This window comes from Haliotis rubra, unplaced genomic scaffold, assembly GCF_003918875.1.
Source record: "Haliotis rubra isolate DU_JTF1 unplaced genomic scaffold, ASM391887v1 Scf1099, whole genome shotgun sequence".
NCBI classification, from domain to species: Eukaryota; Metazoa; Mollusca; class Gastropoda; order Lepetellida; family Haliotidae; genus Haliotis; species Haliotis rubra.
The window spans coordinates 76566-148654 of record NW_025765002.1 but is presented as its reverse complement, the minus strand read 5'-3'; the positions used below and the strand labels follow the sequence as shown (position 1 = coordinate 148654).

Genomic DNA, 72089 nt, shown 5'->3' with positions numbered 1-72089 from the left:
ATAGATTCGATCACAATACTTTTCGTTTTACAACTTCTTTTCTCTTAACATGCTGACCTCAAAACTGATTTAAATTCTAATCGCTGATTAAAGAGTAAGACAATCAACAGTATGCCAAATTATCGTTACCATGACAACCCTTTGATATTTCACTTATGTAAGAGAGTAATAAATACGATGCTAGGTATGGCAGTACTACTGCAGCTGATAGTGTCTGTCGTAAATTTTAATAAGTTGCTTCAACGCTATCACTAATCACTGGGTATGTGTATACAATTATATGTTTGATGGAGGAGATCTTGCGTCGCTAGTTTTCTCAATAATCTGAATACATGTATGTAGCGTGAAACCGGCGGATACCTATAGAAGAAAGTGTTTGCCCTACCTGTAACAACGATGTCCCTTGTATATAGAAGGGATATAATATGGGGATGAATGGCATGTACTTTTATCTTGGCCCGTTTATGAAGATAAATACTGCGATCTTTCACAATAATCTCTCTGGCTATCAGATTGAGGGTACTTTTTAAACATAACTGGTATTTCAATTATTGTATTTATACAGTAACATTCTTCAAACGTTCTCCACATACGTCCGTCAGATACATCGCGCACTACCCCTTTCTCTTTTGATCTCTCAAACGACTGTTACAAGTTCGGAGAATCCTGGTCAAAGTTGAAAGGTCTTAAGACTATTCCCTACTATTCTGTAACATGCACATTGTACTTAAAATGGGTAGAGCTTCCGTTCGGGGGAATATCAGAAGGACAGCGATACACTTGTCTCCAATGGTGTAGAAGACACTCCACTTACTTAGGAAAACAATAACCAAATGAGATATTGCATTCATGTCGGATTCAATTTTTTCGGCCCCTATCAGATGTGAACTTGAACATGCAAGGTCTGCGTCCATGTCAGACTAAAGGTCTACGAGTTGTTTAGCAGCACTGGGGCGTAATAGTTATATAGGCCTGCTCCAAACAACGGAATATATATCTTTTGAGAAGGACTTCTCCGACGGGTAAAGGTACAGCAATGCAACATTACGAAAAAAAATGTTTTTCACTATTGTTCATTTCATGTCTCACAGAATATATAATTTGATGGGCGAGGGTTTTTAATATCGTTCTAACTTAGTCGAATTAAGTCAAAATGAGCTGAAATTTGTGTCATGATGCTTATAAACATACACTCATTGATTTACAACCTCCAAAACATGAATTCTGAGCGAAATTAAACATTCTCGCCCAACATATTGGGCGAGATTTTTTAATATCACCCAAAGTTAGTCGAATTAAGTCAAAATGAGTTGAATTTTGTGTCATGATGCTTATAAACATACACTCTTTCATTTACAACCTCCAGAACATGAATTCTGAGCAAACTTAAACATTCTCGCCCATGGGCGAGCGAGTTTAAATCTAAAGTTTTCGCAATTTTTTTTAAAAAATTTTTCATCCTTGGCATATATTCATAACAACTGGTTTAATTTGGTCAAATCACTTGTCAGAAAGTACCCACAGTGCAGAGAGTTTCTGGACTTTTGTGAGTCCAGAATTTAATTGTGACGTGTTAATGACATTTGTTATACTGTTAACACAGCGCTGGCTAACAGGTGGCAAAGTCTTGCCGCCATCAGTAACATTTGAAACAGATACAAAATATTCATTTAATGTTTGAGCTTTATCCAAATCTGTAAAAACTGAAGGTATCCCAGAATCATCAGTGACAAGAAGGGGAGTGGGCCCCGATGAAGTACTAACCACCTGATTGAGTAGACTGAGGTGATAAATAGTTATCAAAATTGGAATAAAAGTTTCCCTTGGCTATTCTTTTTAGATTTTTTACTTTATTCCTTTGCTTTTTGTATTTAAATAGCTCAGAAGTATTCAGAGATCGAAATGCTCTTTTCCTTAGACGTTCTCATTTCTTTTAAGTATGTTACGAGGGGCGTTGAAAAAGTAGTCAAACTAACTATATTCTCGATGTCCAATGTTTGAAAAGAAGCTTCCATTTTATTTTGAAGGAATCATTAGCAAAGTCATATCCAAAATTTCATGTGGGTAATGTGGTTAACGAGATATTAGTCATCACAACATTGGGGTATTATGTTTCTTGCAAATTTGCAGAAAATGGAAAACGATCTCCCATTTGGTATCTAGTAATAGTAATAGTCCGCTTATATGGCGCTCACATCCAGGCACATTGCCTGCTCACGGCGCTACGTACATTACTATCCCTGATCATAGGACACTATCGTAGTTTCCGATACTTTTTCAACTCCCTGGGGACTGTACAGCCATGCTGCATGTTAAGGGCAATGAACTAAGCACTCACATTGCCAGCACATACTCACGGGTACCCATTTTACAGCTGGGTGAACTGAGACAGTGTAGATCTAAGTATCATGTCCAAGGATACTACGCAAATGTGCCCCATCTCGGGAACCGAACCTACGTGCCTCCTCGAAACAGGGCCTTCAGCGTGATAGGCAGACGCCTTACAACTGCACTATTGCGCTATCTCTTGGATAATGGTATACCCTCAGATAGTATCATATAAAATATGTTCAGCATAGTACTGGATGACTTCCCGTCATCATCAACATTCAAATATTTGGATTGCTTGATTTACATTTAGACGGGGACTGTTTTTTTAGGACACCCTCATTTTAAATTTTCAAAAACATTGTGTCCAGATATACAACATATTGAGAGCTGACACTTGTGTGACCATTCAGTATTTAGTTTGAACCCTTGACACCATGTATGAATAAGTGAAAACTTTAGGATGAGTTATATCCTTATGATGACGTCAACTGAAAGGGGGTGGGTACTGTCTCCAAAACAAGCCCTTTCAGTAGACATGAAGGGGGAGTCACTTGAACAAGCGATTATAGTTTAAAATTGCCTTTTTGTGCAGTTTAATATCTATGTTTAACTTTTACCAACATACAACATGTTTTTTGCATATTTTGTTTCAATTGGTGTAGGGGGATTCCCGCCAATACACCTTGATATAAAATTGGATCAAAATCTATTAATACTTTCCTGAGTTCGCGGCTACCAAGCTTGGCATGTGCAAAACTGTTACACCTTCGCTGTGACCTTTAAAATGACCTCAAGGTCACTAAATTCAAGTGGTGTCGGTAAATCTCGTCAATAAACCTTGGTACCAAATTTGAACAAAATCTGTTCTTTCAGTAAACAGAATGGGGAGTCATTTGAACAAGCGATTGTAGTTTCAAAATGCCTGTTTGTGAAGTTTAATATCTATGTTTGATTCTAGCCGACCTCTACCAATCTCAAACATACAAAAATGTTTCTTGCATATTTTGTTTCCTGAAGTTTAATTTGTGATGCATTCCATTGCTAGTCAGCTAGGCTATTCCATTTGTCCGAACCACAACATACGGAGACAGATCATTTAGCACACCGGGTGGTGTACTCTGGAATTGATTACCTGAAAATGTCAGAAAACGGAAAATATCAACAGTTTCCGATCTTGTTGCAAAACCATCCTCTTCAAACGAGCATTCGACTAAGCGCACATGGGCAGGACTCTGGATATGTAGCGCTATACAAATGTCTAATTTGATTTGATTTGATTTGATATACCCGTTAGAAACCCACCCCCACCCCACCCCACTTTATATTTATACATATCGAAACCTTACAAGATATTTGCGAAAAGACATGATACAGAGGACAGTAAGAGATTTAATTTCGATTATATATCAGGACGAATATCATTTTCGTCATTTGGCTAAGATTTGTCAGTTTTTTCTTGGGTTATCGCGCTAACAATCTTTATATTGGCAAAACCCTCAGATTTTTGCTGTGACCTTGAAAATTATCTCAAGGTCACTCCATTTCACTTGTGTCGGTGAATCTCGCCAATATACCTTGGTACCAAATTTGAACAAAATCCATCATTTCTTTCTTGAGTTATCGCCCTCACAAGCTTATTTGATGTATGAAATGCAACGAAAAACAAACACCTGCGTATTTACGAGTGATTAAAACTGTTATTACACTTTACGTAAATATTTATTACATTTCACCGCAACGAAAAGTATTACAATTTACGTCAATTTTTATTACAATTTGCGTATTACAATTTACGTCAATTTTTATTACAATTTACGTTTTTATTACAATTTACGTCAAGTTTATTACAATTTGCTGCAAGTATTACAATTTGCGTTTTTATTACAATTTACGTCGTATCAACCCCTTTAAACGTTTGTACATCTGACAGCCAGATGATACGTAGATTTCAAACGTTGTTCAGATCGCCGCCGGATGAAACGTATATTTCATCACGTTAGTAAATTTGGGTAATACAGTCATTTTGGATTATTTCTGTGTTGACTGTTTACGCGATGGTCTTGTTACGTCAAAGCGAGAGTTCCATATGCATACAAATAAGCAGCATATATCTGAACACATGGCGATATCACCTGAGAGTCTTGGGGTAGGAGAGGTAAGGGTAGTGGTGACAGCGTTCGCTCGTCATGCCGAAGAAACCCGGGTTCGATTCCCCACATGTGTACTATGTGTGAAGCCCATTTCTGGTGTCCCCCGCCGTGATATTGCTGGAATATTGCTGGAATATTGCTAAAGGCGACGCAAAACTGAACTCACTCACTCACTCTAAGTCTGTAAGTCTAAGATGCTGTCTGTGCAAGTTTGGTGTTTTTATGTTTTCGGTGTCCGTTTGCATTTTCACTTTTTGTTCACTTTTGTAACAAACACCCTACCATCTGGAGTCGGGAAAAAATGTTTAACTTCTTGGATTCAAGTTGCTTACTCACGAGTCCGTGGAGATGTCTTCGTTAAGTCCTTAGTTATGAGACCGCCTCCGTGGTGTAGTGGTTAGAGGCATCGGGTGGTCAGGCTCGCTGACTTGGTTGACACATGTCAACGTATCCCAGTTGCGTAGAATGATGCTCATGCTGTTGACCACTGGATTGTCTTGTCCTGGATTTACAGACCGCCGCCATATAGCTGGAATGTTGTTGAGTGCGGCGTAAACAACAAACCAACGACAAATATTTGTGACATTGCTGTCTTTAGTGCTACACTTGACACAAAAAGCATGTATAATTGCATTATCCAGAGGGAAAAGACCTTTAACGATATCTGTTTCATTCCAGCTACACATCCGCCATGTTGCAACAAAGGACTTTCGTCAAACTAGCGGTGGTACTTTCAGTACTGGCCATCATCGGTTTCGTCACCACTAGGAATCCCATGGCTAACCTAACCAATTCCAGGCCAGCTGCATATGAACGGTCAGTATTCCAAGGTGGATTCATGGCAGCCGACCAAGGTGGTTTCATGGCAGCCGACCGGTTAAGAAAACAGAGGAATACGCTGTCGGAGATACTGAACACTGCGAGGAGAGAACTGGCTGTTATGAGTTGTAAACTTATCGAAATGACTACAAAATCCAATACGGTAAGGATATGCTTTCTTGCAAATGTTTCGGTAACGTTTATCTACGAAGGCTATTCATGTCTGCAATGAATGAAAGTGGCTAAACACTTTCCCTTGCAATAAGAAATCGTTCCGAAAAGCAAAGTCGATTGTACAATACATACTGCATCATGGGTATGTGGTTTTGAATCGCTACAACCTATTGATGATACCCGAGGTTCGCCAAAAGGTGAGCCTGTTGTGCCCCATCGGTTTCTCCCATCAGAAGCACATGCCCTTGGGAGAACAGGTCTCAGAGACCTTTACCTACTTTTGTTAACTGTTTAATGCAATACACGGCCATATTTGAGCTATATGACACCTGTCTGTAAATATTCCGGTCTGGACCAGATAATCCAGTGATTGACATCAGGAGCATCGATCTACGCGAATTGGAAAACAATGTCATAAGATCCCGTTAGACTCCTCTCACAACAGGCGTGTTTCACCTGCTTGAAATCATCAAACAGACTTCTTTTGTTGACAAACCAAATCTCGCGAGTATATCACGATATATTACGACGAGCTGTTGCGACTTTTGGTAAACACCGGTGTAGCAGGCTCAAATCAATCCCTTGACAATTTAGGGTGATTTGAACTGGTGACTGAGTTGACCTTCTACACCAGTTCGTACTGAATGTTTCCAGGTTGATCAGCATCATTCCCCAGTCCGTGGGTTGCAGCCCACATCAAGCAGAGACAAAATGATAACATTGAAATTCCTCATTTAAACACCCAACTCGCTCATTCACATAATAGATTATGGTCCGTATTTCCAAAGACGTCAATGTGTCGGAAAATGTAAGTGATAGTCAATGAATATTTTGTGTACCAATAACTTAAGCTTTGTTTATTCCTCTCCAACAGTCTTCTGTTGCTGTTACTGGCGGGTGGTGCAAACACTCAAGTTCATCCACAGGTGGGCAGCATCTGTGTGACAAACCTCTGGCAGGCTACCTTGCACTTTTCTTTCAAAACCAAACCGTTGCGAGTTTCGGGGATGGTCCGGGCGACTACAAGAAGTTTCTGGACTCGACCAATCGACTTCGTGCATACGATGCTTTTGATGGCGCCCCCTATGGGCGGGAAACAAGCGGTGGAGTAGTTCAGTTTGCTGATCTAACGGTTCCCCTGTACGGACTTCCGCTCTACGACTGGATCATAAGTCTGGAGGTGGCAGAACATATTCCTACTAAGTCTGAAGACGTCTACATTGACAACATCGTGCGTCACGCAAAGAAAGGCATAGTACTGAGCTGGGCAGTACCTGGTCAAGGAGGTCTTCAACACATAAACAACAGACCCTTGGCGTATGTACAGAATCTTTTATCGAGCAAAGGATTTGATACAGATATTGTGGCGAGCAAGCAACTTCAAGAAAAGGCAACCTTTCCATGGCTGAAGAGAAATGTTTATGTCTACAGGAGGAGGTTTAACAGTGTGGCCGATCCAATAGATACATAAATGCTTGATGTTTTCGAATTCCGGAACAACAGTGGTAAAATGGGTAACGTGTACAAAGTGTGCTATATTTTGTTTCGAGGAATGTAAGATCAATAAACTGAACTACTTACATGTTCGGGTCTTGTCTGACGCCAGCTAGGCTGTAGTAGCCGCTGCAAGCACCATTGTCATAATGCAATGCTGCACATGATCTATAGTACTCGGTCATCCGATGGTCCCATAAGTGCAGAGGAAAAAATAACATACAGCACTGTTGGTGTCCCACAGGTTTCCTTGTTATAAAGATGACCATCTCCCCTTTGTTATACATTACCCCTTATCTTACCTCACACATAAATGTCGTTTTCTGATGGGCAGAGCGCTTTTCTATTATTTTCAATGTACCCTGCTTACAAGCGAGTAACATTTTCTATGTTACCCGCTGGGATTGCCGAGCTGTGGGAAATCATTTGATACGTCGTGTTATTAGCTCATCATCTCGAATAAGTCAGTCGGTGGAAGGGAGATAACTCTGAATTTGTTTTTCTTGTCTGTCGGTGTCTGTATTGGCTAATCGCTGCATTCTGGTACTCCTTAGTATCGTCCGATAACACTGAGGTGTTCTGTAAGATAAATGTGTTGTTCAATGGTCCCTCAGGGCCCATGGGTTGATGTATGTTAATGTTCCTTGGGACTCAGCTAACATAAACAAACAGAGGATACATCAACCAACATTCACGTTGTACTTCCCTTATCATAAAGACGGGGCGGTGGGGTAGCCTAGTGGTTAAAGCGTTGGCTCGTCACGCCGAAGACCCGGGTTCGAATCCCCACATGGGTACAATGTGTGAAGCCCATTTCTGGTGTCCCCCGCCGTGATGTTGCTGGAATATTGCTAAAAGCGGCGTAAACCCAAACTCAGTCAGTTTTATAAAGACGACCCGTCCTCCTTTACCATACTTTACCTATCTTTCATAAAGAAAACAATTTACATACTCGCTGTTCTACACATTTCCTTTTCATGAAACCGTGAAGATCCAGGTAAGAATTCGTCTTCAGCAACCCATGCTTGTCGTAAGAGGCAACTAACGGAATCGGGTGGTCAGGCTCGCTGACTTGGTTGACACATCATCGTATCCCAATTGCGTAGATCGATGTTCATGCTGCTGATCACTGGATTGTGTTGTCCAGACTCGATTATTTACAGACCGCCGCCGTATGTGAGTGCGGCGTTAAGCAACAAACCAACCAACCATAGAATAACATCCAACAACATACAATCTCTTTTGATTCCTGCAAGCATCGTACAGTTTTAGCCTACAGGCAACAATGAATGAATGAATGAATGTACTTTATTTCCTCCATTAAGCCGGAGAGTACAACATACGATCTTTTTCTGCAGGCAACATACAATCTCTTCCTGCAAGCACCATACAGCCTTTTCCTGCAGGCATAGTCTTTTCCTACAGGCAACGTACAATCTCTTCCTACACGCAACATACAATCTTTTCATGCAGGCAACATTCTCTCCTACAGACAACATACAATCTCTTCCTACAGGCAACAATCTCTTTTTACACGCGACATAAAGTCTCTTCCCGCAGGCAACGTACAAGCTCTTCCTGCAGGCAACGTACAATCTTTGCCTACAGGCAACATACAATCTCGAAGGAAGAACCAAACATTTGGTTTACCAACAACAGTTTTCAGAACATTCAACATGTCTTAACTGTTTGTGTGGTTTAGAGACTTTAGATTGTGTAAAGAAAATACACCTTTAATTTTTTTTTTCGGATTTTCTAATGTTACTATTTTAATCTCTCATGATCTATTTTAGGTCCCGCGCGTTGTTTTGCTGCCTAGATCCAGTTTCTAGGTAAACAAAAGTAGACTAATGGAGTCACGTACAATGGACGAGGTATGAGAAAGGTCCCTTAGAGCCAGAGAAATATCAGTTTTTACTGGCAAGCAAAACTAGAACATTATCCGTGTAGTCACCAGATACATGTACCAATTATAATCAGCAGCCCAACAGACTGGGCTTCGGACAAGCTAGAGGTCCACGTTGACAATGAAGGAATCCCCTAGAATTCTCACATTTGATAAGATAATCCTTTCGTAAACATTTCGTCATTATGAGAATAATGGTGCTTGTTTTCTTTCCAACGCTAAAACACTAAGTATGGGAATGTCCAAGAGGAATATTACAGATTTGCTCGTGCTCAAATATTAAATAACAAAAAATAATTGTGAAATACCCTTTATAGCACATCCAACCTTATCTATGCATTCGGTTTTGTCTCCATGCTGGAAAAGTGGAATTTGTTCGTGGTTATTTATTTGATCTCTTGGATAACGATTATTGAAGATTTTAACAAATTTAGTAAATATGCACATCTCGAAAGCAAAAAAAGGCGACTATCACGCGCGTCTTAAACAAACCGGATTTCTACAATAAAAGGCATCTGTATTTTGAAGAAGAGTATTGTGTATATATGTTAACTTGGTCTCGTCGCTATATGGCTGAAATTATGTAACATTGAATTTTCACTCACTCGCTCACTCAGTCACCCTGGTGGAAGAGTTCCGATAATTATGTGGTTCGCGTTTTTGTAATCGCGACACTGTAGTTAGTTGAAAAAGTTAATGCGGTGTCTTTCACTTTATCATACATGCTTGGTGTATGAGCAGTTAAGGGGAAGAAAAGCTTAACATGGAGCAAGCCTTACATGAAAGCAAAGAATCTTTATTGAGAATCGCTGAACCCATCATTATAACGGGGTCCTCGTAAGGTACGTCATATTTTTTCTTGAGGTGACCCGTGAAGGTCCGGGTTAGAATATTGATGTTCAGTAACCCATGCTTGTAAGAGGCGACTAACGGGATCGGGTGGTAAGGCTCGCTGACTTGCTTGACACATGTCATCGGTTCCCAATTGCGCAGATCTATGCTCATGCTGTTGATCACTGGATTGTCTGGTCCAGACTCGATTATTTACAGACCGCCGCCATATAGCTAGAATATTGCTGAGTGCGGCGTAAAACTAAACTCACTCACTCACTCACTCTTTCTCTAGGTATTTGTCTTAACATGCCTATATTTTAGGCAAGCAATAAAACTGTTTGGACCAACATATGGCCAAAAGGACACCAATGTCGCTCCTATGTTTTCTGCTACTGGTGCGGTAGGGGTAGCTTTGTGGTTAAGAGTTCGCTCGTCACGCCGGAGACCTGGGTTCGATTCCCCACATGGTAACAATGTGCGATGCCCATTTCTGGTGTCCCCCGTCGTGATATTGCTGGAATATTGCTAAAAACAGCGTAAAACCATACTCACTCACTACAGATAATGAATTCCAGACCATCTTCGTTATTCCGGGTCAAGCCGAACGGCGACTAGTATAGAAGGTGAGGTGAAAGTGGGTTTAACGTCGTGCTTGATAATATTTCGCTCATATGACGACGTGCATTCGTGTGTATGTGTACGTGCGGCTGCTTGTACTAGCCCGGACTGAAGCTGGTTTTATAGTGCTAGCCCACTGAGATACCATGCCGCAGTGAAACACGAATATCCCACTCAGACACATCATACTGACTCCGAGCCGACCAGTCCTTGTTGTACCCAGTAATGCCGAACGCCAGGCAAGTACCATATTTTAACGTCTTTTGGTATGACGCGGTTATTGGATTCTGTCATTTCTGCCCATTCTGTGGTTTGGATCTGAGGTATGGGGAACATCATATTGTACAATTATTAAAGGCCTTCAGATAAAGATTTGTAGACAGAACCTCAGAGTTGGTAGAAATGTAAGTAATAGTATAGTTCTAGGAGAATGTGGCAGGCTTCCATTACAATTTAATTACATTGTATTTGTCTAGAGCGGTTAAATATTGGTGTAGGGTAATTCAGTTACAATCACATGGACTTCCAGGGTTATAATATGTTGAAGTCTCTTGATGATTCAGGTAGGACTACATGGGCTACACACATAAAAATATATATCTTATTTACAATTGGTTTTGGGTTTGTATGGCTCTCTCAGGATGTCGGTGATAGCAAGGTATTTTTGCAGCAGTTTAAACTTCGGCTTTCTGTTAATATTAAACAATCCTGGTCTGCCACTATTCATAACCTTCCACCTTCATTTGCTTGCTAACACTTTAAAGCATTACTATAGTCCGTTTGACTTCATTTGAGACCGATGAATTGCTCACTAACACAACATCTAAGATATGCAACGAAATCAAACTTTGCACAGTCACATCAAATCGACAGACCAACTCTGATGATTTGTCTCATAATTTTGGAAACCGAATAAAAAAGTTGTGTAACAAACGATCATTATTTTGTTGTCACTTTTCGCTGTTTCTTACGAGGGAGGACCACTTGCTGGTAGAACAGCCTGGCGTGCGAGTTAGACGTTTGAAATTGAAATTTCACTTCACATGCTTATTGATCACCTGGCTGTTCTACCAGCAAGTGGTCACCCCTCGTAAAAAATAGCGAAAAGTGACAACAAAATGATGATCATTTGATTAACAACTTTGTTATTCGGGGGTCCAAAATTATGAGACAAATCAGAGTTGGTGTGTCGATTTCATTTGACTGTGCAAAGTTTGATTTTGTTTCATTTATTAGATTTTGTGTTAGTGAGCAATTCATCGGTCTCAAATGAAGTCAAACGGACTGTACGTGTAGAATATACCTATCATTATCTATCTCTCCATACATAAAATCTCTTCTTGCAAAGTTCAGGTGCAACAATTTTGGGTTAGGCATAGAGGTAGGAAGGTAAAACAACATAGCAATGGCTGACAGTCTGCTTTTACTGTAAACAAGGTAATATTAGCTGTATTGAAGGTGAAACACATGTCCTCTTTGGTTGTACATTGCATAATGATGCTAGAAATAGATTTATTACTCCATTTTTGTATAATACTGTCAGCAGACACAACTTAATACACATCCTTAACAGTAAACATAGAAATATTATCATAAATGTTTGTAATTTTTAAAAATGTATGCATAACACTTGAGCGACAATTGTCAAAGCATAAACCTGTAACCTTTATATGCGCTTGTTTTAACTTTGAAATTTATTTGTATCATGGGTTATTGGATATATACTTAATAAAATGTCTGTCCGACAGTCTGTGTGTTTGTTATGAGTTAATGTATACGGTGTCTATCAGTTCTTTGTACAGTCATGTGACCCTGTAGCCATACACCTGACGAAATTATTTGATGACTACGCAGAAGAAACATTTATGACGCAAGAACGTCACACTAAAACATCCCCAGTGAAGTGAAATGTACGCCCAATGTTAAAGATTTATTAAAGTTGATTGGTTTTATATGAATACATTGTTTTTAAGCGTAGCTATATACGAGGGTGCAAATATCTTGTATGTGAACAGCTGTGTTGTGGTGTAAAATTTTGTCAAATATTAGCCAATTTTCACTCAGTTTCATCATTTTTTAAGCCCATGACAATAATCTTTTCAACGTTACGAATTTGTTTTACAGTACATCAGTTCATGTGTAAACAGTCCCTTTAAACAGAATGGAAAATTTTGCAAAATCTAGTTTAGAAGAGTTGACTTAAGTAAGTGGCTACATTTACACTAGTGAGTCTAAACTTTTGATGGGGAGTATATGTTCCAGCCTCACGATTCCTATTTTGTTTGACTTTTTATCTTGGTAGGTTGTCTGTTTGAGATAGGTAGAAGTCCGCTAGGATCCAACTTAGATACTATAGTGCATAAAAAAGCAAATTGAAACTACACTCGCTTGTTAAAGTGACTCCCACCACCCCCCACCCCCACTCCCACATGTTTACTGATAGGGCTAGTTTTGGAGACACTACCCATCCCCCACAAAGACAAAACTTATTCTAATGTTGTCACTTTTTCATGTATGATGGTCACACACACTAAATGGTCACACAAGTGTCAGCCCTCAATATATTGTGAACAGTGCCAGCTTGAATATCTGGACACAATGTTTTTGAAAGATTAAAATGATGGTGTCCTTAAAAAAACAACCCCCGACTAAATATGTTTAATCAATATAATTCAAGCAATCCAAATCTTTGAATGTTGATTATGACGGGAATTCATCCAATACTATACTGAACATATTTCATATATCATCTGAGGGCATACCATTATCCAAGAGGTACCAAATGATAGATCGTTTTTCATTTTCTGCAATTTTAAAGAAATAGTTTTCCCGAAAGTGTTGTGATGACTAATACCTCGTTAACCACCTTACCCACATATATGAAATTTTGGATATGGCTTTAAATGATAATCCCTTCAAAATAGAGAGGAAGCTTTTCAAACATTGGACATCGAGAATATAGTTAGGCCGACTATTTTGAATGACCTTCGTGTAATTACAATACTTTAACGTATTTATCAGCTCTCAATGCAGCTGAGTGAGTGAGTTCAGTTTTACGCCGCACTCAGAAATACTCCGGCTGTATAGCGGCGTTCTGTAAATATTCTGGATCAGATAATTCAGTGATCAACAGCATGAGCATCGATCTACGTATAACTGGGATGGGATGATATGTGTCGGACTACCGGACTACCCGATCCCGTTAGTCCCGTCTTACAAGCATGGGTTGCTGAAGATCAATTCTAACACGGATCTTCACGGGTCTCAATGCAAATAAAAATCGGTATGTGAGAGATTCAAATGCTTACACGCTCGTTTGTTCACCTAACTGCTCCACCATAAAGCTTGAATATTGCTGAGTGCGGCGTGAAACTAACTCACTCACATAACTGCTCCCATGCTTCCCTGTGTTCCGACAACCCTGAATAATATAATAATTAATTGTTCACGCCACGATACGGATGAAATAATGCCGATTTGACGTTAATTATTAACTCACTCACTCCGACAACCCTGTTTGCTTGTTTGGGAGATTTTACGTGGGCTTTCCTCCATGATGCGAATGTCTGACGATCTACTTGGTTTTACAAGTTAATTTCATTTTTATGCACATTTGTTTTCAATTCAAATAAAAATGGGTCTGTTAGCTATGTTCATTGTAATATCAAAATGACGATATATATATTTCGCGATCTCGAGCAATCACAAACACCATAACCAATGTAAGTACCCGGGACTATTTTTACAAAGGTACTATAATACATCCGCGCATTCTGAATGGTTTATTGTATATTCGCGCATATCATCCATCGACAGGGGGCGTGTTTTCTTGCTGGTTACGGAAATGGTCGAGTGGTGACGAATTATGCTGCTATTACCAATCCGTATGCTGCTACTGTTACTACTATACCACTGCAACTACATCCACAACTACCACGGCTGTTGTTACTGTTAATGTCTCTAGTAATACAACCACATCTACCGATGCTGCTGTTACCACTATACCACTGCAACTACATCCACAACTACCACGGCTATTGTTACTGTTAATGTCTCTAGCAATACAACTACAACTACCGCTGCTGCTGTTGCTACTATACCACTGCAACTACATCCACAACGACCACGGACATTGTTACTGTTAATGTCTCTAGCAATACAACTACAACTACCGCTGCTGCTGTTACTACTATACCACTGCAACTACATCCACAACTACCACGGCTATTGTTACTGTTAATGTCTCTAGCAATACAACCACGACTACCTCTGCGGCTGTTCCTACTACGGTCTACCATAAATGGATGTGCTACCCGTTTTCATTAGGAAAGACAATCCTACAAAATATTAACGTTCAAAGTTTTTGCTGAAGCATATAGGTCGAAACTGTTCCAAGTTGATTATTCACTTTTGCAACAACAACAACAACAGAACAGGTCCAGGTGAACAGGTGCAATTAATATAAGCACCCTATTAATTATAACTTGTAGTCTCAAATGAGTGTTGTAAGAATAATAGTCCATTGTTTTGTCGTTGACGTTTCTCTAGCGTGCGGTTTCCAAAATGTGTTTTGGCATCAAATATGGGCATTTTCATGCTCTCCTGAAATACTTCTACCATGCCCTTTCAACATGGCTCGGAGGAGGATATCGGAGGTGAAAAGATATAGGCGCTAACAAGCACTTGGGTTTTGAATGTACTGTTAACGAGTAATCAGTCGATTGGTGGGAAACCATGATCACAATATTATTGTGATGGACTTTCAGCACATACTTCTGTGACTTCACTGGGCGGTGAAGTAGCCGAGCGTTTAAGCGGTCGCTCGTCACGCCGAAGACCCGGGTTCGATTCCTAACATGGGTACAATGTGTGAGGCCCATTTCGGGTTTTCCCCCGCCGTGATATTGCTGGAATATTACTGCAAGGGGCATAAAAACCAAACTCACTAACTCTTTGACTTCACAGCGTAAAGGCAGGACAGAGCTTCGATAAGTACGATGCGAGAAATAAGCTGCATGCCCCGTCCTCAGCTGATATTATCTACTCAATCGAATAATAAAAATCAAAAGAAAGCGCGAGGGAGGAGCGGGAATGGCGTCCAGGAAAAACTTCAAACGACCACAACAGATAATCAGAATGACCGTTTAGAATGGCGTTCAGCACGCCGGGCGTGCAACCTTTGAATCTGAATCTCAAATGCATTTGTCGCCGAAAGTAGCCATATTCCGAGAGGGTGAGTGAGTGGGTGAGTGGGTTAGTGGGTGAATAAAGACTTAAAGTCACGTCGGAAGTATTTCAGCCACATTGTGACAAGAGTCTGGACACACACAATGTATGTGTCTATACAGAATTAATGAGTGAGTGAGTGAGTTTCGTTTTACGCCGCACTCAGCAATATTCCAGATATACGGCGGCGGTCTGTAAATAATCGAGTCTGGACCGGACAATCCAGTGATCAACAGCATAAGCATCGATCTGCGCAAGTGAGAACCGATGACATGTGTCAACCAAGCCAGCGAGCCTGGGCCCCGTTTTACAAAGCTCTCGTAAGCCTAAGAGGAGGACTTGAAGTCAAAGTGAAGGGTTAGAAAAACGAATTTCTCGTCCTATGAATTGGACATTTTAACATCCGAAGTGGCCCACGACAGTAGCTATCTATTTGGTAGATTTTCAGCAGTCATCACAGCTGCTGGAAAAAAGCGTCTCTGGAATGAGATCGCTGAAAAGTAAGTGATGATCGAATCGATCTTTCGTTCGTAGGCTTTTTCTGATTTCAGCCTAATTAAATTTAAACGCAATGCTAAAACACAACATATAATACGCCATTTTGGTTTTGACTTACGAGAATAAAGCTCATTTACGAGAGCAAATACTTACCGTAACTTTTATTGTAAATTTAATGTATCGTAAGCATACGAGAGTTTCGTGAAACGCCATAAAATCGTAAGATTGTGCGACGAGAAAAGTTACGAGATCTTAGGCTTACGTGAGCTTTGTGAAACGGGGCCCAGACCACCCGATCCCGTTAGTCGCCTCCTACAATAAGCATGGGTTACTGAAGGTTCATTCTAACCCGGACCATCACGGGTACAGAATTAATGATAATGATAAATGAATTCTCTATGTTATTATTATATGTTACTTCTCTAGAGAGAATATTTTTCAGATTTATTTGGGATAATAAAATTGACAAAATCAAACGGAGCATTTTGAAAAGAGATTATAAGGAAGGGAGTTTACGCATGATCGATATCAAAACCTTTGTTAATGCCATGAAACTATCCATGCTCAGACTATATGTCAGAAAAGAAAATGTAGGTAACTCCATACAAGTGTCCATTAAAAGACATATTAAAGTATGACGCAAAGTTTGAGAATATTGTTGAAATTGAAAACCCTTTTTGGAGGGATTTCTTCAAGGCATGGAAATTATACTATACTAAAAACACTATTGAAGATGATAACATAAATGAAATCTTATCCCAACCCATATGGCTCAATCATAACTTTAAAAACCCAAACCACTTTATCAGACACTGGGCTAACAAAGGAATTTTAACTATTTAGGACAAGTATGATGAACAAGGTTTGGTATCTTTTGAAGATTTGCGAAATACATATGGGATAAGGGGTACATATTTAGATCTTGAATATATTTTATATATTTTACCTGAATCATGGAAAAAGACCTTAAAAGGTTACAGATATATGTATACAAATAATCTTAATATAAACTCTTTATAAAAGGATTTCATGACTTCAGCTAAAGGTTCAATAAAATTTTATGATAAATTGCTATCTGATAGTGTTTTACTACATATCTGCCATCAATGGGAAAATAAATAAATGTTTGCATGGAATTGTCCATACCAAAAAAGAACTTTTAAAGATGAAATTGGTTGACAATTTAATTTGTACTTTCTGTAATGAATCAGATGAAAACATATGTCATATATATTGGGAATGTCAGGAAACAAATTTTTTGGGGATGAACTTCAAATTTGGATCTATCAAAACATACAGGAATTGCAATTGACAAAATTGCACGTTTGATTTGGTACTCTAAGTACTAACCCACTACTTTGTTATACAATACTTTCTGCTAAAAGACACATCTATATTTGCACCCTGAAAAAAATAATTCAGAAAACTTTATTAAGATTTTAAAAGACACATTCATGATCGAAAATATTATAGCCAAAAGAAACAATGTTTTTGATAAATTCTAAAGAAAATAGTTTCCTCTATTCCCATTATTTGATCCAGAATGATCATTGTAAACCGCTGAAACTCAATGTGCAATATTTACATATATTTGATCTTACAGCAATGCATACTCACATAAAGATACACATATATTGTACTAAACAAAATTAAAAAAAGGATCAGAAAACGCCAAATTTTGGGATCCCAAATTGCTTCGCGGATTACCAGCATTCCTCTTGCATTCAAGGCTTAAGTTTTGACACGAGATGCTCGTTTTCACATCTGCTGTTGCTGAGCTTCTGTTCTCCTTAAGTGGCCTTAAAATAACATCAGGTTACGTCTGCACTTAAAACATTATCTTCCAAAATGGTGTATCTATGTACAGAAAGGTTGATAAAATGGAGTCATGTTCATAAAACAGTGTTTATGTAAGCTCTCTAATAGGTTAAGCATATTACCATCTGCTGAAACATTCATGAAGAGATTTATCTCATGTCTTAAGTATATATATCATATGTATCACACATGTGATTTACGAGAATGGCGCCTTTGATCAAGGAGATCATGATATACGATTTACAGTTAACGCTGAACGGCGGTCTGTTTAGACGTTGCAAGGATTAACGGTACTCCATCGTAACGGTATTTTAGCTTGACATGATGTGTATTTGGTTAGGCTACGGAAAGGAGGCTATCTCCAGATGTACATGTATATATGAAGCATGCACGCATTATCACTGCGTTCCATAAGCTGCGTATTTGCCTGAAATACGTAAATTACTTCCACTTACATTTATTTGAACATCTGGTAAAATGGTATGAACATCATAAAAATCTAAAAATGTAAATCTGTAATTGTCCAATATGTAGCCCTTTCAGCTTGTGTATTTTTATTGCTGATCAAATGCAGTCATCGGCATTATTGTATGAACCCTGTCGCAGTGGATAATAGATAAATGTATGGTTTTTATTGATTTGAGAATTACATGTATTGTCAATATATTGTTCAGAGCGCAATTTGTAGTTAAAGTAATTTTCAACCAAAAAACAAAACAAAAAAACTTCTCTATGTAAGACATGATACGCTTGTTATGTAAAATGTCCACTTAGACAGAGCTAGGTATTCCTTCAGAATTATCCACTTCAAGTGATCATCTACTGGTCATACACAATGTTGAGACAATTCGCTGTTTTCTTGCAAGCTAAAGGGACATAACTCTGACAGCGCTGACCTAACATAATATCCAGTATGGGTTCGCACAAAGGGCTGTTTTAGGTTTCGTCGCGTCACTTGGAAAAATTGATTTCATACATGGTCACTCAATTGGTTAAGACAGATTTAGATCTATTGTTTCAAATCATTTTAACGTTCTGTCGCGTTCCTGTACTGAATTTTTATTGAATGAGAATCTCATGTTTAGGAATGAAAGTGTGTAATCAAAGTTATAATTCCTAACATGAAGCAGAGGTTATCATGCATTTTCTTTTTCCCCACCATTAATGTTTTATGTATCCAAATGAATACTAATAATGCCGACGTCCTTTGTATCTTATTTAAACGCCTAGTGGCTGAGGCGTTCGCTCGTCACTCCGAAGACCCGGTTTGGCTTCCCCAACTGGGTACTTTGAGTTAAACCCATTTCTGGTGTCCCCAGGCACACAACGTCAATGATCGACATCACACTGGGAGCCCTAGATCAACAACACAAGTCAAGGATCGACTGATAAGAAACCAGCTTTTCTGAAATCGGGTCCAAACAGCAAATCAAATCGCTGTTCACTTGCGCCTGGCTCCCGGCGATACCGCTAAAACTCACAATGAACCGCTTACCCTTTTGTAGGAATTCTTCCATCTCCACACCTTTAAGATCTCTTTTAATTTCAACCTCGAAGTCGAGACGTCTGAAGATTTCTTCCAATTTATTGACATCGACATCTGCTCCGCTTCTCTTATCTATTTCTTTATCTAGGTTTTCATTGCAGATGATGACGGCTAACCCTCTGGTTTGGTGTTCAAAGTTGTACTCATCGACATCATCTTTCAGATTAATAAGCTGTTGATCGGGCAGTCCATCTGCTCTTTCATCAGGTTTATATTTTCTACAAATACAAAGTAATAGGTAGACCTTGGGGGTGTTTTGTTGCTAGTTGCTTCAGAGAGAGTGAGAGAGAGAGATGTATGAGCTCGCATGTAACGAGACAGTCCTGCATTAAGTGATACTTTGTTACGCCACATGTGTTCTTCATATTCTTGTACGTGTTTGTCTCCACTGGTGTTTGGGGGGAAATGAACCACTGTATAAGTAAGTATGTAAGTAGTTTCTAAGGTTGTATTTGCAAATTTGAACTAAACTCACTCACCCACTAGATTGTTAATTATCACATTTTCAGAATTCACTTTGCTCTTGTTTAAAGCAATTTGTTGGGTTGGACGCAAATAGACAAAAACAACTATATGTAGGGTTTTCATTTCGATTATCATTCTTGATCCTGTGCATGTGATCTATAGTCTGTTTGCAGTGAAAACGTACTGATGAATTTCACTTTAAACAAAAAAGTCAATGAAATCAAGTGAAATTAGGATTGCGAATCCTCATAATTTTACCCTGCCAACTAAACATTAAATTCTCAGAATTTTATTAAACTTAGGATAAAAGTGATTTAACAAACGATCATAATTTCAAATCGCCACTTTTGGTTTGTATTTCAAGGGGGTATGCACATCAAATGAAACGCAGAGTACAAGTAGGGTTGGTTTCAAAAGCTTTAATCGATCATCGATCTCACTGTCACTATAACTACTGTCACTGTCCACAGATATGGTGATAGGTCCCACTGTTGCATTGTCCAAACCATCCCGTTTCCTATAGGAATCTTCAACTACATGTTGAATTTCGGTGCAATAGAGAACAGGGATACCCACTCAACATTTTAACCAATAACTGTTACTGTACCCTATTTTTAAAGCGCATTCCAATTACCAAAATACTTACAACGTCATAAAACCTACTGACATATACTGAGTCAAAAAAGAAACTTCACAAAATGTAATTTGAAAAATAATGAAGAATTTTTCTCTGATGATACATCTATGTATCCGAAATGGGATCCCTATCTTTCGACTCTAGAAAAAAACGTTAGCAAAACCCACTCAAACCCATCCATTCGTCGTGCAAATGACGTTAGTGCCAAATCAGGTTTTGCACGTGCAGTCGATCACGTGATCTTCGCATCGAAGTTTTCTTCATATGCACGTGTTTGCATTGGCCTCAAGAATTGAAAAAACACTTTTAAACCACAGTTCTAACGGTACTTGAAATGCCACGATTGTCAAATGTGCATCGTGAACGTGCCGTTGGCATGTTGCAAGCGGGAAGATCAGTACTTGACGTCGCAAGAGCAATGTGATGCAGCTGTCGTACTGTGTATGACTTGCGAGGTCGTCTACAACAAACTGGCACCACTTCTGATCGCCCAAGGTCGGGTCGTCCACGTGTGACGTCACGAGCAGAAGACCGTCAAATCGTCCTACGTCACCTACGTGACAGATTTCTGCCGGCTACACGAACCAGGGCTGACATGTTTAGAGGTCGACTATCCTCACAGACCATTCGAAATCGGTTGCGGGCTGCCAATCTCCATTTTCGACGTCCATATCGTGGGCCAATATTGACGCCGTTTCATCAACGTCAACGTCTGCTGTGGGCCCAACGTCACCTCCGATGGACCCAGAGAGACTGAAATCGAGTCGTCTTTAGCGATGAATCCAGGTTTACCCTCAGATTCGCGTACGGCAGGCATAGAGTCTGGAGACGACGTCGTGAACGGTATGCCCAATGTTGTGTACAGGAAGTCGACAGATTCGGGGGCGGAAGTTGCATGGTGTGGGGTGCTTTCTGTGGGAACAACCGTTCCCGACTTCTGGTCATCCGTGGAGACCTCACAGCTGCTGCTTTCCGCGACCAGGTGCTCACCCCTGAACTCGTTCCTTTCATGGCGGCTCATGGCCCAGGTCTACAGTTCCAGCATGATAATACTCGGCCGCATACCGCGATGTTGACACGAAATTTCCTTCAAAACGCTGGAATCAACGTCATGTACTGGCCATCGAGGTCCCCTGACCTTAATCCAATAGAGCACGTTTTGGATGCAGTTGGGAGAAGGCTTCGTGGTCTTAGGAACCCACCTCAGAATTTGCAGGAACTTGGCGCTGCCTTGCAAGGGCAATGGCGCAGAATCCCCAACCACGTGTACACAAGCATCAGGCAGTCGATGAGGAGACGGTGTTTGGCAGTGGTGAATGCGCGGGGCGGCTATACAAGATATTGAAATGAGAAATTTCGCATTTTTATTCTTGTGACTTGACATTCTGTATACCCATGTTTTGAAACGGCGGTGTAGCCTTATGGAACTGATTATGTCACTGTCAGTGTATCGATTACATCACACAGATCTCAGCAATGAAATAATAACAATTTAACCATCTTACCATCTCTTGTTCTTTTATAGTGCCCTGAAGAAAGAATGTGAAGTTTCTTTTTTGACTCAGTATATTTTCAGGTCCTCTTGTCCCTGGAATGGTGTTGACTATGGACAACGTCACAAGACAAAAGCTGTGAGAGAAAATTAGCATCTCATATCTGACTCATCCGTGACACTCATGAGTGAGTGAGTTTAGTTTTAGCAATATTCCAGCAATGTATCGGCGGGAGACACCAGAAATGGGCTTCGCACATTGTACCCGGGTCTTCGGGGGTGACGAACGAACGCGTCAACCACAAGTCTACCCCAACAGCCCGGTGACACTCACGGCACTTTCAACTTAAGACAGGATAACAATTATGGTTTGTTTGTTTGTTGTTTAACGCCGAACTCAGCAATATTCTAGCTACATGACGGCGGTCTGTAAATAATGGACCAGACAATCCAGTGACCAACAGCATGAACATCGAACTACGCAATTGGGATACAATGACATGTGTCAACCAATCCAGCGAGCCTGACCACCCGATCCCGTTCATCGCCTCTTCCGACAAGTATTGGTTGTTGATGACCAATTCTAACCCGGATGTTGACGGGTGATAACACTCATGAAGCTCGCACAGTTGTTGTAAATACATTGCCGGACAAAAGAAAACATTACACTGAACATCGGATATGACCAAAACATTACTAACGTTTGTAGTCAACCACAGCTCTGTTACCTTCTAAGCCACAACTAAGAATGGGCGTATATTTGTTGCTCTGTACTTGAGTCATGCATCGTTGAGTCATGCATCGATGCTTTTGAAAAATGAAAATGCACACAATAACTGCATGCCTCAATTGAATGACCTGCTTGCTGATCCAGGAATATTCACAGGTACACGACAAGTTACTAGGGACATCGTCTGTGTTTGTGCAGCGACTTTCAATGCATCACTGTTCCTCGATAAGGTAATACATATTCTTGCAAAATGATTTTCTTGTTCACTATGATTCACTATGAAGTATTGAGTTCCCAATCCCAAGAAATATACATTCAGATGACGGTAGCGGCTCGAACGTTTCGGTAATCCTCAAGTTATAATTGAACATGCAACGGGCGCAGTCTGGGGTGTGAGTGTCAGCAGGTTTACCGTTGCCGACAACCCAAGCGTCGTTTTCGAGTGAGAAGCCTAGGTCAGGTAAATAGACAACGGGTATTTCTTGGGGCTCCAGTCATCATTGTCTTCGTCTGGGCCTGGGTATTGTCGTTGGCTGGCCGGTTTGTCGTTTTTGGGTTGTTGTTTTTATGTTTTATTAGTCTCTCATAACCTAACCGGTGATTTCTGTACTTTTAAACTTCACGAAAATGTTAGTATTGTATGACAGCTAGTGAGAAAGTGAGACTTAAAGAAACATAATCTCTCTGTTTAACACCGCACTCAGCAATATTCCAGCTATATAACGGCGGTCTGTAAACAATAGTCTGGACCAGACAATCCAGTGATGAACAACATGAACATCGATCTAGGCAATTGGGATACGATGACATGTGTCAACCAAGTCACCGAGTCCGACCACCCTCTTACGACAAATATGGGTTGCTGAAGACCAATTCTAACCCGGATTTTTGCTGGTTCTTGGGGATAATCAAAGTATAGAGCAGTGTCCATATTTATATATACAGCGGATCAACAGTGAGTGTTAAGGTTCATCCCCGCACTGTAGTCAACAATATTACTCGTTACACATCAAGTAGAGTAGGTATACGTCATCTTGGTTATATCTGTCCTCGAGTGACTGGAAAAACGTGATACTTCCACATTTTTCACTTCACGAGATGACAGATCGATACATATTTCATTGACACGTGGGCTATTCATCTTATGCTGTTATTTTTGTTTCATTAAGTTAAAACAATATTAATCCGAGAAAATTCGATTAACGGAATCCACATTCTCCCAACTGTTCACGGTTCACTTCTTTGTTCAGGCACACGTATAAGACACTATTCGGAGACAGCGCATGCTTGTATTAACTGCTTTCTTCTATTGTCATTGTATGCATAAGATTTATAACAATATCCATCAAACGATCATTTGAGTTTTAACGAAAAGAACCAGGCATCTGTACTGACATCATTCGTTTATCAGTTGGTACTTTTGACGTCATATTGTGTCAAAGGCAATGTTCATTCTGTAACACGAACCCCGAAGTGAACTTTCCGCCATAGAATTACGTAAATGTCAGCCATGTTTCGCCCATTGCATCACGTGTAATTCTGACTAGTTTCAGAATATGCATGGGAAGAGTATCCTAGTAAGAATAAGGGAAATAACTAAAGATGTATTTCAAAGAATTGGTACATTCAACACAATGTGTTGTAATAGTTTCTGTCACGCATGAGGCCATGGCTGTTGCAAACTCAGGCATGACCTAAAGGGAGACTGATCGGGAGCGATTCCCGGGGACTGGTTGTTGCTTTTGTTTTAACTCTGGTCTGTATATCTTGGAAGCTGCGTATATTGAGCGTTTTATTTTCAATGTCAGAAACATGAGTGTATATTTTCAAACATGGATATTAACCGATTCTAAACTTCCGTTTTGTTTGACATAAGAAAGATGCGGTTTGTGTCATGTACACTTCCCCTTTAAATTTTTTAAACTCGGTATTTAAAAATAAATAAATCACACGTTTCAAGTGACCCGATCATCCAGTTCCCTTCGTCGTATTGCTTAGGAAGCTGGAATAGGAATTTGATAAATGAATCATTTCCTTTTCAGAACCTAATTATCATCAACCATCATAACCTGTATCAGAGATATCTGGGATTATAATGGGCAGCGAAGGTAAGTATATCTCCGTATCAGGCCCTTTATCCTCTGCTGGAGCAGGTGAAGGTATGATACCAAGACAGATCACATGTCACGTACGACTCGAGAGGAACGTGACTCTGGCCAATCGTTCCGGTAAATGTAAACAAGTGATTATCCTAATTATCCAGGAACAATATCCTCCAATGTCTATCCAAGGAACATAAACAATAAGTACCACCTTTTAACGTTTTGGAAGGATGGAATCTCCTACTTGCGGCTCCCGGAGAAGACTGGAGCATAGAGGCGGCGTCTTGGGATGGGAGGGGGAACTGTAAGCTTAGTCTTTCTTAAACACTGTCCTGGTATTATGCTGAATGTGTTTACTAATTTACAATATGGGACTGTGTCGTCTTAGGCGCCGTCCTCGTTTGTACAGAGTTACCTGCCCTATGCACGTAAGGATCTTATGATCTTTCCCCTTTTTGTTTTGCGACAAACGTTTTAAACCCGTTTTACTTTCGTCCAACATTAATCTGACACGCCATGATAAACCCGTTTGCTTGTTTGTTTGCTTGTTGTTTAACGCCACGCCACAATATTCCAACTATATGGCGGTGGTCTGTAAATAATCGAGTCTGGACCAGACAATCCAATGATCAACATAATGAGCATCGATCGATGAAATTGGGATACGGTGACATGCGTCAACCACATCAGCGATCAGCCTGATCCAGTTAGTCGCCTCTTATGAGCATGGGTCGCTAAGACCAATTAGAACCCGGATCTTCATGGGTGACTGAAGTGGCTGAGAGAGTTTGTGTTCATATATATAATAGATGCATTATATCATATCGTTCAGCTTCTTAAGGTAACCGCATACTGAACTAAACCCTATTATTAACGAATAATGATGACGTCAATGAATATCTTGTTGCATAGGACCTGCTGTGCAATCGCTTGAAGCCTACATCAAGGAATACAAGGAGTAAGTGTTATTACATTGTTAGTATATATATATAGTTTTTATTACAGTCATCGCCAGCTGCGTGTTTTTCTTGACCTGTTGAAATGACTGACTCATAAACTAGCCAGCTAACCAAAACATAATATTTAAAAAGAAATAATACATCAATATGAAATCTCTCTCTACCCCCCCTCCCCCAATCTGTCTGTCTTTGTCTGTCTCCTCTCTGTGTGTGTCTATCTCTCACTCTCTGTTTATATATACTACTAAAACTTTGCTAAGGATCACAAAAATTCACAACTTTACTTTAACGTAGATTTATAATTTGAAAATGTATCCATTTAAAATTGGATTAATAATAATAATGTGGTAACCTCGCTTTAGGCAAACAGCCACTTTAATCTAACCTTATGCTCTTGATGCATGAGTAACCATGAAAATGGTTTTCATGGCACCAATCAACCATTTTGCAAATCATGGAACGAGTCATTGACAAGTACACAACACCTGTCAACAGCGGTTCCACAAGATGAAATGACATATTAAAACCTAGGATCCATGCTTACAATAATCTTAGGTTTTTAAACCAAATTTCAGCACGACAACACTTATGCCCCCTTGTGCACGTATCGTACCTGACTACACCCAGCAACAAGTCATCACCAGAATATATTTCCTACTTACACAATTGTGTATATATGTTTAAGAGTGGCGTTATGGTCTTAATAGATAGAGATTTATTTCATGTGTTTTTTATTACCATGTATTTGTAGAAAATATGAACCTGGGGAAAGAGCAAAAACACTGCCTGAACATAAGCTTATTAAGCCCGATGAGGATGCCTTTGAGGAGAAATACAACTTTGAAAACCAAATCACAGGGTTAGCCGTCATCATCTGGAATGAAAACTTTGTTAAAGAAGAAGACAGGAGAATCGGAGCAGATGTCGATGTCAATAATTTGAAAGAAATCTTCGAAGGTCTCGACTTCGAGGTTAGAATTAAGAAAGATCTTAAAGGTGTCGAGATGGAGGAATTCCTACAAAAGGGTAAGCAGTTCATTGTGAGTATTAACCGTACTTCAGTTTTGTCTTGGTGTGTCAACCTCACTTCAAGTCGTAACATCTGTAACTTGAACTCCGTAGCCAGGCGCAATTGAAAAACGATTTGATTGGCTGTTTGGACCCGATTTCAGAAAAGCTGGTTTCGAATTAGTCGATTATTGACTTGTGTTGTTGATGAAGGGCACCCAGTGTCAGGTCGATTATTAACATTGTGTGCCTGCCCGAACTGCTGGCGTGTTAGAAGCGTTAGGTTTCAGAGCGTTTTGAGATTGGGGGGCCTTTTTCATACCTGATCTTGCTCCTGATGGCCGCCCATAACATATAAATGTCACGACCCTTACTCTGGTTCAGGTTTTCATGTGCTCAGTAGTTTTTACTATATGCCTTCGTAAACAAATCAATATTGTAAACTCTTCGGTGCCAATCACATTTTTAGTATCGATCACTTCAAAATGTACGAAAATATTCCCGCTGCAGTTTGACCACAGAAACGCTGACTGTTTCGTGTGTGCAATCATGTCCCATGGAGGCGAAGAACTGCAGGACAGTATGAGATACGACACAATTTATGGCACAGACGGGAATGCAGTTCGGACGAGTCATTTCCTGAGTATCTTCAACGACGAATGCTGCCCGGAATTAGGCGGAAAACCTAAGCTCTTCTTTGTACAGGTGAAGTGAATCATTGTTTTTTTCTGAGACATTAACGCCGCACTAAGCAATAATCGATATGGCGGCGGTCTGTAAATAATCGAAACGCTGCCTAGTCAAACCCAGCAAGACCTTTCCGGAGAATATGTAGACTTCCCCGACACTGCAACCTTCTGCATTACCCAGTGTGTCAGAAGGGCTGTGCTCCCGGTGGAGAACCCAGACACTCTCCTGATCTGCGCCAAGAGATCAGGAGGTACCAAACCAAGGGCACCGAGAACAATGGGGAGTATGACGACAGTGTACTTGGGATGCAAGCGAGACATTTGAAAGGCGAGGTCTGCATATTTAGCATGCTTCTCCTGAATCTTGCCAATCACGTTGCTGTCAAAAGGGACAGAAAATTCAATGATATGAATAAATTCATTGACTTTATCAAAAAGGACAAGATCAGGTGTGTTGGCTGGATATCTTCTGAGGCTGTATATGGGCCTAATTCCAAAGAGGTTTGAAAGCATCATTTTCCATGACGCCCTAGACATGTTCAGGGTCGTACCATGGATGGACCTCAGAGTCAAAGCCACAGGCATGGCGAAGACGGTAGTAAAAGCAGCGAGCCATGCCATCATGTCTCTTAAGATGTGCTGTTTTTGCCAAGGAAGGGCATCCTCTGACAAGGTTTGGACAGTCTCTGTAAATTCATTACACAGTCGGCATTTCATGTTAATATTTTCCTTAAGAATCACATTTAGGAGATTGAGAGTGAAAAGTGACTGGCAGCAAAAAGAAAGCCCCCAGTTTCACATTTAAGACCAGCAGACTTCATCCAGGCTCAGGAGTCGGTTGGATTGCAACTCTGTTCCACGCACTGCATGTACACGCGATGCAATGGTTTCTCAGAAAGCTTCTTCACAAATGACCTACTCTGGGCAGACTTGGTGAATAACTTCACCTGGTTTACTCCCGTGGTCGCTGTACCGTTCAGCAGTACATCACCATCAACAAAATCAACTAAACTTTCAGATTCTGTCCAACAACCTTTCCACGCTTAAAATAGCTGTGGAATTCCTGGTTTTACTGCGAGTCTTGACATGCATCACCAAAGCTAAAACTGTGCTTAGCCACTTCTAAATCAAAATACCTACCCATATGATATTGTATTTAAACGACTGTATGTTCTCTATATCATTCTGTATGATTTTCGAGAATAAACAATTCTGTTCTGTACCAAAGGATCATCCGATAAATAAATATGTACAAAAGTACACAATACAATTCTATCATGAATAGCCTCCACATTAATCAAACCCCGACCTCCAGAATTGATTGGCATATATAAATGATTAAGTGAGGAACGAGGGTGGTGAGCTCTGTTATCAGACATAATCCTTCTGGTCAGGCGGTCAAGTCCAATCAACTACTCGAAAGTAAAAAATAAAGGACTTGCACAGGAAAAGTATTGGTGCGTTTGACCTTGCTTCGAGCATTACGTTCTGAGCTCCAGATTTTCTTTAAGCGAGCTTTATACTCGGCCCGAAGTTTCTCTTGAATCTGGGCATTTTGTGACTTGTCTCGAACTTGCATTCCAAGATAGGTGTATGCCTGATCTTCCACAAGATCCTCAATAACTCCTCCCCCCTTAATTACTTTGCCACGTTTCAAATGAAGAGTATCATTAGAAAAGGACTCGACAAGGAGAACCTGTTCTTTCAAATTGGTATCTTCTTTGGCAAGGAGCTCGATGTCATCCATGTAAAGGCGGTGTTAGGGATCTGTGCTGAGGAGGTCTGGGATGGTAACCCTCCTCTCTATTTAGCAGAAAGCTCAAAGGATTTAGAGACAAACAAAGAAGAAGAGGACTGAAGTCCCCCTGGAAAATTTCCCTTCTGATTAGAATAGATTCCGAAGTCTGCACCTGCCCTTGCGAGTACATTTCAAGTTGAGTCGACCAGCAACTCATTAAAGACTTGAGTAAATCAAGTAATCGCTCCGGGAGGTCAATACAACGAAGAGACTTCAGAATCCATTCATGAGGGACAGAGTCGTATGCTTTTTTGTAGTCAATCCAGCACATGGAGAGGTTGCGGTGATACGTTCTAGCCTCTTCCAAAATCATTTTCTGTACAAGAAGTTGATCCTTGCACCTCCAACATCCGTTTCTTGCTAGCTTCTGCTCTCTGTAAATTATATCATTGGAAGAACAGTAGGATGACACGAGGTTTGTCAAACACCCTGTGAAGATTTTATATTGTGTATTCAAACATGTGATAGGGCGGAAGTTTTATTATTATTATTATCATTAAGTGAGGCAGGTCTACCTCTTTTATGAAAGTCGCGTATAGGTATGATACTAACAAACCCGGAAACGTAATGAGGGCCCATTGACGACTGGAACCATGCCCCTTCACGAACCAACGTCGCTAACAGATGTTTGGACGTATAATATCACCTACATTGACAGAGAGTGTTAGCTATAGAAGTTGCATCAGGAACACAAGAAGAAAGAATCCCTATAGTTGACTATAGCTAATATAATACCAAATTTGAAAATACTTATTACGGATCGTACTGTTAGAAAAAAATAATACCTTCACACCTTTATTACGCAGGCTTGTCGAGGAACGATCAATGATTTTGGCGTGTCCATTGAAGTTCAGACATCGAGGCAAGACAGGTCTGAGAATGAGGATCAAGGGGAGACGAATCAGGTGGATTCAAGCGGAGAAATGAATGCGATGAGATATGAAGTCTCCCCTGCACAAATCTACAAGGATTTTCTTCTGATGTATGCCGCCCCTCCTGGTAAGATATCCTCTCCACACCTTCTCCAATCAGTTGTTTTGATGTGTGCTACCCCTCCTGGTAAGGTCTTCTCTCCATCTCCAATCAGTTTGTTCTGATGTGTGCTACCCCTCCTGGTAAGGTCTCCTCTCCATCTCAAATCAGGTTTTTTATGTGTGCTACCCCTCCTGGTAAGGTCTCCTCTCCATCTCCAATCAGTTGTTTTGATGTGTGCTACCCCTCCTGGTAAGGTCTTCTCTCCATCTCAAATCAGTTGTTTTAATGTGTGCTAGCCCTCCTGGTAAGGTCTCCTCTCCATCTCCAATCAGTTGTTTTGATGTGTGCTACCCCTCCTGGTAAGGTCTTCTCTCCATCTCCAATCAGTTTGTTCTGATGTGTGCTACCCCTCCTGGTAAGGTCCCTCTCCATCTCAAATCAGTTTGTTTTGATGTGTGCTACCCCTCCTGGTAAGGTCTCCTCTCCATCTCAAATCAGTTTGTTTTTATGTGTGCTACCCCTCCTGGTAAGGTCTCTTCTCCATCTCAAATCTGTTTGTTTTGATGTGTGCTACCCCTCCTGGTAAGGTCTTCTCTCCATCTCCAATCAGTTTGTTCTGACGTGTGCTACCCCTCCTGGTAAGGTCTTCTCTCCTTCTCCAGTCAGTTTGTTCATATATATGCCCCACATCCAGGTAAGAGCGTCCCGAAAGCTCCAATAATTTTGTTCCAATATATGCCCCTCCTCCACGTAAGATCGTCTATCCAATCTGTTTGATCTGACGTGGGTCGCCCCAACTGGTAAGCTCTCCTCTCCATCCCCAATCAGTATCAATCCTTTATTCAAGCATGGAGGACACTGGGCCCATACACATACATTATACAACAAACATAGAGGTTTGAATTCAAATGTGGGTATTTGCCAACTAACTTTAGAGAATTGTTCACTATGTAATCTGCATCATTTCTAACGGAAAAAATATACTCAACATTTTCCAGCTATGTGTACTATTTTTAAAAATAAATTGAGACATGTTTACAGATTCGTGTTTTAGATATATGTTTTCTTTTAATTTAATTTTTGCATACAGGGCCAGTTCTCAATATTGGACCAATCTAATGCCATCTCACTTCGTTGTACGTCAATCCTACTAACCCTTTTCTAATTTTAAAGAGGCATTTGCGTAACTATATAATGGACCATTTCAAAAAGATATTTTTCAGATGTCAGAAGACTTTGAATTGTCTATATAAGCCATAAGGTAATGCGTAATTGTCCAAGGGCTTATTGGAATATCGTATAACCCTCAAGGCTCACTTAATGCATTCTATGTTAATTTTCTATGGTATCTATTTCTCTTTTTGTGGAACAGGGCACTATGCAATCCGGAATACAACGAATGGATCGTGGATGGTGCAATGTCTCCATAAAGAGATGAAACCCGGAGCTGTCCTTCATCACTCACTTACACGAGTGAGCCATAACATGTCACAGAAGGAAACCGAAACTATTCCACCTAAAAAATGCGTTCCTTGTATCATGTCAAATCTACCCAAGACTGTTAGATTTACACACAAAAAATAATGTGTCCTAATTATCATAATTTCAAGAGAAAAAATAACAAAATCGTCAGACATTTCTGAATCCCTTGTTCCATCCTGACTTAACTGAGAATGTGTTGATGAAACACAATAGAAAAATAAGACAACAGGTGTTCGCAAAAACAGGTCTTCACCTTTCCAGATGGGTACAATGTGTGGGTGAATTTCTGGTGTTCCCTACCGTGATAATGCTGGAATATTGCTAAAAGCGGCATACAACCTTACTCACGCACTCACTCACTCACTCGTATTGTAATTAGTTATCATGTTATGGACATTTAAGGGTCCACATTGGGGAAGTCGTCCAAGATGCAGCATCGCTGCGTAGTTGCGTGCTTTAAGGACGGGTGAACACTATGATTGAGGTTTGAATCCCGGTTCAACCGGTTATGTTTTTAGGTTTGTCAGCACCATGAACATGCAAGTGATACAAGTCTGAGACCTGCATCAGTTCGTGATTTCCTTCTCCAGCTGACATGCTGTGATATTACTGGAATACCGTTACAAGCGGCATAAAACCAAACTCACTCACAGACAAGCAGTACTACCACTTAACGTCATCATTCGGAATAAAGTCTTCATTACCATAAACATATGTACCATAAAAGTAATAAGAGAAATAAATAAATAAAGCTGTAATTAAACTGTAACAAGTGTGTTATTTTGTTTACTGTCAGAAAACAAACCAGTCTACATATTACACAAATTAGTACAAGTTAGCTGCAGCATCGTGTATCGATATTCCATCAAAACTAAATGAGCTGTGTTTTCCCGATATTGGGGCACATGATGTTGTCGAGGGACCAAACACAAAACGAATGCTCTTCTGACTTTACTAGATTTAACAAAATCTACAACGATACAAGAATCTCTGTCGAAACTTCTCATAACCTGAATAAAGAAATTGTTCATCCATGACGTTTGTCCTTATCTACTTCTTTAAGGTTGTGTCAAAATCAATGAGATGTTGGTCAACTTCACAGATGCTTGGCCGGGCTTGACCACCACTGTTCATGTTAATGGTGTAGCCATGGTCGCTTTCAAGCGCTCCTATCATGATTACATCACAATTTTGATCTGGGAAAATGAAATTTCTTGCCAACATGGAATTGGTACATGGTATCTCTTTAATCTCTTAACGAATTCAGTCTTTTCACTTGACTCGAAGTTGTGAGCTACGAGTCTTTTCTACATTCACATTGGCCTCACCGAGGTTCGTGTCCTTACAATATCTATCCTGCAATACTGAGAAAACCATCGCTCCTCTACATGACATGTACATTACTTGCTGTAAAAACGTACTTCTTTTGTCAGCATGGACGTTATACATGGTAACTGCTTATTTCTCTCAAGGAATTCAAATTTTGCATTGAACTCGAATTCGTAAGCCACTTTGCAATTGACACGCTGCATCATGTTGAGCAGGTCCTCCTTTGTTCCGAACTTCTTCAAGACATCACAGAAAGCCTGAATAAACCAGGATCCGCGTTGTCTATGCCCTTGCCATGAGAAGTAACCTGAAATGTTCAACATGTAGTCATAGTTTAAATGACATTATTTTGTCAGTATTTAAGATGTATCAGTGTAATGTTGGAATGAAGCCCTAAGTGATAGATGTCCCAAACTTTTGAGAAACCCACGAGCACGGGCGGGATGCTGACAAATCTAGGACAACAACCTCTGCGAATCAGGAATGTGAAGTATCAAAGGTTTCTGGACGCCTCTCTACTATCACAATCACCTCACATTAATATTTCCCCCTACCTACGCCACACAGAGATTTCTGATCAGTATAGGTCCCTAGTATTTGGTAGGTATTAAAGCTGTATCGACTGGTGCCGTTGTATGACGTGGTTGAAGGCCTGTCGACCTAACCCGAAGGCGTGGGTCGTTGCTTGCTATATCAGTCACATGATTCCCTGTTTCTTACTTAATAACTTACATTCGGACGTCATGTAGCTGTAATACATTGAGAGCTGCCATGAACAGCAAATCACACGCGGGCACACACGCACACGCACGCACACACACACAGAGAAAGAGAGAGAGACACACACACACACAGACGCACATTCAGGAGCAGCTCACCTGGAACAGTGGAGTGTGCTATAAGGATGTCAGCTTCTTTGGGGATTATGTGCGTCTCTAGACTTCCAGAAGGAGCATCCGCAACACTCTCTGCCACACACATTGCATCATTCACGTCATCTCCTCCTTCAGGCTCTTCCCTGTCACAAGCCTGAAGCGGAATATAAAGTCATGCATTCATTGCTTGCTTCTTTGTACATTATTTCCAAAAATAATCACCACTGACATATATTGGTAAATACCTGAGTCATTTATGATTTGGAGGATATTTTATGAACTTATTTCAAAACACTCAATTTTTGTTATGGATATAGAGTACCAGATGTAATCACTTATTCGTTACATTTGGATATTTTAGAGATGCAAGAGCTAAGCTGAATGATATGGCGTAAGACAACAATATTTGAGTTTCATGCAAAGTGAGTGAATACCGGATGTTAACAGCAGGGTATGCACACTTACCATTTCACCAGCATCTGTATTAGTATCAAACTATATCCTCCGATTTCCAGAGATTCATTCATATATACTGAGGGAAACAAATAAGGGAACGCCACATCATGCAGTGTTCCTTTATTTATTCTCAGATTTCCTCCCACAGCGCTATTCAAAGCTGGTGATGAAAACTGGAAAATATGTATTTTCCTGTGTTCCTTTATTTGTTTCTCACAGTATATATTCACCACTATTTTACTTTTTAAACCCAACGGAACCTATTTCAACAAATAATCTAGACTGAATAATCTCTGGCGTTGACTTTGTATATTTACAAAATTATAAGGAAAGAGTAAACCCGTACATTGAACTTCTGTAACTCAGAATCCAAATGTTGGAGATCCAATGTCAATCTCGGTATGGATATGATATTACTGCAAAGATTTGCATCACTCTGAACACCAAGACAATCGTGACCTAACTATTGGAGGTAAAGTGATCCAAATGCTCGAAAAACGAGAAATATAGCGAGCTAACACTCATTCATCATAGAGTGAGATGTAGTGATCTAACCGCTCATTCAAAGTAACGAAAGCTGTGGAGACCTAACTACTCTCAGAGAATAACGAGAGCTGTAACCACTCATTCAAAGTAACGAGAGCTGTAGAGACCTAACTACTCACTGAGAATAACGAGAGATGTAGGGACCTAACTACTCACTGAGAATAACGAGAGATGTAGAGACCTAACTACTCACTGAGAATAACGAGAGATGTAGGGACCTAACTACTCACTGAGAATAACGAGAGATGTAGGGACCTAACTACTCACTGAGGATAACGAGAGATGTAGGGACCTAACTACTCACTGAGAATAACGAGAGATGTAGGGACCTAACTACTCACTGAGGATAACGAGAGCTGTAGGGACCTAACTACTCACTGAGAATAACGAGAGATGTAGAGACCTAACTACTCACTGAGAATAACGAGAGCTGTAACCACTCATTCAGAATGTCGACTGATGCAGGAATCTAACCACTGACAATTACCAGAGGCATGATATACTCACTTGTATGAAGAAAAGCTTGGGTTTGCCAGCCAGAGAGTTGTTCATTTTGAATGTCTCTATAAGGCCTTCGATCTTTACAAGCTTGTCTGTTCCATAGATCTGTCCCTTCTCGCCATAAGTCAGGATGACACAAACCAAACAATCATAAAAGGAGAAATCCAACGCTGCCTCTGGATAGAGAAACATAAATTCTGTAGGATTCTGTCAGATGATTTTTATGACTATCTGTGACTGCTAATTATTGTTTGATGTCATAGGACCATAGGACGTTTAAGCACATGCTGCGAGTTGACAGGACCTGTCACATTTAAACGCATAAGCACATGCTTCGAGTTGACAAGACCTGTCGCGTATATAGGGAATACTACACTCGGTCTCATAACATACGAATTATACGAAACTCGTGACCTTCCTATGGTCAGATACCTATGGTCGAATAATTCGTATGTTAAGAGACCGAGTGTGGTATTTTATTTATTACCCACGTCTTACGTGCTTTAAATTGACAAAATAGCGTATTTGTGTTATTTGTATGGTTTCTAACCGAAACCGGTTTCATAAAGAGGTTGCGGAAGAATGTTGTTCTGCAGTACACTTTTTGCATGACGTCACACTGTAATGATGTCACTATGCCTCGCTTGTCTGCCCCCTTTGTAACCGACGTCACGATGCATGTCAGTTGTCATCGCCTCGTACAACCTCCTACATTATACTACTCCGCAGCACCCCGTTTCTTAGTTTGTAGTTGCTTCTCTCGGCTAACATCACTGGTGGAAACATTGCGTTTATGTTTTTCGACGGGTATAATCGGCAACGTTGACAATGTTTACATTCCCACAATGCCTATAAGTTGTAGAATGAATGAATTCACGTGTTTGAATGAAAAAGTAGTTCCGTCACAACGTGACCTAATTGAGAGGTCATCGGTTATCCAATCAAATCGTTAGAATCTCAGATCAAGTCGTTACTACACAGGTCAACGCGATACGACACTCGTGTGACGTACGAGATCAGTATGCACCTACCAATACGTTGACCACGTGGGTAATAAAAGCACATTCTTCGAGTTGACGGGGCCTGTTACGCACAAACACATACTTTCATTTGACGTGATCTCTCAAGCATAAACACATGGTAAGAGTACATACCATGTATAGCCACATGCTTTAAGCTGACATGGGATAGATGAAGGGGCTAGGTTAGGATATTTATGTAGTGCATATATCCACGCAACTAGAACATGCTTAAGGCTCCACACTGTCTAAATATTCAGGAACATTAATTGCTGTTTGCTTATCAACTATCTCTCCTCTTTGATAATATCTTCACGCTTCTGGAACAGCGCAGATAGATCTCGATTTGTACAAATATTTCCAGAATCCATTTTCCTACAGATATACAGGGGCAAACATACGCCTCATCATGTCCTCTCGCTATACATCAAGGCCAGGGGTTGTGAGAAATCCAGCAGCGATCTGGTTCGGAAACTGGTCCACTGTTGCTGCTAGGTGAATATTATCGCTATTTCCAAAAACCATTTGTTCCAAAAAGCCCTTGAAAATGTACTACCATTCTTTACTGCAACATTGTAATTACTTTGCAGTCATTTGTATTGGTCTTTACACTTGGTTAATTTCACAATCATATTGCCTGTTTTGTATCATTTCTTTGCTGTTAGTTTCACCCCAAAGTATACTGACTTCAGAGCTAACATTTTCTTTCAATAAGAAATCGAGGGATAACAATATAAGAAGACACATATACCTGGAAAAAAACTTGAAGGAAATGACAATCTGGAATCCACTGATACACAATTGTTACGAGGAGAGTTGGCTTTCAGATAGAAACAGTAACTATTAGGTCACATATTTGAGTGAGTGTGAGTGAGTTTAGTTTTACGCCACACTCAGCAATATTACAGCTATATGACGGATGTCTGAAACTAATCGAATCTGGATCAGTCAATCCAGTGATCAACAACATGAGCATCGATCTGCGCAATTGGGATATGATGGCATGTGTCAACCAAGTAAGCGAGCCTGACCAACCGATTCAGTTAGTCGCCTCTTACGACAAGCATGGGCTGCTGAAGATCAATTCTAACCCGGACATATGTGACGTTAAACACAATACACGGGTTGATAGAAAGTTACTACCGTCAGTAATGATCTTTTCCATCTGTTTTCTTGTCTTGTCGTTGTGCCTCACCACCTTTAAAACCAAGATTGTTGAAACTGTCACATACATCTGAAGCATCTTCATCAGTTCCAGTTCTTGTTCTCTTGCCACATACAAAATCTTTGTTGTTGAGGATGATGGCCCTGACACGATTCTCGCCCCTCATCCTGTATTGGACGTCATCGTGTTCTTCCTTTGTGTAAGCTTGAGCTGGACCAATAACCTCGCCTCTAACACAAGAAACTTCAAATGACTGTACAGATCGTCATTGTAACGCAATAATATCACAGACCATGAAAATAGCCATGTTAAGTAGCGTGTTGATTATATGACATAATGGGTGCGTTGCCAAAAAACAACAAATCGCTTGCAACCCTGACAACGGAGTGTTAATTTTCAGCCGCTTGCAATCGCACCAATCGCTGGATGAGGTCGCTTCGTTCTCAAAACAAAATGGCGGCTTAGGGAAATTTGAATTCGACGGCTGAACAAGAATTGTTTGACTTGATTAGCTGGGAAATGGGCAAAGCTAGCTTACATCCCAGCATCCTCAGTTTGTTCCACATCTTCAATGTAGTCGTCAACAATCATAAATTCATCAGCTCCGCCATCGAGACATTTATACCTTCTTCATTAGGGCCTGGCGAGCAAACGGTAATCGCTCCGCCATTTTGGAAGAGCTGTTCATAAGTGATTCATTTGCTTACTCTAAGCGATTCCCGGCTTGCAACGCACCCAATGTAATTATTTTAAATATCGTCTTTCCATTTTAACTCTTTGATATCCAAAGTTTGTGCTTTTAAGTTATTTCTAAATTTCTAAATGCGTCTGCTTTATATCTGCATACCAATATTCCAAGATCTTTTATGACAAAACGATAGACTGTGCTTGGAAGGGGAATCTTCTGTTAAGTAGAATATGGTAGCTCGGACATAGTCGCATTTACCTTTTCCTATTTTTGGGCAGATACTTTTGCTGCTCTCTACGCGTTTTCGATTCTTGATTATAAAAGTAAAACTATCCGTGTAGCGTCGTAGTGACAACCATGGCCATACGAAGAATTTGTTAATATAGTTATAGGATCCGGGTTAGAAATGTTTTTCAGCAACCCATGCTTATCAGAAGAGTGCGGCGTTAAACAACAAACCAGCCAACCAACTAATGTACTTACGGTTTAGTCTTTCAGGTCGTTTCAGTACAGGTACTACACCTTAATTAACCATGATACTATAGCCTTTAAACTGTTTCTTCAATACATTGCACAGATGTATTCTTACAATAACATCACACCAACGCACCGCCAGCCAAGCTACAGGTATGAGGTTTCAAGTTTTTGAATGAAGGTAAAATATTAACGAAATGCCAAATGTCTTACCCCTTAGTGTCAGAAGATGTACCCGGCTGAGTCACGGTGTCTACACAATCTTGGTCACCTAAAGATGAAACCATAATGTTTCTAGATTATATGAAACATGGTTGTTAAAACTCTGAAAATGAAAGCTTATATCAATTCGATTATCACTGTTAAGTTGGGATGTTTTTCTTTACAAACGTCTCAGAACGTGAGTAATATAACATTTCAATATTTCTTAAACAAGCTGATGAGGTTCGAACTGAACGATTGCCAACTGCGATGTTCAGCTACATTCATTCACTTAGGTTTTCCCCACCACAAGTATTATTTATCAACCGCCAATATATAAATGCTTAAAAATCCTTTCCAATCAAACCCGTGAAGATCCGGGTCTTCAGTTATCCATGCTTGTCGTAAGAGGCGACTATCGGGATAGGGTGGTCAGGGTCGCTGACTTGGTTGACACATGTCATCGTATCCCGATTGCGTAGATCGATGCTCATGCTGTTGATTACTGGATTGTCTGGTCCAGATTCGACTATTTACAGACTGCCGCCATATAGCTGTAATATTGCTGAGTTCGGCGTTAAACAACAACCAACCAACCTTTCCAAACCACTTATCCACCTGTCGTCTGTATTTATAGACGTATTCTAAATACTATGTCACCGACGCGGACTGCACACAACATAAAGCGTTTTCACGCTCGTGGAAGTTATGCAATTCATTTCATCAAATACATTCTATTTTTTATTACAAAATACATATTAATACTCCGACCCGTGAATGTCCAGGTCAGTAACCCATGCTTGTCGTAAGAGGCGACTATCAACCCGTGCATTGTGTTTAACGTCACATATGTGCCACCCGTGAAGATCCGGGTTAGAATTGATCTTCAGCAGCCCATGCTTGTCGTAAGAGGCGACTAACTGAATCGGGTGGTCAGGCTCGCTTACTTGGTTGACACATGCCATCATATCAAAATTGCGCAGATCGATGCTCATGCTGTTGATCGCTGGATTGTCTGTTCCAGACTCGATTATTTACAGACAGCCGCCATAAAGCTGTAATATTGCTGAGTGCGGCGTAAATCTAAACTCACTCACTCACATATTAGTAGGCCGCCTCCGTGGTGTAGTGGTTAGAGCGTCCGCCCGGAGAGCGGAAGGTCGCGGGTTCGATCCCCGACCGCGTCATACCAAAAGACGTTAAAATATGGTACGTCTTGGTACGCTCGGTATTAATGGGTACAACAAGGGCTAGTCGGCTCGGAGTCAGTATACTGTGTCTTAGTGGGGTATTCATGCTTCACTGCGGCATGGTATCTCAGTGAGCTAGCACTATAAAACCAGCTTCAGTTTTGGCTAGTACAAGCAGCCGCACATACACATACACACGCATGCACGCCGTCATATGAGCGAAATATTCTCAAGCCCGACGTTAAACCCACTTTCACCTTACCTCACCTCACATATTAGTACTCCAAAAAATCTAGCAACAGTATTGTCCATGTCTCAGCGGACACTGATTGTGAATAACTTCCAACATCATTATACAGTTATCTGCATTCACAAGGTTCGTCTCTATTTCTTCTATGACACAGTCATTATACGAACTATTGTACTTACGGTCATCCATAGTCAACGAAAACTGGAATAAGAGTTGCGTGCGATGTACACCAAACCGAAGTATCGCTCAGGTACGTTAGCAACTGCGATGTTACGTCCAGCTCTTTAAGTGAACGGTTGCCGTCACTCAACCAACTGAATGAAAAGCGTTCGGGCTGAAAAGATATGCAGACAAAAGTGCACCGATGTGAAGCTTTGAGGCGTGCAACTCTTCCTATTTCTGACTAGATTTTCGGGGAACGAGACCTGGGCTCCATGAAATCGACAAAACAATTCCGGGATCATATCATATAAATCGTCATCGCCAGCGAACAACAGTCATTTGCCGGGTGCAAAAGTTAAAACTATTATGGACCGCCTTCGTGCCGGGTGCAAAAGTTAAAACTATTATAGACCACCTTCGTGGCGTAGTGGTTAGAGCGTCCGCCCGGAGAGCGGAAGGTCGCGGGTTCGATTCCCGACCGCGTCATACCAAAAGACGTTTAAATATGGTACTTGTTGGTCCCTGCCTGGCGCTGGGCATGAATTAGTACAACGTCTGGTCGGCTCGGAGTCAATAGAATGTGTCTGAGTGGGGTATTCATGCTTCGGGGCGGTGGGGTAGTCTAGTGGTTAAAGCGTTGGTACAATGAGTGAAGCCCATTTCTGGTGTCCCCCGCCGTGATATTGCTGGAATATTGCTAAAAGCGGCGTAAAGCCAAACTCAGTCAGTCAGTCAGTATTCATGCTTCACTGCGGCATGGTATCTCAGTGAGCTAGCACTATAAAACCAGCTTAAGTCTGGGCTAGTATAAGCAGCCACACATGCACACGCATGCACGTCATCATATGAGCGAAATAAAGTACGAAGTTAAACCCATTTCTCCTTACCTAAAACTATTATGACAATGTGTCCATGACTCACCGTCAAATAGTGAGTAGTATAGAGAGTGTGTCTTCTGATATCAAATAATATTAACACGAGCTGATTAAAATACAAATACCCGAGTCTTGATAAAACATGTTTGCAAAAGGTTGAGCGTATCCTACTCCGAGAGTGACGAGAGCCACAGACACAATGGGTCTTAAACGGTCAAGATATTGACGTTGTATGATATAATAAATGTCTAGGTGTTGTGTAAAAATATGTTCTTTTGAGCATGTGAAACACGTTCTGTGCATGCTGAAAGAGATGTACATGTCATGAACGAATATGCATCGAAATATAAACATATCGACGGAAACATAGTTTTTACTACCCATGTTGATGTGTGGTGGTCTAGCTACCAACAAATGGCAGTGACAATGGAAACGGTACAGGACAAATGTCTGTTACATAGCGGTTACAAAACTGCGAACAAAGTTATAGTGGCAGTTTCCACTGTTGATCAATGCTTATACTAGAGTAATATCGTACTGGATAGACAACAATCAACAAGATACTCCAGACACAAAACAGTTATGAGTTACAGAAAACGTTAAATGACACAGGCGATATAGACTGTCTATCTTCAAACCGGTTTGGGACATGTATCACAATGAAATTAATACAGCTACTACGAATGTTAACTAAATTAGATGTATTGTACATTCAGCGTACGAGCAGCACGATTTCTAAACCTCCTGGTACTGTTAGAACAACCTATACATCACGGCTTTGAATACCATGTTATATTAACCTGTCCTGAATATACCTGTATATGACAGCAATACATTCCACGATATTATTTCAACGGTCCTTTTTGCGAAAGATTTAATGCTCTTCTTAATATACTGGACTAAATAAGTTAGGGATATTGGTATGTTTATGATTGATATTTTATCAGTGTGTCAATGAATGAATAGATCATTGTTCATAATTTCAAAATTTACATATATCCCTAACTATTTTTGTCCAGTATACTAATGATACCAACGTGTCTTAGTGACTTATACCTCCCAATACCATTACATATTGTTTTACCATATATTCCGCATAAGGGGGCGATGGGGTAGCCTAGTGGTTAAAGCATTCGATCGTCACCTCGAAGACCCGGGTTCGATTCCCCACATTGGTGCAATGTGTGAAACCCATTGCTTGTGCTCCCCGCCGTGATGTTGCTAGAATATTACTTAAATTGTAAAACCTTACTCACTCACTCACTCACTCAATATTCAACATAAGCGCAAAACCATCTGCTGAACGTTATACATTGTACCCCACACCGTTGTTATTTCTTTACATTTACACTTCATTGTCAAGGTACAGAATCTACTAATATGTACAAAATCTGTGTCCACACACTCTACTGTTCGTACATACACTAATGCAAAACGTGGTTTGCATGCAATGAAATGGGGTTTAACTTTGCATTTAAGAATAATAGGGGCGTGTATGTCGGTCTTTCTGTGAGCTCCCATGCCGCAGTTTAACATTCATTCCCCATTTACATACAGTATACTGAACCCAGTTTATATTTTGTGCCCTTAATGCCGAGTGTTACTGAGGGTAAGCGCAAATATGATCTTTCATCGTCTTGCCTTATGACTCGGCAGAAGCCTTATGACTCTCCAGACGACCGAGCTGGTGTCGTGTCGTGTCGTGTCGTGTTGCGTACTTACATACTGCATTGGTGTCAGCCGTTTGTTATGTACAAGTATTGCTTGATCAAGGTTACAAGATTCAAGGAGAAGTAAAGCTTTAAAGGCTTTATAGTAGACAAGTGGAGTAAACGCATCAGCGATAATACTGAGGTTAGATTGAACTGTACCATAAGTCCCATGCTTTTCTAGATGACCAATTGACTTGCCTTTGCATGGGTTTATGACTTGTTTTGGAGGCTGATAATGACATCTAGCCCTGGAAAGCGACTCAAATGCGAAAATGTGTAAATACGTCGCACCCGCAGTGTTCCAGCTATATGATGACGTCAAACTGTACATAATCGAATTTGATCCAGGTGTGTATGTTTGTAGATGCCGCCCCAATCACACAAATACAGACAGAAAGCTACAAATGACACAAACAGTATGTGCTGCAGTTGCCATAAAGGAGCACTCACGTTAGTCGCAAAGAGGCTGACTGACTAGGATTAGATGCAAGGTGTACATTATGGAACAACAGGAAACTTGTTCACATTCTAAGTGACAAAAACACGTTTGTTTATAATTTTTCTATGACAAGTTAGTTATCCGGCATCTCTAAACCAGGAAAGACTTTGCTTATTTACCTCAGACTGGACATTGCAATAATAACGTTGTGTCGGTGATATCCGGAACAAGATGTAGGACAACAGAATTGTCAAACAAAATTATATGGATCAGTGTTTTCATCATTCTATGATTTTGTTTTGTTTAAAACAAAAAGTAATACTGAACGCATAACAAATTGTATTGCCAAAAATGTTCAGCAAATTTAGCAAAATATTCGTTGATTTAATTACAGAATCGGTTATATCAATCCTGAATACATTACAAAGATTGACTAGATAATTATGATATCATGAGTACAGGTTGACATTATTGGAGCTTTCAGCCAAGTTGGCGGCCATCTTGGATTTCGGGAACAAGATAGGAGGGCCTTATAAAGACATGTTTGGAATAGTATATTTTTCATTGCATGAGCATGCCAGGTTTGGTACTTTTAGCCAGAGGTGCCAATTTGGGTCTTAACTGTACAACTATTTCAGTATATGCCGCTCTCCTTTGCACAAGGGACATCACTCTTGTTGAAAGACATACCAACCATGTGGCTCAATACGGAATACATGCCGATGTGTATTCTGTCTCACAGTCCCTGAACCGCATTATTTTTTTTCCCGCCCATCCTTCCTGCATTGCTAAAGTCCTTGATGAAGACAGTCTACAGTTCTGAATCTCCCATTTCAATTGGGCTCTATTTTGACGTGATGCAATGTGAGAGCTAGTAGTATAGAAATTCTGTGACATGACCCCTAAAAACGTTATTTTTGGCGAGTTCCGACCTCTGCCGGAGTGACAAATAGGTATGAATGATGACGGGCCATCATTCGCCGTTCAAGCGTAATTTCATGAAAATCGGTCGAATAGTTTTGGTAATGTTCACTTTTTAGTGAGCATGGGTCGTTCTGGTGAAAGGCTAACGATCGTATAGGCGACCGCGCTTGTTAACGGGGCTTGGCATCTCCGACCGTCAGGCAGTCGTTACGTGTGCTGTGTGTACGGCTCGAGGCAAAGACCTCGGAGTCCGATCATCGATGAGCAATCCCCCTGCTCCTGTAATACACGGCCTTGGCTGTCTCGGTCGCCTGGTGTACGGGTTGGGTAAAGACCTCGGAATCCAATCAGTGACTGACCCATAATACATGGCCAGACTGTCTCTCTCTCACTGTGAACGGTGATTGATAAGTGACTTGCTGAGCTACACTGCGCTGGGTAGCACTGTGTCGTGAGGCATGAATTGTAATTCTTCCCTCACAAATGCTCGGCCTGGCCCGTCTTCGAGATTGGGTTGACCATCTTGGATATTGACCTGGTCGATGTTGTATGTTTTCAGCGACCATATCGGATCCGTGGCACGTTTTCTGCTATCTCCCTCGTGTTCACCCGGCTGGTACAAATACTGCACGCTGACCGGGTCCGGTAGGTGTTTCTCTATTTTCGCGCGAGGTGGTGTGGACGATTCGGTGGTGATGGACTTCATTTTGATGGGGTGACTTCGTTGTTTGAAGCTGCCACCACTCGAGGCAAACGTGCAAACCATTCCGTCGGTCGTTTCTCGGGAGTGATCAAATCTTGTGAGTACTGGTGGCGGAATAGCCTCTCGGCTAAGGTGTGATGAAATCTCTCGACTATGGTTTGGCTATGATGCGCTCCCGCTACACGGCATCTGGCCCGGACTTTGTGCTTGGCCAGCAGCTGCGACAAGGCTCCCATAAACTCGCGTCCCAGGCCAACTTTCAGCTCGGCAGGCCAGGTTAAGCGACTGCATTTGTATATTCGTTCGAGCACAACGGTTCAGCCTCTTTGTAGCAACTGGCGACATCCATGACGGTCAGGGCATACTTGTGCGTTTTGCGTCTCACCCTGTCCTGTGGTAGAAACAAGAGGTCAGCTTGATACACTCGATTCGGTATCGAAATATCGAAGTTTCGTCTCGGGATGTACCAGGGCAGTGACAGGTAGATTTGCGAGAGAAGTTGATTTTTAAGCCAAGCTTTAGCAACATCTTCTGAGACTCTGGCGGCTTTGGCGAGTTTCGCGATAGCATCCACGTCCTTCCAGTATCCGCGTGGGTAAAATGTCTCCATATTTGATTATTGTTAATTATTATTTAATATGGGTGTGTCCGTACTCGTAAGTCATGATGCCATCGTCGGCAATCCATCTTTACGTGTCCATGGGCGACAGTGACGTCTTGTTGATTCCGTGAGATTGAGACCATGTGCTTGTCGCTTCTCAGCATGTTCATTTGGTGTTTGGTGTTTGAAGGTCCAATTCTCGAACAGGGCATCTTTGAATCGATCGTGCCTGATGTTTTGTTTTTACCACATACTTTTTAACGCGTTTCGTCTTTCTGATTTCGGCAGCAACAACTTTCTTGATTGAACACATTTTGGGTCTCAGGCCGATGTATTTTGCGATCAGCAGGCCCGCACATTCGTTCTTCATCTTTCGGAGCCACTTTTTGTTGACTTGGCTGTGCATCGGATGGTATTTGGGATAATCGCTCGTATCGTACAGGTGCAAGTGTTTCTCCATGTCCCAGTACACGTCCTCGGTATGGATTTCCATCAGCAGCAAATCCGTGTCTGTGTACATCACCTTGCACTGCGTTTTGAATTCGTTGTAATAAAAGTCGTACATCAAGTGCTTGAATAAGTCCAGGATCCTCATCCCCACATAAACGGGTCGGTCGAATTTGATTTTGATTTTGTTCATGTTGCAGCGCTGCCAAGTCGCCGAAGAATATTTTTCTTTGGTTGAATGACGGGCTGGCTATCAGCTTTCTGAGTTTTTCGTCCTCGTGAGCTCGGACCAGCTTCACGTCGACAGGCTTTCCCAGATTTTCCATGCTTTAGTCGAACACCGAGTTGTTAATGAAATTGTAGAGATTTGTTTCAAAATCGCTGGTGGCCAGTTTACACAGATCTGTGTTCATTCGGATGTACGGCTCCATCCACGGCTGTTGATCGAATCGTAGTGCTCGGTGTAATTTCTTCAGCTTCATTACAGGTTGTTGACGTCAAGGTAGACTATCTGTTTGGTTGGTTTGCTTGAGTCGTAGCCGTCTACGTACTTGTTGTTGGCTTTGGCGTAGAGCCTGGCGGACATTGAAATCCCACCTCTCAAACCTTTCTCGACGAACAGGTGCATGTTGTACTCTGTCAGCTATCCGCGAAGGTTGTCCAGCACCACTGGGATGGGTATGATTTTGTGATTGATTTTCAGTTTCAAGTTGCACGCATTGTGTACGTCGCCCCTGCAACGGCCGTTGACGTGGCAGTGATCTCTCACTGAATCACCGTTGACCGGTTGTTTGCACACGTGGCAGTGAGTGGAATTCTCGTAAGCTCAACAGTCATCCCACATCATATGCATGGGGATGATTCTGTACAAATTTCTGCTGATGATTTTTTTCCTCACATTGCAGGCAGGTGAGTAACCTTTCGGTTGCATCCTGACCTCAGTCGATCATGGGAGGATTCGTAACCGAACCCACAAACCTTGTGTTTGTGTGTTTTGCGATCGAAACTCTACTCGGTGGTTGGAGTGTCGGTGGCGGCCTTGACGTTTCTGGTTAGGGCCTCGAAGTCGGCGTAGATGACGTAGGGAATGGGCATTTGTTTCTTGTGGTTGACAAATGTTAAGATGTTGTCGTCTTCCTTGGGCATGTTGATCCTAATCACTGTCTGCCACACGCCCGAGCAGTCCTTTCTGTGCACTTCTAACAGGTCGACGAGCATGTAACCGTGCAGGCACTGCTCACAAAAGTGTTTCTTCCCATCGTGTTTCGATTGGTCATGCAACAGCCTGCTCAGGCTTTTTATCCACTCATAGTGAAGTTCTTTTTGTATCAGGAATAAATTGATCCTGCGGCCAACGTTTTTGGCGTCGCACGATGGGTTTGTTACTGCCTTCATGGCCAAACACATTGATTTGTTTTGTTTTTCGACTGGGCTGGGCTCATCTATGCCCGTGAATTTGAGACTGGTTTCCGCGGGAAAGCTGGAACGCCTGCAGGGTTATCTGTCGGTTTGAACATTGCGGATGTGATGACTGCCTCTAAGCAATATAATTTATCGTCGCCTTTGTTTTTGACGTTGACGTGTCGATGACGCGACGTGTCGATGGTCGAATCGATGGAGTCGGGTTGGAGCATGACTTCCTGCTTGCCTCTCAAAAAAGTCTCAATCCACTTTGAATTTTTGCATCAGGACCCACATGCTGTGTTTCGCGTGCCAGCTGGAAAAGGCCAGGTACGACAGCATGCCTTGTTTTTTTATGATTTCTTTGTTGGCGCTGCAGTCGCCTATGATGAACAGCATCAACTCTCCTTTAAACCTGTCGTGATAAGAGCGCAGCCAGTCCTGCAGAAGGGGTTCCCAGATCAACTTTGTGCACGTCGCCGTCATTCATCAACATCTCTCTGTGTACGTTTTGCTCACGCGCAACGTCAGGCAGAGAATGGCGATGTGCTCGAAAACGGCCCAATCGTATCCCCCAGCATGTGCAGCACAAACACCGTTTTTTCCGCAACATGTCTGACTGCACACGATGGCGCAGTGCGAATCGCAAGGCAGTTTAATAGATGGCTTGCACGAATCTTCCATTGTCTATATTGAGTTGCGCATCCATAATCACGCACAGATATAAATTTTGCGCCTTCTTGGTGATTTGGATCATGATCTCTTCACTCCCATTGATTTCCAGCATGCGCTTGATCGCCGGCAGTTTTCGGATCTCGTCTAACTGTTGGTGGGCTCTCATGCCTTGCCTGAACAGCTAGCTGGTCACACCTTCGACGGTCATTTCCACCATGGTGATCTAGGGTTCCAAGTATGTTCACTGACTCTTTGAAACGACCGGTATTCCTCCATGGGAACGATCAGAATGCCTTTTATAGATCAGGCGGGGCAACTTCAGGTTGATGTTCGACATCATGTCGCTCTTGTCCTTGACAATCCTCTGGTGCCACAGTACGCAATCGTAATGGATGGACAGCTTTCCCGAATACTGGTTGCGAATCTGCCAGGCCAGTTCCGGGATCTTGACCATGTCGAACACCATGGAAATGTTGTCTATGACGTAGCTGGCAGTGTCGGTTGCGAAGATGCCACGGATAATTTTGCTATAGTCGTATTCCTAATAGTATTGCTAATCCTAGAAATTCCTTGACATGACATGTTATTGCATTCGCCCGCAGTTCTCCAGAGGTCCGCGTAAGTGAAAAACATGTTGCTGTCCTCTATGCTTAGCACCTCGTTGCTGCTGATTTTGATGGTCGTTTTCCTGATGATGGCTCGACTGATGTTCGGCACAGTCGTGTGTTTGTCATTCTGACTCCAAAGTCTTGTGAAAAGCCAGGCAAGCTGTTCCAGGGACAATGCCATCGTTCCCGGCCAGGTTGGGGAATCGAACCAGCAGCGTTTGGTTTTGATCGATCATGCTCGGATTGTTCATGATCATCAAGGATTGATGGACGGCTTTGACTCTGAGTGGTTCCCTCAATCTTCAGAAAGGATCTTCATCGAACTCGACAGCAAGGGCACGCTGTGGGTGAAAGCCAGGCTGGGAGTCGATCTCACGCATGCCAACAAGAGAACAGCGCTCGCTCTGTCGGCTCTGTTCAGAAAACATGGTGTTGACTTCGGTCGCAACGAATTGAACCTGCGGGATTACAGTGGTGAACGTCCAACATCGACGGCACCAACAATAAGATCTTTGTCAACAAACAACGACACATGCCTACCGACGGTTACTACAGTGTGTGCTTGCTCAACGACGAAATCTTCAACCTGCTGGGAGGCGAACTCAAACTGAACGGGGAAGACAGCTTGAGACTTGACTGACCTATGGCCAGAACTCTTAGCTGACGTCGAGTGAAATGCTACCGCAAACAACCGTGCATTCATCTCGATCAGATAAGCATGACTGATAACATTCAAGGCGAACGGCCTTCCAGGCTTTTGAGAGCTGTGCCAATCAAAGGTAAAACTACAATAAAGGCAGTTGTTTCCGTCCCTGCAGTACAAGAAAGTAACCTGAGGCATGATCACGGAATTAAATATATCCGTTTTAGATATAAATCACAAACCAATACACATAGGATATTTCAGCAGGACGCTGCATGTAAAACAGTGACGCAAGCTTTAGGTCCCAGAACCGCATAACGTGTCATAAAATGCACTACTCTAGCGATCTCAGACCTCGGGGACATACCAGGATTTGACGAACCCAGAATCGCAGGCTGACTGTATGCCTTGCAACTGAAAAACAGTGTGTACAAACACACGGAAGTGCCCTCTGACCCAGGAGGTGCTACTGCTAGTAACCTAGGAGATTTAGACTATGATGAAATCGTAAACAACACTCAGTACAATCTCATCCATAACGACAACAACAAATGGACGTTGATCTCACCCAAAATCGACTGACTGCTCGGTATCAACGTCGTTTCTCCCTTCATGTTTACGGATAATAAGGATAATTATTTAACGAAAGTCGTCAATAATGCGATCATGCTTGGATGTCCCATCGCAAAGATGGAGCGTGCTCATGAGCGTCGTCCTTAGAATAGCAGACCACATGCTATCGAGTCGACCGAACCTCAGTGACGGAACGAGTTTACAGCTGGTGACCGAATTCGACAAAGTCTCACTCACACAGCAACCTGCATGGACTGACTAATGTCGGTCTTCTACTGCATGCCAACTGAGATGCTATGCCGAAGTTAACAGCATTCACCACTCACACGGTGCCTTTGATACTGAGCGCCACAGAGGGGAACAACAAGGACGATCTTTTGTCACAATGTTGCATGACACGGCATAGGATCCACCAACCTTCCCCTTGAAGGTCAGTGCTCTATCCACTGGTGTCTTCCTTGAAGGTGGTGTCTTGTGTGTCATCCATGAAGGTGGTATCTTGTGTGTCATCCATGAATGTGGTGTCTTGTGTATAATCCATGAAGGTAGTGTCTTGTGTATAATCCTGGAAGGTAGTATCTTGTGTGTCATCCATGAATGTGGTGTCTTGTGTATCATCCATGAAGGTGGTGTCTTGTGTGTCATCCATTAATGTGGTGTCTTGTGTATCATCCATGAAGGTGATATCTTGTGTGTGTTATCCATGAAGGTTGTGTCTTGTGTGTCATCCATAAAGGTGGTATCTTGTGTCATCCATGAAGGTGGTATCCTGTGTGTCATCCATAAAGGTGGTATCTTGCATCATCCATGAAGGTGATATCCTGTGTGTCATCCATAAAGGTGGTATCTTGTGTCATCCATAAAGGTGGTATCTTGCGTTATCCATGAAGGCAATATCCTGTGTGTCATCCATAAAGGTGGTATCTTGTGTCATCCATAAAGGTGGTATCTTGCGTTATCCATGAAAGTGGTATCCTGTGTGTCATCCATAAAGGTGGTATCTTGCATCATCCATGAAGGTGATATCCTGTGTGTCATCCATAAAGGTGGTATCTTGTGTCATCCATAAAGGTGGTATCTTGCGTTATCCATGAAGGCAATATCCTGTGTGTCATCCATAAAGGTGGTATCTTGTGTCATCCATAAAGGTGGTATCTTGCGTTATCCATGAAGGTGGTATCCTGTGTGTCATCCATAAAGGTTGTATCTTGTGTCATCCATGAAGGTGGTATCCTGTGTGTCATCCATAAAGGTTGTATCTTGTGTCATCCATGAAGGTGGTATCCTGTGTGTCATCCATGAATGTAGTGTCCTGTGTGTCATCCGTGAATGTGGTGTCTTGTGTATCATCCATGAAGGTGATGTCTTGTGTGTCGTCCGTGAATTTTGGTGTCTTGTGTGTCGTCCGTGAATGTGGTGTCTTGTGTATCATCCATAAAGGTGGTATCTTGTGTGTCATCCATGAAGGTGGTATCATGTGTGTCATCCATAAAGGTGGTATCTTGCATTATCCATGAAGGTGATGTCCTGTGTTTCATCCATAAATGTGGTATCTTGTGTTATCCATGAAGGTGGTATCATGTGTTATCCATTAAGGTGGCGTCTTGTGTGTTATCCATGAAGGTGGTATCGTGTGTCATCCATGAAGGTAGTATCATGTGTGTCATTCATGAAGGTGGTATCCTGTGTTATCCATGAAGGTGGTATCTTGCGTTATCCATGAAGGCGATATCCTGTGTGTCATCCATAAAGGAGGTATCCTGTGTCATCCATGAAGGTGGTACCCTGTGTGTCATCCATGAAGGTGGTGTCTTGTGTGTCGTCCGTGAATGTGGTGTCTTGTGTATCATCCATAAAGGTGGTATCTTGTGTGTCATCCATGAAGGTGGTATCATGTGTGTCATCCATGAAGGTGGTATCTTGCATTATCCATGAAGGTGATGTCCTGTGTGTCATCCACAAAGGTGGTATCTTGTGTCATCCATGAAGGTGGTATCCTGTGTGTCATTCGTGAAGGTGGTATCTTGTGTTATCCATGAAGGTGGTATCATGTGTTATCCATTAAGGTGGCGTCTTGTGTGTTATCCATGGTTGTGGTATCTTGTGTTATCCATGAATGTGGTATCCTGTGTCATCCATAAAGGTGGTATCATGTGTGTCATCCATGAAGGTGGTATTCTGTGTTATCCATGAAGGTGGTATCACATGTAATCCATGTAGGTGGTGTATTGTGTGCTATCCATGAAGATGGCGTCTTCTGTGTCATCGATTACTTTTATTCATTGTACATACCTTGTCAATCAGTCTTCTCAATCATTTGACTGTTGCTCTAAAGTTGTTTGATTAAAAACATGTTGTAAAAAGCGAATCTTCAAACTATTTTTACTGAGTTAGACCACTTTAATTACAAGAATATACATAGTGTTTCAAAATCACATCATTGTAATGATGGGGCATATTTTATTTATAGCCAATCAGATCGCTTATTCTTGTCAGACAGGCATGCTCCTAAAGTACTGCTTCGATTCTTGTCTCATTTTGTAGAAAAATATATTGGCTTGAAAAGTGTGCATAATTTTAATAGGGAAATACAGTGAATATTGTTAAATTTGCCCTGAAACTAACTTGGTGTTTTTATCCTCTTTTCCTTTATATAGTGTTAAGACCCTGTAGTGACAGTATATACCTTGATGCTAGTTTATTTGCGTTGCAAGGCCCTGTTCAAATAAGCACCAAAGAATCAATGTTTTAGGTATTATTCAAATGATGCTGGTCTATTCATACCATGCCATATAAACCATGAAGTATTGATGCAGTGACACATGTGTAGTCTTATTGTATGGTCATGAACTGTTGGTCCATTTCCGCTGTTGCTGACTCTATGTATGCTACGTGTATCTTTGATGATATTCTGACCTCATAATACCTTCACTGAGGCTGGTGGCCACTCTCGATCCAGCAATACAGAACTATCGGCCATCGCGACTCTACATGGCATGTACGTTACATGCTTGGAAAACGTACTTCTTTTGTCAGCATGGACGTTATACATGGTATCTGCTTATTTCTCTCAAGGAATTCAGTTCTTCTATTTAACTCGAAGTTGTAAGCCACTTTCCTGTTGACACGAATCATCATTGTCGTCAGGTCGAGGGAGGTTCCGAATTTCTCCAGAACATCAGAGAGCGCCTCGATGAACCATGATCCTTGATTTGCATTGCCTTGCCAGGAGAAGTAGCCTGAAAAGTAACATGAACACATCCAGTTAAAGAATCTGTAATGGTATGTCAATTCTGAAATGACTGGTATTTCTGGTTCAAAGCCTGTCATATTCTTTGTGCAATGTGCTTAACAAGCAGTATCCATAAATTAGAACAGTCTGTATCATAGAACCTACTGACCACTTGGCTGACCAGCATTGCTTGTACATAACCGATACAAGATATATCCTTTGATGATCAGTTCGGAGATGGAAGAAGCAACTGCGATCTGGTTGTCTATAAATAGAATATGCCCAATCAGATCGCTGGCTCATTTCAGTAGCGTAGTGGCTAAAGCGTTCGCTCGTCACGCCGAAGACCCGGGTCAATGTGTGAAACCCATTTCAGGTGTTCCCCGCCGCGATATTGCTGGAATATTGCTGAAAGCATTCATTCATTCATTCATTCAGAGGCGGGTACTAGCGTTTCTGCGTGTTTTGGTGAAAGGCTTTTGTGTACTAGATGCAATAAGCAAGAAAGTCGGTAAGTTAACGGTGCGAATACTGAGCAGGAAGTTTGGTTCGGAATCGAAAACCCACACGATTTTTTACAGCTTTCAAAGACCCCAAACAACGGCTTTGATTCTTTTAATTCATTTGGTAGCCAAAAGCGATTGGCTTGAAATGGGTGTGTTGTTTACTAGTGGTATGTACGGAGAGCATTGTTGAATTCGTCCTGGAATGAACTTGGTGTGTTTTCCTTTTATTTTGTGCTGAGACCCCGGTAGTTACAATATATACTTTGATGCCAGTTTTCGGAGTTACATGACTCTGTGGATAGAATGGATTGACCAATTGGTAGACGAATATTGTATATCCATGACCGATACAAGATGTCGCCTTTGCTAGTCAGTTAGAGGTGGGAAGAACATGAGAACATAAACCATTTATTGATGACTACTTTTTCATTTGCAACGAGGGGCTCTTCTTGCCGTTTACATGAAGTAAGGATACTGAGTTAATATATAACTGAGAAAATGTTTTCAGAAAATGTGTCTCGTCACTATATGACTGTCACAATGCCGCTCCCATGTTAAATATTAACTCACTTACTCACTCACTCACAATAAATGCTACATATAGCCGTCCATTTACCATCAAAGAGTGATCACCACCTCAAGCTTTAGGTGTTCCTCTACGATCACCTCACCTGGGACGACAGAATATGCAATGAAGAAATCTGCCTCAACGGGGATCCTGTACGTCACTGGTATTAACTCTTCATCCTCAGTATCTCCCGTCACGTCCATGGCATCCATCACGTCCTCAGACTCCTCCTTGTTGCAAGCCTGAAGTAGAATAAACTTCACGTTGGTGATGGAACATTTCGCTACTTGATCAAATTCATCTGTATCTTAACAATTGAACAAGTGTCAGGCTAACAGGCTATCTCCATCATTCTTCAACTCATTAATTTACAAAGGATTTAAAATATGTGTCCGTTCTGTTAAAAGGTTTAGGTTTAAAGACAATCAGAGATTACTTCAAGAACATTTCGATTCTTCATCGAAAAACAACGGAGGAAGACACTAAATGAAGAGACACATTTAACATAAAGTAACTATAACCTGTATAAAAAATAGCTTGGGTTTGCCAGCCAGAGACGGGGTCTTTTTGAATGGATCTACAAAGTCTTCTATCTGTACAGGTTCGTCTGTTCCGTAGACCAGTCCTTCCTCGCCATAAGACAGGATGACACACGCGAAACAATCATAGGAGGTGAAGTCCGACGCTGCCACTAGGATAGATAGTTGACATGAAAAACATGGATCACATGAGATAGGACACAGAATCTTTAACATTAAAGCCATGTGCTGATCTGTACCTCTCTTCCAGAGCCTGCTGGTACGGGTAAAGTGGTTTACATATGCTCATGGTATGGTCATATTGTACGATTGACTCTGCTTTTAGCAGAGATTTCTTATGAATGTGGAAAGGATTTTGTCGCTTCTGTGTATATGAAATAATAATCGCTTCTGATTATGTGAAAACAAAATCCAAAAGATTTGTAAAATAACAGTATGATATTTTTGAATATCAACGACACCTTTAATGTTTAGCGAAAACACTGTTATATAATCCCACATGTATTGACCAGTAGTGTCCTGTTTTTTTACTGATCAAAGAAGTAGCTCCAACCGTGGCATTCAGTTACATCTTACAGGGAACCCTTACTTATGAGATAAAGTAGTTTCAATATAAGTACCTTTCTTAATAATTGATTTCATCTCAGAAGCTTTCTTGTTTGGATGCATATTTACTGTAAAACCAAGCTCCATGAAACGTTGGTACATCTTTCCAGCATCTTTGTCAGTTCCAGTTCTAGTTGGCTTGTTCTTAAACTTTTTGTTGTCGAAGATAATGGCCAGGCCACGCTTCTCACTGTTCATCCTGTATGTTCTGTCTTGGAATTCTTCTCCTGTATAAACTGGGGTCTGTATGCCACTGTTACAAGATGAAAAAGAAGTTTCAATTTCCCCTGTCTCTCAGTCCTACTCTAGAATTCATACTTTGCTTTTGAACAATTAGATTGAAGGTAGGTAGGTGTAACTCCCAGTCCATAAAATTCAAAATATCTTACCCTGGAGTAACATGACCTGTGCTTGTACTTGGCTCAGACCCGGCGTCTACACTATCTTGTCCACCTAAAAGATGAAACAAATATTTTAACAGCTAGTGGCTCACCCTAACCATTGCTATAATATTGATGCCATCTAAGCTCTGGATCGCATTGAGTCCCACTATAACGTACTGTCAGTCTCAGTTCAAAAACATATCATGGACTGTGGTCAACAGTGGTGGACTGTTAACATATCTCAAAAATCGAAACTTGAATCATATTAAGCTTTCAAATTAGTACTTAATATAGAATCTTGCCTTCAGCAAATATATAAGAAGATGAAGAGACGTTAACAAGATTCTGCTGCTGCTGCCATAAACTTATGATCGAAACTGGACGTCATACTTATACAGAAGAAGCCAAAAGACTATGTCCACAATGCCAAAGATTAGGTTTTAATTTTAGCGAAAATATATAATTCATATTCAGCATTAAGGCTAATTTCTTTCGATAACTATTCCTACACTAATCCATCATATGGAAAAATTGTACATCTTATGTCTTCTAAATGTAAACACACTGTTACACAACTCTCGAAATATCTTTTCCACGCTTTTAAATTACGAGAGTCACTCAATATTCACTGATGTAATTTCCACGTGTGATAACCTGTTCATGTATAATTGTATTATGTATGTTCTATGGGCCTGTGTCCTGAAACTTGGAAATAAAATTCTATGGCATATAGTACTGTCACTCTGGGATACCATTGATACTGTCTATACCGAGGACACTGAATAATAGACAAAATGTATAAATTGAATTTCAGGAGTACTCGGATTGATACACCATTATTCTTTGCCAGACCGACAAATTAAAAAATACTGAAACTTAATAACGTTAGAGATATAGTACGAATGCATTCTTTGTTTGTCATATATGGCTAGGTTGTCAAAAGAATGAAAGAAAGTTTCCTGTAATATAAGACAATTCAAGCATATTTCATATGACCGTTAAATACAGTGTACGTTCATGAAAACTTTGAGGTTTTGAAACATACTAATATTATCTATCTTTGTCGGAAACTATTCAGTTATATATAAGTTCTATCCCCTATTTAAAGCTGCTGGTACCTGCTTAAACATCTGGTCAAAGCAGATACACCGACACGTTTGACATATCAAAACATGTGTCAATTAGATTAGTTTGTTGTCTAACACTGAAATATCCAAGCTATATGACTTGTGTGTGTTATTGATCGAACCGGACCGGACAATCCAGTGATTAACATCGCCAGCTATAATCCATGCTGAGGGGCTAGCGGGGTGATTATGATTTTAGGGGGGTCACCCATTTTGTTCTGGGGAGGGGGCACCACATGTACTAGGGGGGGTCAGCAATTTCGTACATTGAAAAATTTAAAAATTATGCATACAAAGTATTGGGGGTGGGGTCATTGATTTTGTACATGACATGCAAGGGGGGTCACTTACTTTGTTCATAAATTTTAGAAAACCGTTGCATACATCAACCAAATCACCGAGCATGCCCTGCTGCTGGGGGACCTATATAGGTCCCGGATATCCTGGATAGGTAGTTAGAGACTAGTCAGGTCAGTTGTAACTCACACAAAACGTCAATCGAGTTGTTCTATTTCACAAGGGGGCGGTGGGGTAGCGTAGTGGTTAAAGCGTTCGTTCGTCACGCCGAAGACCCGGGTTCGATTCCCCACATGGGTACAATATGTGAAGCCAATTTCTGGTGTCCCCCGCCGTGATATAGCTGGAATATTGCTAAAAGCGGCGTAAAACTAAACTCACTCACTCACTATTTCACAAGGCGTATCAAGAGGGGTTTTACATGAATAAATGAATGAATGAATAATTGAATGAATGAATGGTATACCGGGTATTTCGACATAACATATTTTGCGTCGTGTTGTTATCATTAACTCTCGTGCTGCCAAAACGCCAGCATTATAGAAACTGTGCACCACAAACCCACAACCCCGTACCACTCACACCCACCCCCTCCGTCTCCGCCTCATCAAAAAGCTGTATCCTCTTTCATATCCTCTTCCTAATACATTATACGGTTCAATTCTGCCTCAAGATTCCACTTGAAGAATGAAGAATGAATGAATGAATGAAAGACAAATTTTGACCCAATAACATATCTTGAGTTTGCATACCCACTTTATCGCATGTGCACAGGTGTAGAAACTGTCCCGACTCCCAACCGCCTGACACTTCCTGATAACCTTGTCTGATATTAATAATTATCACTCTGAACACTACATATCTATAATCTTCCCATTCAACTGCTTCGCACTCTTAACAGACACAGTCTACGCAGACCCACACCAACACCAACACCAACCAACACAAACTGTCAACAGGAAATAGTGTACTTACTGTCAGCCATGCTCGAAATGAATAACAGAAACCAGGAGTGGTGTGTCCCAAATTGTACTCTGCTTAAAACAATGCTGCTTTTACTTGTACGAGAAATTATTGCTGCCTCGAAAACGATCCCGGATAGAATGTTTGTATCACAAAATGCAGGGATTGCTCGCTCGTGACAGACTGTATGAATACAAAACGGATTGACCCGAAGCTCGTTGAACCTCCAATATGGCGTCTATCCAACTATTGCATGTCGGGAATAGTAAAGTGAGAGCTTTCACCAAAAAAGGTGGCCTGGATATTGGGCAAGATAAATGGTTCGATATTGTTTCAAAATTCAAAGTGGGGATACAATAATGAATATGAGATTGTGTGAACACTGTGGTCATTACATGTAATGTGCGTGGGCTCTCTGTGTAATACATACATTTACGTAGCTACAGGGTCACTCAGTGCATTCGGTATTTCATGAATGAAAATTCTGTACCCTTATATTTAAGGCAAATCTGAATTCTTAGGTAAAGGTAATGACTGACTGAGTTTGGTTTTACGCCGCTTTTAGCAATATTCCAGCAACATCACGGCGGGCGGTAAAGGTTATGTTTTCCAACAGTTTAAACGACCCCCGTTGCATTGTGTTTGTTTGTTTATTGTTTAACGCCGCACCCAGCAATACTCCAGCTATATGGCCGCTGTAAATAATATAATCTGGAAAAGCAAACCCAGTGATCAACATCATGAGTATCGATCTACGCAATTGGGATACGATGACATGATTGTGTCAGCCAAGTCAACAAGTCTGAGTCGCCTCTTACGACAAGCATGGGTTGCTGAAGACCAATTCTTCAAGGGTAGGTTGTCCTGCAAAGATTTAAATACTATAAACCAGTTCGTCTTCTTGTCAATTTAAATTTTCGATTCGTATCAATGATTAGCATTGAAATTAAAGCCATCGCTGTAATGTTACACCTCCAGCACTTGGGCATTTATCGTGTATAGTATCGTGTAATCCTATGATTATATAAGCAAAAATAAGGTTATCCATATGCATTATCTCTTTGACTTGATTTGACAAAGAATGATCATTCCTGCCGCACCTTGTTACACACAGTACAAATATATATTTCAGTTCACGAAAAACTCTATAAAATTATAAAAGAATTAGCATGTGGGAACGTTCAAGCGCCGCTTGACAGTGTCCCCGTGTTTGTCCTCATTCAGAGTAGACACATGTATGAAACCGGGCATTGAATCAAAAAGAAATGTGCACCAAAAACATGCCTGTTATCTACAACAACTCAAACATTCAGCTTGTGAAACGCTCGGTCTTGGTGGCTTTTGAAAGCTTTGTCACGAAATTCATAGTGATTCCCCGAGAGACGTTCCCACTAGAATCTTAATATAGCAGCAAGGAAACACTTGAGCTTGAGCTGAAACCTTGACCTTTAAATGGATCACAACATGTACGTTTGTAAGCCTTACTGCCTGACTTGCATGTAAGATAACAAAGGGTGTAGCGAGCTTTCCCCCGGAAGGACATAATATATCGAGGTTAGCCGCTTTAAATGTATATTGTGTAAACACATACAATGGAAGGTGGGGTGAATTCCAAGGGGCGTACTGCTGTTACTTGTTTCAATTGTATACAAAGTCATCATATACGCTGCCGACTTGTACATATGAGTGTTGACTGCTTGCACATAACTACCTATACAATACTCTATTAAATAAATGCATTTGTCATGTTGATAACATTAACTCTTTCGCCGGCACAATTTCAGCATACCTACTTTATCGCATGTACACAGGTGTAGAAACTGTCCCCACCGCCTGACACTTCCTGATAACCTTGTCTGATATTAATAATTATCACTCTGCATGCATGCATGTTTGTTTGTGCGTGCATGCGTGCGTGCTACATGATAATCGCTATGAAACGGCGACGATACATAGTCACAAGGAAGTACCCATATCTCCCTCCATCGATAACACCCGTTACAAAACACATGCAAAGCCAAGTCAATTGTTCACCTAGAGAAAACCACAGGAGCAATAATCAGAAACTCAGATATCTAACTAAGCGACAATGATATAAAACCCGGTGTCATATTCAAGGTTTGTCCCCGAACCTTTGTTTATTCCTGAGTGTTACACCAACCTTTGACTAAACTATCGAATAGGTCTACATCAATAAATGAATCAGCTGTCAAATGAGAACATTTTTACCAACTGCCGGATCCATGAACACAGGTAAAACAACAACATCGTGCAGCAAAAACGCTACTATGTTTACTTTTGACTAGACCGCGTCCTTGGTGTACTGGTTAGAGCGTCCAGGTTCAGGTCTCAGGTTCGATCCCCGGCCGCGTCATACCAAAAGACGTTAAAATATGGGACCTGTTGGTCACTGTTTGGCGCTTGGCATTAATGGGTACAACAAGGACTGGTCGGCTGAGAGTCAGTATCATGTGTCTGAGGTGGGTATACCTGCCTAACTGCGATATGCTATCTCAGTAAGTCTGGGCTAGTACAGGCAGCCACACGTACACACACATGCACGTCGTCATATGAGCGAAGAGTTCTTGAGTACGACGTTAAACCCTATTTCTCCTCCTCCCCTACTTTTGAATAAGATATGAATCATGTATGACACTTTCCAGCGGTGTTTGACACTTCGATGAGAGATTGAAAAATACAAAGTTATACGAAAGGATTAACTCTCCTTAGCCATAAATGATTGTGCATATATTGTAGGCGCATTCAAAGTGAACTGCCTTTTGTCGACCTCCCCTTGTGAACTAACACTGGTGTAAGCGTAGAAGCTTGACGCACAAAAGAGAGGTTAGTGGACGGCACGACTCACTATCAGGTATGCAGTGGATTCACATATCCTTGTTCTTTCATGTGATTTTGATAAATATATCACGTTTGAGTGGGGTTGTAAGTGTGTGTTTATTGCAGGCACCTCAGTTGACAGTAACATCTACCCTAAGGTCAACAGCAGTCCTTGGAAGCTGTATCAATGGAAGAGAGCGGTAAGAGATTGTTCCTAATACTGTTCCCATAGTTCAATATGTATGTGTATGTTATGTATGTTCATTAACTGATGAACATGCGTGCACGCATGCATGAATCTCCACTTTTTATTCGTTAATCATTCTTCGCAGTGATACATTCTTGTCAAACCTGTTTCATATTTTGATTATTTCCAACATGTCTTAGCGATTCTCACACAGATTATGTGCCAACTGACAGCGAAACTGAGGCTAACGCCGCAATGTCTTTGCTTATCTCCCGGTAGCCTAGTCGTTAAGCGTTCGCCCGTCACGCCGAAGACTCGGGTTCGATTCCCAACACAGGTACAATGTGTGAAGCGCTTTCTGGTAGTAATAGTGATTAACTGAAATATTATTAAAAGGGACTTTTTAAATCCAAATTCCCCTACGTAAATGGATGCTAATGAATCCACATTGGTAAATATATTTTTAATTTTTAAAAAATCCTTATTTCAGTTATTTGTGATCCAATATCCAATATCCAATAACACCACAAGACAGGTAGATCTAATAACGCTTGAACGCAGGTATATCCAATAACACTACAACACATTGAGATCTATAACAACAACACAGGTAGATCCTATAACACCACAAAACACGTAGATTCAATAACACCACAAGACAGGTAGATCCAATAACATCATAGTTCACATCACACTTTCGCCCTTAACTATTATCACGTTAAAGCACTCGGACGCAAGCGTCCTCGTACTTTAACTATAATAGTTCAGGGCGAAAGTGTGTTTTATGACACTATACATGGTGGTAGAGCGAACTGTATTTCTTAAATACATGGTGGTAGAGCAAACTGTATTTCTTTTCTAAGATGCCAAATTTAATACTTTCTAAGGATAATTACGATTAATTTAAGGCAGAAAACAAACGACGGTGTCGGTGACCTAAATTAAGAATCCTCGCACAGGGCTAACTGGCGCGCTGTTCTATTGATGTGTCTGTCCGCCCTCCGCCCCCTACGTTAAGATGAACGTTACCAGAAAAAAACAAATGATAACAGTTTCATGACGGTTTACGTTCCGATTAAATATCTTTTCTGAATTATTTTAATTACATCTGTCATTAACGTAAACCATATGGGGCAATATGAACGTCGCATTTCTACTACCAACGTAAGTTTAGATCAGTGCATCCAGATGAAGCTTAGTAGTCAAGCGACATTCCACGATTGCATTGTGGGAATGTAAACAGTGCGAACGTTACCGTGTCGCTGAAAACTTGTGAGTCAAATTGACACATTTTAACCGTCGTAAAACATACACGTAATGTTCCCACCAGTGTTGTTAGCTGCTTGAAGCAACTGCAAACCAAGAAACAGGATGCAACGGAGTAGTTTACTGTATGAGGTTGTACGAGGCGATGACAACTGACATGCATCGTGACGTCGCTTACATTGTGACGTAATGCAAAATTGTTCGATTACGAGGGGGCAAGCTAGAATGGCGGAGTGACACCAATACATTGTGATGTAATGCAAAAATGCACATTATCGTCTGATAAAGTACTGTCGGCGCGTTTGATCTTTCACAGAAGCATCTTAGAATGTCAGGTAACATAACAACGTATGGTATGGACTTCTTTAATACTTTCAGCACGACGCTTCTTGCGTTCGTCGCTCACTCAATTACTCACACTATTGTCAGGTGCCTTGTTCACATCAACCATAAAAGAAAATAATCTTCAGGTTTCCAGATACATTGTACTCTCTTTTTCACGAATGACAATTTCACGATGTTCTTGAGAGGCATTTAGAAGTTGGTGTTCAAGTAAAAGGGAAATATTATGGATGACAACTTCTACTTTATTGTATGTCAGAACGTTTCTGGGCTATTCCTTGCCCCTTCGTCAGGTGAATTGAAGCAAAAAAGATACAATTTCATCTTCAAATAATATTATTCTTTTTGGAACATCCAGGCTTTCTATGGTATCTATTTCTGTTTTTGTGGAACAGGGCACTTTGCAATTCGGAATCCAAGGTCTGGATCGTGGATGGTGCGATGTCTTCATAAAGAGATGAAGCCCGGAGCTGTTCTTCTTCAATCACTTACACGAGTGAGCCGTGAAATGTCACGCAAGGAAGTCAATCAAAAAGAAGGGAAACCTAGAAAATGCGTTCCTTGTATCATGTCAAATCTAACCAAGACTGTTAAATTTACACCAAAACTTAATGTGTCCTAATTATCATAATTTCAAGAGAAAGAAATAAGAAGTCATAAGAAGTCATCCTGCCTTTACTGGAGCATGTGTTGATGAATCACAGTAGAAAAGTATTTACAACTGGTGTTCGCGAAAAAGGTGAGCGGATCCTGTACCTGTCAGAAACACAGTAGTGGTGGGGTATCCCAGTGGTTGAAGTGCTCTCTTGTCACGCTAAAAAACATACTCACTCACTAACTCCTATTTTGATTAGTTACCATTTTACAGACATTTAATGATTACTTTCAAGCACACGCATCATAGTCACATCTCCCATTTGATCTGGGAATATGAAATCTTTTGCCAACATGGAATTAATATTGTATCCCTATAAACTCTCAATTCAGTCCTTTCATTGGACTCGAAGTCGTGAGCTACGTGTTCTTTTACATTAACATCTGTCTCACCGAGGTTAGTGTCATGACAATCTCTGTCTTGCAATTCTGACAGACCCATCGCTGCTTTACACGACATGTATATTACTTGCTTTGAAAACGTACTTCCTAAATTCTCATATTAAAGCTAGATTTCAATTCTAACTCGAAGTCGTGAGCCACTTGGCGGATGACGCGTTGCATCATAGTCAGCCTTCCTTTGTTCCGTACTTGTCCAAGACATCACAGAAAGCCTGAATAAACCAGGATCTTCGTTATCCCTGTCCTTCCCATGATAAGTTACCTGAAATGTTACAAATATACACTTACAGAAAAACCTGTAATCGTGGTGTAAATGATAAGTATTTAAGATATATCAGTTTGATGTTGGAATGAAGCCCCAAGCCCCAAATGAAACGAAACCCATGAGCACGGGCGAAATGCTGACGAGTCTAGGAAAACAATCAATGCGACTCAGGAATGTGAACCCACTATCAGAGTTTCCTGGACGCACCTCTACATATCACCATCACCTTACATTATGATGTGCCCCTGCCTGCGCCATATAGAGATTCCTGATTTGTATAGGTTCCTAGTATTTGGTAGGTATTAAAGCCGTAACGAGGGGTCCCGCTGCATGACATGGTCGAAGGCCTGTCAACGTAATCCGAAGGTGTGGGCCGTTGTTCACAAGATCAATCACACGAATCCCTGGCGCTTACTTAACAATTTACATTCGGACATATAGGAGAACAGCACACGGACACAACCAGACAGACACACAGGCAAGCAGACACAACACACACACACACACACACACACACACACACACACACACACACACACACACACACACACACACACACACACGGACATTGAGGAGCAGCTCACCTGGAACAGTTGAGTATGCAATAAGGAAGTCAGCTTCTCTGGGGATTATGTGCGTCTCTACTCGTCTGAACAGAACACCATTAACATACTCTGCCGCCATACCTGCACCATTCGCTGAAAATAATGTCAACTGGAAATAATGTCACAAGCCTGAAACGGAATAAAATGTCATGCATTCATTGCTTGCTACTTTGTACAATATTCCCAAAAATAATCACCATAGTCATATATTGTTAAATATCTTAGTTATATTAAGGTAGGAGAATTGTTTATGAACTTTTTTAAAATATTTAAAAAAAATTATGGATGCATAGTACTAGATGCAATCACTTAATCATTACAGGGGGATAGTTTAGTGGACAAAACTGAAAGTTACATCGTAAGACAAAAACGTTTAATTTTCATGCAAAGTGAGTGAACACTGGGTGTACACAGTAGGGTAGGCACACTTCCCATTTCTCCAACATTTGTATTAGTACCAACTGTGTCACCTGATTTCCAGTGATTCATTCATATATGTTCACTGCGTTTTACGTCCAATGGAACCTGTTCCAACAGATAATCTAGACTCATAAGTAATACCCTCTGGGGTGGACGTTGTATGTTTACAAAATTATCAGGAAAAAGTAAACCCGTACATTGAACTTCTGTAACTCATTATTCCAAAGTTGGAGGCCCAATGTCAGTCTCGTTGTTATGGATATGATACTACTTTAATGATCCGCATCACTCAGAATGCCAAGAAAATCGTGACCTAACTACGTACCCTGAATAGCGGGAGATAAAGTGATCCAAATACTCGAAAAACGAGAATGTAGTGATCTAACCAATTATTCATGATAGCCAGAGATGTAGTGATCGATCGCTGAGAATAACGACAGCTGTAGTGATCTAACCACTCACTCAGAATAACGAGAACTGCATAGTCTTTAGTGATCTAACCACCGGCAATTCCAAGAGCCATGATATACTCACTGAAGAATAGCTTGGGTTTGCCAGCCAGAGACTTGTTCCTTTTGAATGGATCAACAAAGTCTTTGATCTGCACAGGTCCCTCTGTCCCATATATCAGTCCCTCCTCGCCATAAGACAGGATGACACACACCAAACAATCACAGGAGGAGAAATCCAACGCTGACACTGGGATAGAAAAACATAATTTGAGTAACAGGAATCGGTCAGATGATTTTTATGACTAGCCGCGACTGGTTATTGTATGAGCTGCCACATCGTAATTACTTTGCAGTCATCTCTATTGGTCAATACACCTGGTTATTTTTACAATAATATTGCCTGTTTTTGTAGCATTTCTTTTGTGTTTTTGCTGTTTCAAGACCAAATACAACAGATTTCATAGCAAACCTTTTCTTTTAAAGAGAAATCGAGGAGTAACACTAGAAAAGAGAAACATATGCCCCCCAAAACCTTGAAGGAAATGATTATCTGGAATCCACTGACGCACAATTGTCACGGAGAGAGTTTGTCTCCAGATTAAAACAATAACTATTAGGTCTCATATTTGAAGTTAACACAATGCACGGGTTGATAAAACGTTACTACCGTCAGTTATAGTCTCTTTCATCTGTTCTCCTGTCTTGTTGTTGTGCCTCACAACCTCAAAACCAAGATGTTTGAAACGTGCACATACATTTGAAGCATCTACATCAGTTCCAGTTCTTGTTTTCTTGTCACATACAAACTCTTTGTTGTTGAGGATGATGGCCCTGCCACGCTTCTCGCTGTTCATCCTGCATTGGACGTCATCGTGTTCTTCCTTTGTGTAAGCTTGAACTGGACCAAATCCCTCGCCTCTAACACAAGAAACTTCAAATGACTGTACAGATGAATATTTTGCATGATTCTCAACCAGGCATGTTGATCAGGCTATATTCTTCAGAATCCTATATGTACTTCACCAAATCAATAATTCCCTTTTACACTGGAGTATCATTGAACATTGTAACGCAATAGGAATCACTTGCACAGACCATGAAATAGCCATGTAAAGTAGCATGTCTATACGTGCTGATTATATGACATACTAGTAATGTGATTATGGGTCTGTTTGACTGAACTGTTTCTAAATGTTTCGGTTATATACCTGGATGCGAATATTCCAACATCTTTTCTGAAACAATATAGACTGCTTGGAAGGCGTATCTTCCATTAAGTAGATTATGGTTGCTCGGGCATAATAGCTCTAACCTTTCCCTATTGTCATATTTGGCAGAGATTTGCTCTGTGCAAGTTTTCGATTCTTAATTATAGAAATAATGTATTCGTGTAATGTTGTTGTTATGACGTTGACGGACATACGAGCACGTTTTTAAGGTAGGTAGGTTTGGGTCTTTTAGTGCAACGTTTCAGAACCATAATTAAGTAGGGTAACATAGATAATATAGCCTTTTAAAAGCCTCTTCACAGATATAGTTTTACAACAGCACTACATCATCACACCGCAAGCCATGCTACTGTTTCAGATTTAAATACCTGAAACATATAACGAAATGCAAAATGTCTTACCTCTCAGTAACACTAGTTTTGGGTGTACATGGTACAGACCCGACGTCTACACTATCTTGGGCCCCTAAAAGATAAAACCATAATGTTTGTAGATAATATGAAACGTGGCTGTTAAAATGAGTGAGTGAGTGAGTTTAGTTTTACGCCAACTAACGGGATCGGGTGGTCGTGCTCGCTGACCTGGTTGACACATCGTATCCCAATTGTGTAGATCGATGCTGATGCTGCTGATCACTGGATTATCTAGTCCAGACTTGATTATTTATAGACCGTCGCCATATAGCAGGAATATTGCTGAATGCGGCGTTAAACAGCAACCAACAATCCTTTCCAATCACTGTAAAACCAAATATCCCACTGTCAAAGACTTTCCCATATGTACTGAATATCATGTCACCGACGCGGACTTGCCACGGCATTAAGCGTATTGTTGTTGTTTTTGTTTTCGTGGAAGTTATTCAGTTTATTTCTTCATATACATACTATTTTTATTACAAAATACATACTGATACTCCAGTCTAATAACAGTATTATCTATGTCTCAGTGGACTCTGACTGTGAATAACTTCCAACATCACTGTACAGTTATCAACCTTTACAAGCCTCGTCTCTATTTCCTTCCGGCACACTCTTATGTATACATACACAAGGTGGCACAGTCATTCTGAGAATTATTGTACTCACAGTCATCCATGGTCAACGAAAATTGGAATAAGAGTTGCGTACTACAGCAAAATGTATGTATCACTTGGGTACGTTAGCAGCTGCGATTTTCTCTTCTAGCTCGTTAGTCGTCACTCAGCCAACTGAATGAAAAGCTTCTTTGAGTGGCATTTTAGAAGTTGGGAAGTACAATATAGAACAAACATGTGGATGGCTTCGGTTGATGGTGGGCTTTTGGCGTTTGATGTGGATGGCTTCGGTGCCGTTCACATCAAACGCCAAAAGCCCACCATCAACAGAGACCAAGGATACTTCATTCCATCCGCTTATGATGCACTCATCCACCAAGCCCAATCTACTGTATAAACTCTGCTGTATAAACATCTCATTACCATTTGTACATCATTGGCTTCCACGCCTGCCCTTTGTCTACTCTCTGGCTTCATCAGCTTTCTGCCTAGCCAATTATGTTAATTATGTTGTTTTCTTTGTTACATTCAGTATATATACACTCCCCCCTTCTTCATGTTCCATTATGCTTGACAACGGTACAATAATCTGTATAGAAACCCCGCACTCACGAATAAATAAGAAGTTGTTATCCATAAAGTTTGTTCTATATTGAATGAAAAGCGTTCACGATGAAAAGATATGGGGTCAATAGTGCGCCGTGTTCGTATGTGTAGCCGAAAAGCGTGCTGCGCTTTCTATTTCTGAATAGATTTCTGGGAACGAGATTTGGGCTCCATGAAATCGACAAAATCCTTTCAATGATTGTATGTTATAAAACGTCATCGCCTGCGGACAACAGTCATCCAACGAAATAAATGCTACTAAAGGTAAACTATTGTTAAAACGCGAGTGTTGAGGAATTAGCTCGCTTGGCAAGAGGTCTGCCCATACCAACCCACACACAACACCTGAGTAAATAAACAAGGAGTTTATTACACAGCAGTCGCTGAACGATTTTACATAATCAGTCAATAATAGCATAGTTTACAATTAATTATTAGAACATGTTCACAATGCAATCAGATATCAAAGTACATAAACATCACATGTAGATTCGTTATACACGACACATACTACATTAATCGCGATACATATTCCAATGTACACAACAATAGTTCAATATTCTACACATCACCCCAGTGGGGGTTCATACAATCTACATTCTGCAACGGTCCCAAACAGCATAGTGTTCACAACGTAATACAATAGTTAAAATATCCGACACACTCTATACATTCTATAATAGTCACAAAACAGTGTAGTGTCAATCAGTATTAAATTAAATAAACAATCCTAAACTGTAATACCGAAGATGTGAGACACATACTAAGGAATGCCTCGTTCCATATAAACCTCAAGGTACTGACAAGGGTGGTAACTTATAGTAAAGGTATTTACAATAGGTTAAAGTTAACATAGAATAACAATAGTATGTCAGAGTAGAAGGAAGTAAAGTTTCTTACCTGAGTGAATTTACTAGACAGCCACCAGCTGATTTGTGACTATCATCCGTAATATATATCTCTTCTAGCTATCGCAAATAATCGCGTTTACAGATAAAACTTACGATAACGTTGTTATTGTGAATGTGAGATTATGTCATTTAGTTGGACCGAAGCATCGATGGCCAGTCGCTAGTATGCCACGAAGGTATATGTGGCACACACGTGACTTGACCAACGTGGAAAACAAACAGCCGTAAAGACAGATAAACGTAATGCACCTTGGTTCTGTTAGCTTTAGAGATACTGGTCCCGGATTAAGTCCGATGCTCGTTATCCAATGTGACCCTTGGCAAGTTTAAGATTGAGGAACGAAGTCGGTTAGTATGTAATATTTCCAGTTTTCAATAACGCATTTATCGTTGTAAAATATTGGTAAAACTTTGTCTAGTTTTTCCGTGTTAATACTATTATGACAACGTGTCCATGACTCACCGTCAAAAAGTAAATAGTATAATATGTTTGCAAAACACAAGCACAATGGTTCTTGAACGGTCAAGAAATTGACGGTGTGTGTGTGTGTGTGTGTGTGTGTGTGTGTGTGTGTGTTCTTTTCTCTGGAGCCCGTGAAACACGTTCTGTGCGTGCTGAAAGAGCATTGTATTGAATTACATGTAACCATTCAAATTATTCGACGGAAAAGGACTACCAATTTGGTTACATAATTTGATAACAGATTGTATTGCCAAAAATGCTCAGCAAATTCAACAACATATTCGTTGATTTAATTACAGCATCGATGCTATTTGATTCCTGAATACATTACGAAGATTGACTAGATAATTATGATATGAGAGGTGAGACTTAAATAAAATATCTGTCTGTCTGTCTATTAGGAGTACAGGTTGATATTGTTGGATCTTTCAGCCAAGTTGGCGGCCATCTTGGGTTTTTCGAACACCATAGGCGGCTTTATCTGAATATGTTCGGAATAGTAAATCTTTCATTGCATGAGCGTGCAAGGTTTGGTAATTTTGGCCAAAGGTGCCAGTTTGGGTCTCAACTGTACAACTCTTTCAGTATATGCCCATCTTCTTCGTATAAGGGACATAACTCTTGTTGCAAGACAAAACAACCATGTAACTCAATTCGGAATACATGCCGATATGTAGTCTGTCTCACAATACCTGAACCGCATTATTTTCCCTTCCGCTTATCCTTTCTGCTAAAGCCCTTGATGAAGAGAGTCTAGATTCCCTAGCGTTCTGATTCTCGCATTTCACTGGGGCTCTATATCAATTTAAATGGATATATGTGTTTTTTTCAAATTTATATATATTCTTAGAGGCTTAGTGTTAGTCTAGCCGATGTGATGTAATGTGAGAGCTAACTGGTTTGCTATGAGATGAAATGGGGATTAACGTCGTGTTCAAAATTGTTTCGGGGAGGTGGGGTAGCTTAGTGGGGTAGACTAATGTCGGTCTTCTATTGCAAGCCAACTGAGATGCTTTGCCGAAGTTTAACAGCTTTCGCCACTCACACGGTGCCCTTGATACTGCGCGCCACAGAGGATAACAACACGTACGATCTTTTGTCATAATGTTGTTTGATACAGCATAGGATCGAACCACCCGCCTTCCCTTTTAAGGTCAGATGCTAAATCCACTGGTGTCTCGTGTGTCTTTATTGAAGGTGGTGTCTTGTGTGTCATCCATGACGGTGGTGTCGTGTGTGTCATCCATGAAGGTGGTGTGTTGTGTGTAATTCATGAAGATGGTGACTTGAGTGTCATCCATGAAGGTGGTGTCCTGTGTGTCATCGATGAAGGTGGTGTCTTGTTTCTCATCAATGAAGGTATTGTCTGGTGTGTAATTCATGAAGATGGTGACTTGTGTGTCATCCATGATGGTGATGTCTGGTGTGTCATACGTGAAGGTGGTATCCTGTGTATCATCCATGAAGGTAGTGTCAAATGTATCATCCATGAAGGTAGTGTCTTGTGTATCATCCATGAAGGTTGTGTCTTGTGTATCATCCATGAAGGTTGTGTCAAATGTATCATCCATGAAGGTTGTGTCATGTGTATCATCCATGAAGGTAGTGTCTTGTGTATCATCCATGAAGGTTGTGTCTTGTGTATCATCCATGAAGGTAGTGTCTTGTGTATCATCCATGAAGGTTGTGTCTTGTGAAGGTTGTGTCTTGTGTATCATCCATGAAGGTTGTGTCATGTGTATCATCCATGAAGGTTGTGTCTTGTGTATCATCCATGAAGGTTGTGTCTTGTGTATCATCCATGAAGGTAGTGTCTTGTGTATCATCCATGAAGGTAGTGTCTTGTGTATCATCCATGAAGGTTGTGTCTTATGTATCATCCATGAAGGTTGTGTCTTGTGTATCATCCATGAAGGTTGTGTCTTGTGTATCATCCATGAAGGTTGTGTCTTGTGTATCATCCATGAAGGTTGTGTCATGTGTATCA

At 40.9% G+C, this 72089-nt stretch overlaps 5 protein-coding genes and 1 long non-coding RNA gene across 7 annotated transcripts; 3 read left to right on the top strand and 3 right to left on the bottom strand.

Moving 5' to 3' along the window:
- The first annotated feature begins 5160 nt into the window (after window positions 1-5160).
- On the top strand, window positions 5161-7056 carry LOC124284001. Its single transcript, XM_046720042.1, has 2 exons — window positions 5161-5463; window positions 6349-7056. The coding sequence occupies exons 1-2, from the start codon at window positions 5173-5175 to the stop codon at window positions 6943-6945; spliced, it is 888 nt and encodes a 295-aa protein (XP_046575998.1). The 5' UTR covers window positions 5161-5172; the 3' UTR covers window positions 6946-7056.
- Window positions 7057-24833: 17777 nt separating this feature from the next.
- LOC124284013 (caspase-3-like) lies at window positions 24834-32785 on the top strand. The gene is made up of 6 exons (XM_046720053.1): window positions 24834-24846; window positions 25753-25798; window positions 26551-26825; window positions 27277-27512; window positions 30101-30293; window positions 31642-32785. The coding sequence occupies exons 1-6, from the start codon at window positions 24834-24836 to the stop codon at window positions 31851-31853; spliced, it is 975 nt and encodes a 324-aa protein (XP_046576009.1). The 3' UTR covers window positions 31854-32785.
- On the bottom strand, window positions 32510-58683 carry LOC124283934 (caspase-3-like). The gene is made up of 6 exons (XM_046719974.1): window positions 58442-58683; window positions 56049-56112; window positions 55674-55912; window positions 55036-55205; window positions 33959-34109; window positions 32510-33387 (listed from the first exon to the last, which is right to left on the bottom strand). The coding sequence occupies exons 1-6, from the start codon at window positions 58449-58451 to the stop codon at window positions 33152-33154; spliced, it is 870 nt and encodes a 289-aa protein (XP_046575930.1). The 5' UTR covers window positions 58452-58683; the 3' UTR covers window positions 32510-33151.
- On the bottom strand, window positions 35549-40942 carry LOC124283967. 2 transcript variants are annotated; one of them, XM_046720020.1, is made up of 4 exons: window positions 40625-40942; window positions 39018-39075; window positions 37621-37872; window positions 35549-35634 (listed from the first exon to the last, which is right to left on the bottom strand). In XM_046720020.1, exons 1-3 carry the CDS (start codon window positions 40632-40634, stop codon window positions 37623-37625), a joined length of 318 nt encoding a protein of 105 aa, XP_046575976.1. In that variant the 5' UTR covers window positions 40635-40942; the 3' UTR covers window positions 35549-35634; window positions 37621-37622. The 2 variants fall into 2 exon arrangements, 1 of the variants encoding a protein (XP_046575976.1); XR_006900444.1 differs by lacking the exons at window positions 35549-35634; window positions 37621-37872 and adding an exon at window positions 37879-38126.
- Window positions 52164-52768, top strand: LOC124283980. The gene is made up of 2 exons (XR_006900445.1): window positions 52164-52274; window positions 52352-52768. It is a non-coding gene; the product is annotated as an uncharacterized LOC124283980 (long non-coding RNA).
- A 4603-nt stretch (window positions 58684-63286) lies between the features above and the next one.
- On the bottom strand, window positions 63287-66977 carry LOC124283953 (caspase-3-like). Its single transcript, XM_046719996.1, has 4 exons — window positions 66528-66977; window positions 65943-66107; window positions 64968-65081; window positions 63287-64380 (listed from the first exon to the last, which is right to left on the bottom strand). Exons 1-4 carry the CDS (start codon window positions 66712-66714, stop codon window positions 64352-64354), a joined length of 495 nt encoding a protein of 164 aa, XP_046575952.1. The 5' UTR covers window positions 66715-66977; the 3' UTR covers window positions 63287-64351.
- Window positions 66978-72089: the final 5112 nt, after the last annotated feature.

Excerpts from the sequence above, each read along its gene's own strand:
- LOC124284001 (XM_046720042.1), top strand. The coding sequence starts at position 5,173 with ATGTTGCAACAAAGGACTTTCGTCAAACTAGCGGTGGTACTTTCAGTA. Across the intron at positions 5,464-6,348 it reads TGACTACAAAATCCAATACG|TCTTCTGTTGCTGTTACTGG; the intron begins GTAAGGATATGC and ends CCTCTCCAACAG.
- LOC124284013 (XM_046720053.1), top strand. Across the intron at positions 25,799-26,550 it reads TACATCAAGGAATACAAGGA|AAAATATGAACCTGGGGAAA; the intron begins GTAAGTGTTATT and ends ATGTATTTGTAG. Across the intron at positions 27,513-30,100 it reads CTAAGCTCTTCTTTGTACAG|GCTTGTCGAGGAACGATCAA; the intron begins GTGAAGTGAATC and ends TTTATTACGCAG.
- LOC124283967 (XM_046720020.1), bottom strand. Across the intron at positions 37,873-39,017 it reads ACATCTTCTGACACTAAGGG|AGGCGAGGTTATTGGTCCAG; the intron begins GTAAGACATTTG and ends TTCTTGTGTTAG.
- LOC124283953 (XM_046719996.1), bottom strand. The coding sequence starts at position 66,714 with ATGAACAGCGAGAAGCGTGGCAGGGCCATCATCCTCAACAACAAAGAG. Across the intron at positions 66,108-66,527 it reads GAAAGAGACTATAACTGACG|TGTCAGCGTTGGATTTCTCC; the intron begins GTAGTAACGTTT and ends TTTCTATCCCAG. Across the intron at positions 65,082-65,942 it reads CAAACCCAAGCTATTCTTCA|CGAATGGTGCAGGTATGGCG; the intron begins GTGAGTATATCA and ends CATTATTTTCAG.
- LOC124283934 (XM_046719974.1), bottom strand. Across the intron at positions 55,913-56,048 it reads ACAGGTCATGTTACTCCAGG|TGGCATACAGACCCCAGTTT; the intron begins GTAAGATATTTT and ends ATCTTGTAACAG. Across the intron at positions 55,206-55,673 it reads GAAATCAATTATTAAGAAAG|TGGCAGCGTCGGACTTCACC; the intron begins GTACTTATATTG and ends TATCTATCCTAG.